We start from the raw sequence: 72089 nt of genomic DNA, 5'->3' as shown, positions 1-72089 counted from the left end.
CCGAGATGCACCACACCACCTCTGCCACATTGCTGTCTATCCCTGCTAACTGTTGAGCCAAGAGTGATCTAACAACACCAACCCACACATCAGCACACTTGCCTTTCAACAAGGTAAATGAGATTTCCTGTGCTTATTGATGTACCGGATCACCAGTGTTGTCTGACCACAGATACACTTACTGTGTACTATGGTCTAGAATTTTTCCATGCCAGCTTTACTGTTCTTACTTCCAATTGTTTGATGTCCAAGGTGGACTGTTCGATCAACCTTTTACCTCGAGTCCAATTAGCCTGTAGATCCCTATCCAGTCAGTGATAAGATTGTTGACAATCTTAAGTGTGGGTTATGGTGAAGCAAACCTCCTTGGAAGCATATTGTGAAGGCAACCTCGTGCTGACTTGAACCAAGGTTATATTATGGGTACTATTTCAGTTGGCCAAGTTACATCTAAGATGAGGGGAGCCCAATGTTATCAGAGCAATAGTGCCCTTGAGTTAGAGTTCAGCACCAATGAACATAGCAGACGTTGGTGTAGACTTGTTGATTGGTACATTGCCTGTATCAAAAGCAAAGGGACTACTATATAAACACAGCACACGGAGGGCACACTCTAATGAGTATAACATTCCAGTTTTCTTGAGCCCTTGTCTGCCTTATTTTCTCCTCAAATGGCTGACTAAGGAATAAAGCATTGGTCAATGACATTAGTATGACCTAAAGCATAACTTTTGCTTTGTCCTTTTAAAAAAAGGATAGCACAGTACATCCTTCATCTGGTGTCAGCATTTTTAATCTCCTGGGAAACCTGAAATGCAAAAACCCAGGCAAGCCAAGTAATTTAACAGAATATTTCATCACTGTCTGACTTAGTAACCAACTCAGAGATCAGAGACTTTATGGTTAAGAAACCTCTTCACAACTTTACTTTTGAAGTAGTCACCATTATGTAAGCAGACAGCAGCCGTTCACATACAGCAAGTGCCTACAAACAGTAAATTAGATAAGTGACCAGTTAATCAGTTTTAGTGCTGTTGCCATCACGCGTGCATTTACCATTGATCCATTAGAGCTGCATGAACCACATCTTTGATGAAGATGGAAATAAAGTCACAAATGACATCCTCTGACTATAACCATGGTGTACTCTCTCCAATATTCTTGGCCTCTCTGCAGCCTTTGGTACGGTTGGCCATACCATTCTCCTCCAATGCCTTTTCTCCATCTTCCAGCTCAAATGGAACTATCCTCACTGGGTTCCCTCTTACTTATCAAATCGTAGCCAAGCATCTCTAGCAATGGCTTCTCGTCCCACACCCGCAGTTACCTCTGGAGTCTCCCAAAGATCTATCCAGGACCGCCACCCCTTTCTCCACATGTTGCTCTTTGCCGACATCAGCTAAAGACATTGGGCTGGATTTTCCCAGGTCCCACCTGCATGGTGCGGGGGGACCTGGGAGATGGCAGGAAACCTGTAAAGTCGGGTTTCCTGGCACGCTGTGGAGTTAACTCCCGCCCGATTGACAGGCTGGCTTCCAGTCATGCAGGGAACTCGGAGAAGGAGGCCACAGCAATAGGCAAGTGCTGGGCCCAGGATGTTGGGGTGGTGGATCCGATCCCTGGGGAGGGACAGGCTGCTTGTGGGGGAGCTTTGGGGGCCGGGAGGAAGCACTCCTGCTCCTCCTGGCCCACAAACATAGAAGATTGGAGCAGGAGTAGGCCATTCGGCCCTTCGAGCCTTCTCCGCCATTCAAGATCATGGCTGATCATCCAAATTCAGTACCCTGTCCCTGCCTTCTCCCCATATCCCTTGATCCCTTCAGCCGTAAGAAATATATCCAACTCTTTCTTGAATATATTTAATGAACTGGCCTCCACCGTCCTCTGTGGCAGAGAATGCCACAGGTTCACCACTCTCTGGGTGAAGAAATTCCTCCTCATTTCAGTCCTAAATGACTTACCCCTTATCCTTAGACTATGACCCCTGGTTCTGGACTCCCCGGCCATCAGAAACATCCTTCCTGCATCTAGTCTGTCCAGGCCTGACAGAATTTTATAGGTTTCGATGAGATCCCCTCTCAATCTTCTAAACTCCAGTGAGTGTAAGCCCAATCGACACAATCTCTCCTCGTATGTCATTCCTGCCATCCCAGGTATCAGCCTGGTGAATCTTCGCTGCACTCCTTCCATGGCAAGAACGTCCTTACTCAGGTAAGGCGACCAAAACTGCACACAGTATTCAAGGTGCGGTCTCACCAAGGCCCTGTACAACTGTAGCAAGACATCCTTGTTCCTGTACTCGAACCCTCTTGCTATGAAGGGCAACATACCATTCGCCGCCTTAACCGCCTGCTGCACCTGCATGCTTACCTTCAGCGACTGGTGCACAAGAACACCCAGGTCTCTTTGCACTTCCCCTTCTCCCAATCTATTGCCATTCAAATAATAATCTGCCTTCCTGTTTTTGCCACCAAAGTGGATAACCTCACATTTATCCACATTATAGTGCATTTGCCATGTTTCTGCCCAATCACCCAACCTGTCCAAATCGTACTGGAGTTTCACGACATCCTCCTCAAAGCATACCCTCCCACCCAGCTTTGTGTCGTCTGCAAATTTGGAGATATTACATCCAATTCCCTCGTCCAGATCATTAATACAGTGAACAGCTGGGGTCCTAGGACCGATCCTTGCGGTACCCCACTAGTCACTGCCTGCCACTCGGAAAACGACCCGTTTATTCCAACTCTTTGCTTTCTGTCCGCCAACCAGTTCTCTATCCAAGTCAATACCTTGCCCCCAATCCCATGTGCCTTAATTTTGTACACTAATCTCTTATGCGGGACCTTATCGAAAGCCCAAATACACCACATCCACTGGTTCTCCTTTATCTATTTTACCAGTTACATCCTCAAAAAATTCCAGTAGATTAGTCAAGCATGATTTACCTTTTGTAAATCCATGTTGACTTTGTCCGATCCTGTCACTGCTTTCCAAGTGCTCTGCTATTACATCTTTTATAATGGACTCTAGCATTTTCCCCACTACCGATGTCGGGCTTACCGGTCAATAATTCCCTGCTTTTTCTCTACCACCCTTTTTGAAAAGTGGGGTAACATTAGCTACCCTCCAATCCATGGGTACTGTTCCAGAGTCTATCGAGTTCTGGAAGATGACCAGCAATGCATCTACTATTTCTAGGGCCACTTCCTTAAGTACCCTGGGATGTAGATTATCAGGCCCTGGGGATTTATCGGCCTTCAGTCCCATCAATTTTCCTAACACCATTTCCCTACAAATACTGATTTCTTTCAATTCCACCCTTTCATCAGACCCTATGTTCCTCGGCATCTCTGGGAGGTTATTTGTGTCCTCCTTTGTGAAGACAGAACCAAAATATGTATTTAGTTGGTCTGCCATTTCTTTGTTCCCCATTATAAATTCCCCTGATTCTGACTGCAAGGGACCTACGCTTGACTTCACCAATCTTTTTCTCTTCACATATCTATAAAAGCTTTTACAGTCAGTTTTTATGTTCCCTGCAAGCTTACTCTCATATTCTATTTTCCCTTTCTTAATTAATCCCTTTGTCCTCCTTTGTTGAATCCTAAACTGCTCCCAATCCTCAGGATTATTGCTTTTTCTGGCCAATTTATATGTCCTCTCCTTGGATCTTATGCTATCCCTAATTTCCCTTGTTAGCCACGGTTGAGTCACCTTTTGTTTTATTTTTATGCCAAACTGGGATGAAGAAATTCTGTAGCTCATCCATTCGGTCTTTGAATGTTTGCCATTGCCTATCCACCGTCAACCCTTTGAGTGCCATTTCCCAATCAATCCTACCCAACTCGCTCCTCAGACCATCGTAGTTTCCTTTATTTAAATTGAGGACCCTAGTCTCTGAGTCAACTACTTCATTCTCCATCTTAATGAAAAATTCGATCATATTATGATCGCTCCGACCCAAGGGGCCTTGTACAAGATTGCTAATTAATCCTTTCTCGTTACATAATACCCAGTCTAAGATGGCCTGATCTCTGGTTGGTTCCTCGACATATTGGTCCAGGAAACCATCCCGTAAACACTCCAGGAATTCCTCCTCCACAGTATTGTTACTAATTTGGTTGACCCAATCTATATGTAGATTAAAGTCACCCATGATGACTACTGTGCCCTTATTGCACGCTTCTTTAATTTCCCTTTTAATGCCATCCCCAACCTCTGCCTTACTGTTTGGAGGTCTATATACCACCCCCACTAACGTTTTTTTCCACTTAGTATTTCTCAATTCTACCCATACAGATCCAACATCATCAGAGCTAATATCCTTCATTACAATTGTGTTAATCCCTTCTTTAACCAGCAATGCTACCCCACCTCCCTTTTTGCCTATCTTTCCTGAATATCGAATACCGCTGGATGTTGAGTTCCCAGTCTTGGCCATCCTTGAGCCACGTTTCTGTAATCCCAATCAAATCATATTCGTTTACCTCTATTTGCGCAGCCAATTCATCCACCTTATTACAAATGCTCCTCGCATTGAGACACAAAGCCTTCAGGCTTGTTTTTTTAACGCTCTTAGACCTATTAGAATTATTATTTACTGTGGCCACGTTTGATTTAAACCATTGATTTCTCTGACTGCCACTTTTGTTTTTCTCCTTCCTATCTTTTGCTTTTATCCTTCCTATCTTTTGCTTTTATCCTTGTTTCCCTTTCCTCTGTCTCCCTGCTCAGGTTCCCAACCCCCTGCCATTTTAGTTTAAACCCTCCCCCACAGCACTAGCAAACACTCCCCCTGTCCAGCCCTGCCCAGGTGCAAACCGTCCGGTCTGAGCTGGTCCCACGTCCCCCAGAACTGGTTCCAATGTCTGCCTGCGCCTAGTACTCTGCCTGTTGGTCACCCGTTCCCTTTCTTCCTGTCCAACCTCTACCTGCGGTGTGTCCAACTCTCTAAACGTGCTATTCACGATGTCCTGAGCATCGTGAACGCTCCAGTATGCATCCAATTGCAGCTCCAGTGCCGCAATGCGGTCTGTCAGTAGCTGCAGCTGGATGCACTTCCTGCACATGTAGTTGTCAGGGACACAGGAAGTGTCCCTGAGTTCCCACATATCGCAGGAGGAGCATACAACGGGGTCGGGCTGTCCTACCATGACTTACCCTTTAATTAATTGAATTTAAATTAAATCAATCAATCCCACTAATTACACTACAGTTAACTGGTTTACCAACAGTCCCTGCTACACCAGACACCTTAGTGACTATAAACCAGAGTTAAAGTTTAAAAATGAGAAATACTCACCAACCAATCACTTACCTGCTTCCTAGTGACGTCACGCTTTGATTACTTTTTACCTCTCCCCACTGTTGAATTGGTATGCCTCGTTCACTGCCGCCGGATTTAAGCTGCCGCTGCTCCCACACAGGTCCGATGCATTGCTTCCCGAGGCTGAGGCCGCCTCGTTGCAGCCACCGGGAATACCAAGCCCCAGGATCCCCAGCCGCCTGCAGTAAAACCTGCAAAGTGGGTTAAAGTAGAGGCTTCAGGCCTCATTATATTTCAATTGCCAACCCGCCTTTGAAAAGTGAAAGTGGGTGGTTTGGAGGCAGGTTTGGGTCAGGGTTCACTTTTTTTCAACTTTCATTTCCTCCTCCCCCCACCCCATTTCTCCAACTCACCCGTCCCTCCCTTAGAAAATTCTGGCCATAGGGTCAGCTTCCATATGTACACTGACAATACCCAGCTCTACCTTTCCACCATCTCTCTTGACCCCTTCACTGCCGGTGTTGTCAGACTGCTTGTCCAACATTGCAACTACATGATCATGAGCTGGGCTTCTGATCCATCTCCACTCCGTCACAAAGACCACCCACTTCCACCTCCATAACATTCATCTCCGCTCCATCTGCTGCTAAAACTCTCACCCATGCCTTAGTCACTCTCCTGGCTGGTCTCCCATAGCTTCAGCTCATCCAAAAACTCAGTTGTGTTGCCCATATCCAACTCACCCATCAACACTGTGCTCACAGATCTACATTGGCTCCCAGTCTACCAATGCCTAAAATATAAAATTCTTATTCTCATGGTTAAATCCATTCTTGTCTCACCCCTCCCCATCTCTGTAACCTTCTCCAACCAACAACCCCCCCCCCCCACCACTCTGGCCTCTTCTGCATCCCTCCTCCTTTTGCCCTCCATTGTCAGCTGAGCCTTCAGCCATCTAGGCCTTAAACATCTCTGCCTCTCTCTTGCTTTAAGGCCTTTCTTAAAACCCAACTCTTTGACCAAGCTTTTAGTCACCATTCCTAATATCTCCTTCTTTGGCCTGGCAGAAATTTTTGTCTGATTAGGATAGGTGTTAAAATGGAAAGGATGTTGTCGAATATGGACCAATGTTTGCATCTTTGAGTAATTTGCTCAGCATTTATCATTTCAATGGTACCAGAAGTGGTCAATTGCTCAGTGAGTTTAGGATACTGTATTGAAAATCGTAGAAATTGAAGCCTTTAGCTCCTCTGTTCTGGCCTATGATGGGACCCAGGTAAGGACTTAATGCAAATGTTATATTTTGACTGATTTGCTCTAAAATCAAACTGGCAGCCAGCTGCAGTGCTTCCTCACAACAATTAAAAGATGTTTATCTGTTAACACTTTTGAAAATTTCCCTCAGAATTAGGCTTGGTCCCACTCGATTTCTCATCTTCCAAAAAATAGCGGATTTTCCTTTAGTGACTCAAGATAAATTCATCAACCTGGTGTAGCACTGAACCATGGGTACCTGCATGAATATCTGGTGATTTTTCAGCAAATATGGAATTAGCAAGGCCAACGTCTGCACACATATATGATAAACCAACCGTACTTCTCAAGGGGAAGGTCAGTACATTGAGAACAGATTTTACTACCTTTCACTAAGCTTTGAAGGCTGAAAAGTCTGAGACTTAACTTTTTAGTTTTCCCATCTCATGGATTTACCAACTCATCGCCCAATACTGTAGCAACTCTAGGAAATAAATTGTATTTGTTTACATCCTTTACTACGGTTGTGAAATGTGTCCACAGTAGAACGGTTATGGAAAACTGAAGTCTTGAAATTTTACTGCCAAGCTGCGATGTCAAAAATGAGAACAACTAGTACATACAAATAAACTAGTTTACTGCAGATCACAATAAAACAATTTAAAATAACAAAAAAGAGACAGATAAATCTATTGGGTCTATTCTATCCTAGGGGACACAAATGCCTTTTTGATTAGAATTTGATCCCCATCATTTACAAAATATATGGATGAACAGATTATTCAGCCATCTGGTCAACAATGAATGGTTTTGATCTTTCCATGTATAGTGGAAATATTTTCTAGCCTCTACCCATATCACTAGCAGTATGTTAATGCATCATTAAGACTCTTTGCCTTGTGCCCACTATCCTCCAGCTGCATTCGCCATCTAGAGGTTGGCACTTAATGGGTAAAGTGGGCAGGAGCCATTGGGCTTCCATCACATTCATTCCTCCACAAATTGCCTTTGATCAAAGCAGAATCTCCGTACCATTGGAGACTACAGTGCCAAGAGGTTCAGCTGAAATGGGCTCCTGAAGTGTCTACATTTTAAGCATATATTTAATTTTACTTATATAAAATATTATAGATATATATTTATATTATAATATATAAAAAATTATATATCTAATCTATCTATCTATATAAACAGATCGATCTGTCTGTGTCTGTCTGTCTATCTGTCTGTGTCTGTCTGTCCTTTGGTGTGTGTCTGTCCGGCTATGCACTCGAAAGTTAGAGCATACCTACACGTGCGTTACATCAAAAGAAAGCTTACGATTCCAAAACGGTCGTAAGCGTATTTACGTTTCTGCCGGACAAAAATTGCACCCGCGGTATCCAAAAAACGTTCAAAATTCCGCTCATTCGCATCTCATTATCCGCTCATTAGCGATAGAGTGACGTCGAGGTCGACCAATCGTACGCCGGGTTCCTGACGCGTGCGGGCGGGCCCTCCTACAGTCGAGTGACGGGACGATTGACCAATCCTACGCTTCGGTGACCTGACGGTCGACCAATCGGTGCTTTCCCGCCGCTGCCGCCAACGCTGTTCTCCGCGATTCCCGTTGCGACCTGCAGCTTTTTGTGGTATTTGTTTTTTTTTTTATATATCGCTTCAATAGTTTCTCCGTTACTTGGAGAACCGTTCCCGTCGTGGAGCGGATCCTCTGGGACTTTCCCCTCCCTCTGCTCGGTCCGAATGCCGACCTGCTTTGCAGCACCGGCCGCGCCCTGAATGCTCCACCCTCTCTCTCTTTGCTTCTGCTTCCCGACTCGCTGCCCGGCCCCGTTGCAGAGCCACCCGATCGAGCTCTCACCCGTCGCAGCCCAGGAAGGGTCAGTGCACTACCTGCCACCAGCCCGTTTAGCTGGGGAAACCACAGACTGGAGACCAAGCCTGGCCCTCGTTTGAGTTTCTTCAATTTTTTTTTTTTTTTCTGGCTTCGACCTTCATCTGAGGAATCGATCCCCTTGAGGTGCTGCCAAATTGCAGGTAAGTTCGTTTCGAACTCGTCGCCACTGTTAGATCCGTGTGTTAATGGAGACACGGAATGCAGGAGTTGATTTAACAAGTGTTTACTGAACAAAGTCTGGAGCTGAACTAACAACACAAGACGCTACACAGGCTTATATACCCGAGTGGTCACTACTGGTACTACAGTATACAGGGCTTCAAAAACATAGTTCCTCTTAAAGCTACATACACTACACCCCCCAGTCGCGCTCTCTCTCTCTTCCCCCCGAGTCGCTCGCTCTCTCGCTTCCCCCCCCAGTCGCTCTCTCTCTCTCTCTCTTCCCCCCCCAGTCGCGCTCTCTCTCTCTTCCAACAACATCCCCTCAAAAAAGACTCGGCACCGCCGGGCACTCCAGCTAGTTAATTATATATATCTATCTTCTATCTGTCTGTCTGTCTGGCTATACACTCTAAAGTTATAGAGCGTACCTACACGTGCGTTACATCAAAAGAAAGCTTACGATTCCGGAATGCTCATAAGCGTATTTATGTTTCGGCGAGACAAAAATTGCACCGGCGGTATCCAAAAAACTTTCAAAATTCTGCACATTAGCATCTCATTATCCGCTAATTAGCAATAGAGTTACATTAAGGTCGACCAATCGTACGGTCGAGCAACCCGACGGTCGACCAATCGCTGCGTGGCGGGGGGGGGGGGGGGGGGTTCCTGGCGCATGTGGGCGGGCCCTCCTAGAGTCGAGTGACGTGACGATTGACCAATCCTACACTTCGGTGACCTGACGGTCGACCAATCGCTGCGTGTGGGCGGGCCTAATCGTTCTGAACTGAGGTGAGTCGCCGCCATCTTGATTCCAAACTTTGCATTTCTTTTTCCCGCTTTCTGCATCTTTTAAAAAAAAAAAAAAAGTTGCTTTTAAAACACATTGTTTTTTAAAAAAGTTAATTACTTTCTAAATCTTTCATCTAATCTCATTAATTTTCATCCCTTTCCCTGTTTTTGCAGGTAGGCCTCGAAGCCTGGGCGTCTGTTGCCAGCCATGCTGGACCCTAGGCAATTGTTTTGTGGCAAGCTCCTCCCACCCCTCACCCCCTCGCTGGGCCCGATTCCGAACCAGCGGCCAGCCATCTTGGTAAAGGCTGGCTGGGGCTTCATTCGCGCTCGCGCTGCACCTCCACAGAGAGCGCGGCCAGAGGGAAGCGAGGTTAGCGGGGGGGGGGGGGGGAAGAGAAAGAGAGGGGGGCAGGGCTCGGGAGGGGAGCAGGAGCGGAGAGGGTTACCCCGGCAACCGGGCTCGCCAGCCGCAAATCGGCCGTCTCAAGCCACTCAGGCCCGGTCCCGGAGATCGGGAGGCGGAGAGGGGAGGAGGGTTACCAAGGCAACCAGGCCCGGCCAGCCGCAATCGGCCATCTCAAGCCGCCTCAGGAGGGCGAGGCTCGGGCTGACCAGGGCGCTGCGCTCGGCATGTCAGTGCGTGGGGCGGCACGGAGCTCAGCGGAGCCATCGCCGGCAGAGGGGAGGGGGTCTGCTGGCTCCCCCCCTCTCTTCCCCTCCCCTTTCTCCCTCCCCTTCCCCCCCAGTCGCGCGCTCTCTTCCCCCCCCAGTCGCTCGCTCTCTTCCCCCCCCCCCCCGTCGCTCTCTTCCCCCCCCCGTCGCTCTCTCTCTCCCCCCCCCCCGTCGCTCTCTCTCTTCCCCCCCCCGTCGCTCTCTCTCTTCCCCCCCCCCGTCGCTCTCTCTTCCCCCCCCCGTCGCTCTCTCTCTTCCCCCCCCCCGTCGCTCTCTCTCTTTCCCCCCCCCGTCGCTCTCTCTCTTCCCCCCCCCGTCGCTCTCTCTCTTCCCCCCCCCCCGTCGCTCTCTCTCTTCCCCCCCCCCGTCGCTCTCTCTCTTCCCCCCCCCGTCGCTCTCTCTCTTCCCCCCCCCCGTCGCTCTCTCTTCCCCCCCCCGTCGCTCTCTCTCTTCCCCCCCCCCGTCGCTCTCTCTCTTCCCCCCCCGTCGCTCTCTCTCTTCCCCCCCCCCGTCGCTCTCTCTCTTCCCCCCCCCCGTCGCTCTCTCTCTTCCCCCCCCCCGTCGCTCTCTCTCTTCCCCCCCCCCGTCGCTCTCTCTCTTCCCCCCCCCGTCGCTCTCTCTCTTCCCCCCCCCGTCGCTCTCTCTCTTCCCCCCCCCGTCGCTCTCTCTCTTCCCCCCCCCGTCGCTCTCTCTCTTCCCCCCCCCCCCGTCGCTCTCTCTCTTCCCCCCCCCGTCGCTCTCTCTCTTCCCCCCCCGTCGCTCTCTCTCTTCCCCCCCCCCCGTCGCTCTCTCTCTTCCCCCCCCGTCGCTCTCTCTCTTCCCCCCCCGTCGCTCGCTCTCTTCCCCCCCCGTCGCTCGCTCTCTTCCCCCCCCCCGTCGCTCTCTTCCCCCCCCCCCCCGTCGCTCTCTCTTTCCCCCCCCCCGTCGCGCTCTCTTCCCCCACCCCCCCGTCGCGCTCTCTTTTCTCCCCCCCCCCCGGTCGCGCTCTCTTCCCCCCCCGTCGCGCTCTCTTCCCCCCCCGTCGCGCTCTCTTCCCCCCCCCGTCGCGCTCTCTTCCCCCCCCCCGTCGCGCTCTCTTCCCCCCCCGTCGCGCTCTCTTCCCCCCCCGTCGCGCTCTCTTCCCCCCCGTCGCGCTCTCTTCCCCCCCCGTCGCGCTCTCTTCCCCCCCCCGTCGCGCTCTCTTCCCCCCCCGTCGCGCTCTCTTCCCCCCCCGTCGCGCTCTCTTCCCCCCCCGTCGCGCTCTCTTCCCCCCCCGTCGCGCTCTCTTCCCCCCCCGTCGCGCTCTCTTCCCCCCCCGTCGCGCTCTCTTCCCCCCCCCGTCGCGCTCTCTTCCCCCCCCGTCGCGCTCTCTTCCCCCCCGTCGCGCTCTCTTCCCCCCCGTCGCGCTCTCTTCCCCCCCCCGTCGCGCTCTCTTCCCCCCCGTCGCGCTCTCTTCCCCCCCCCGTCGCGCTCTCTTCCCCCCCCGTCGCGCTCTCTTCCCCCCCGTCGCGCTCTCTTTCCCCCCCCCCCGTCGCGCTCTCTTTCCCCCCCCCGTCGCGCTCTCTTTCCCCCCCCCCCGTCGCGCTCTCTTCCCCCCCCCCCCGTCGCGCTCTCTTCCCACAACAATATGCCCTCGGCACTTCAGCTAGTCTATATATAAAGCGGTTCTTCTGTCTGTCTGTCATGCCGTCTGTCTGTATTGAATAAACTCGAAAGTTATAGAGCGTACCTACACGTGTGTTACATCGAAAGAAAGCCGACGATTCCAGAACCGTCCTAAGCATATTAACGTTTCGGCCAGACAAAAATTGCGCCCGCGGTATCCAAAAAACGTTCAACATTCCGCTCATTAGCATCGAGTGACGTCGAGGTCGACCAATCGTATGGCGGGTTCCTGGCGCGTGCAGCCGGGCCCTCCTACGGTCAAGTGACTGGACGATTGACCAATCCTATGCTTTGGTGACCTGACGGTCGACCAATCGGTGCGTGTGTGGGCGGGCCTTATCGTTCTGAACCAAGGTGAGTCGCCGCCATCTTGATTCTAAACTTTTCATTTCTTTTTCCCGCTTTCTGCGTGTTTCTTTTCAAATCTACATTTCCAGCAAAAAAAAAGTTGCTTTTAAAACAAATTGTTTTTAAAAAAAGTTAATTAATTTGTAAATCTTTTCTCTAACCTCTATAATTCTCCTACCTTTCACCGTATTTATATAAAAATTATTTCTACTTTTTTCATAACATGCGCTCAAAAAACCCTCAGCACCACCGGGCACTCCAGCGTGTGTGCGCGCGTGCGTGTGCGTGCGTGCGCCTAAATTTGCCTAGTACATTTGGTGGTAGTCAAGATTTTTTACAAACCAAGATGCTGACAATAGAATTCCGCTCCCTCCCCACCTCCCTTTGCTTAATTATTACACAAGATCACAATTTTTATGGCAACTTGTTACTCATTGGGGCAGTGGCCTCATGTATGCCACTGTCAAGCAACTCCTGTAATAAGAGACCGTGATCTAACTTTTGTTAGAGATGTTTATTAGTATTTATTAGATATGTATATGTATTTAAAACAGGATAACTCTGAACACAATCTTAATGCTACAGCAAAGATGGCAAACACTGGGAATGGTGTTTCAGTACAATGCTGGCTTTCTGCCATACTACAAAAATACCAGATAACTTAATGTGATTTTTATTGCAAGTGCAGACAACCTAAATTAACTCGGTTTGTATTTATTGATTAGCTTGCATTTAATAACAGTTCTTTTCCCCCTTCCTCCCACACAAAGTTCTTTGCTGTAGACTGTCTAACTGGTCTGAGGCATGTCACTTGAATTTCAGTATTCAAATTAATATAAACAAAGCTTCACTGGTGCATATTTAAAACCTCATAGACCTTTAGTGGCTTACAAAATTTACCAACTGGTACGTTGCCCAATATTGCACGACAGCAATGGTAACACAATGATATTGACAAAAAGTTTATTTAAGCAGCATATTTGCATTTGTTATACGGTTCAGTCTAATTTTAATCCAAATCTGAAAAACTGTATGCAAGCATACAATCTCAAAATGGCACAAGTTGTATTAAAATGTTTAACACATCCCTAGGAATACAAATATAGTCCTTTCCATATTGTTCATTAAGGTAACACACAATACAAAGGAATGTATGTGATACAAAGTCAGACTGGTTCCATTCAGTGCAAATATTGCAAACACCAGACAATTGCAAGTTAATTTTCAGTAAGAAGTCTATAGATACTTACTGTTGATATGACTAAGTGCATTGTTACTTCATTTAGTGACTTATGGGCAGGCATGAAACTAAAGCTGCCAACAATTGAGCAAAATAGAAAAAGGTTAACGTGGCATCATTTTAATGCAAAACTGAAGAATCCATTTCGGCACTGGTCCAGACACACTTGCACCTAATGGAATGCCTTTTGCCTCGAAATTAGGTCAAACTAAAATAAACCTACAATAGTCAGCAGAGCTTGAAGATTAAATTATGGCAACCTGGCACATCCCAAAAAAATTCATTCAAGACATTTTGTCCCAAAGAGACATTGTATACTATTAAAACAGTGGCATTTGAATTTGCAAAGCATGGCATTTTAAATTATAAATTATTACATGTTCTGATTACATTGCTAGAAAGCACGCTTTGGATATTTTTTTAATTTTCTAAATAATGTGTTTGAATAAAGTATTAGGCTTCAGTAAATAACCCAGACTCTATTGTGATGTTTAATGTTATGCCAGCATTTGAGTGCAATGTCTACGCTAAATCTTCTGAATTCACTTTTTTAGTGTTGCCCAGATAATGAGTCCCACTACCACAGCTAAGATTACCAACACCACGATTAAGATGCATATCTTCTTACGAGATTTGCGCTGTGGAAAAGAAAAAAGTAAATTAATTATTCTAAATATAGTGGGCAAAAAGAAAAAAGAAAAACACCCTTAAATCCATCAATAGGTAGATCTCAAGTATGAGAGAAAAGGCAGCACTGTACAGTTAATTTTGCATGATACAGGATAATTAAATAATTCAGCAATACAATTTAATAATTCTAGTGAATTAGGTCAAGAACAATGAAAATAACCATAAAAGTTTGGTTTTCATTCTCAAATACCCCATACATCTTGCTTACCCATTAAACTTTCCAAAAAACAGACCTTACCTGGTACTCAGCTGCCCTGGTAAGTTGCTGGTTTGCTTGCTGAACATGTACTTCAGCAGTTTCCACATTGGCTTCTATGCTATCTACAGAAACATACAAGAACATTAGAGTATCACTCTAAAAAGACAGAAGTTTTGTTATGTACAGAAAGAAATAACCTACATTTATACAGTGCCTTTCACATCCTCCAGATATCAGAAAGTGCGCAACAGCAAATGAGTTACCTTTGAAGTTGGAGGCTGAGTGAGCTTTTCTTAAATTAATTTTGTTTATATGGTTAAGGTTACAGTTTCAAGTTTTAGATGTGCCCAAGTATACTAAAACCAAACATTCAGCAAGGAGATTTAGAGGACATCCCAAAGCATTGCGATAATGATTTTTTGGGGGTTATCACTGTGCCCTTCCACCCACCCTCCAAAAAAAAACCCCAGATTAAATATGATCATACTGAATTAAAGTCAACCTAGAGACCAACTATTGTAAAAGATGAAAGACCAGTGTACAAAATGTGGTCCAGTTTAAAAGATGTGAACTATTAAGTATCAACCAGGTACAAGTCCTGGACGAAAGAACCTCAGTGATACATTGCACACTTATGGCAATCGAGATAGCAGCAACTTGGTTGAAGTTTGCACCATATGCCAATTTCTTTCTTCACTTCACTTCCTTCCCAAAAAATAGAAAAGACCAACTCGGAACAGGTATGGGGAAGTTTACATCTGAAGGTCACTAAATGCAATGTCCATCTTAAATTAATTAACTACAGGCTGTACAAGTTCTGCATCAGTCACCAATTTGCACTCATTATTGTGGAATAAATGAAGGGCACTGACATACATGCATTCAATGCATTACAGGGATCATCAGCCTAAAATAATGAAGCCTCTATAGTCCTATCTGCTAATTCAACACTCATTGGTGTTAACAACCCTGTGAAGACAGGTGTTTAGTCCCAGGATTTTCACTCCACTCTCTTGACATCAATTTTTCTTTAAATGGCACAAACACAAGTTTGAACATAACTCAATGGTTAGTTGTTATGTTCTTATTTTTGCAAAAAATTCTGGGTATGCACTTGGTGCGTTTTAGTGGCATACTGCTCCTGAATGTTGTTTCAGTGCATATAGGTTTTAAGAAACCCACCATATTGGCTGTGAAAGCTGAAGACACTCAGCTGATTTCAGCAAGCTGCTGCATGCCGTCAGCAAGAATTATCAGTTTTCTGTCCCGAGGTCAATCAAGCGGTATAAATTCATTATGACTATTTACTACTGTATACACAGTAGATACAACAAAAGCACCAACTCTGCTAATTGACATAAAAGGACCAGGAGGATGTAATCAAAGTGACATACAAGGGAGGCCTGAGAATCACCCGGTGTCTATAATGGAGTGAATGGCAATGATGGAATCTTGGCTGGCTGCATTGTATTTAGTTGGGGGTCCAATCAGATGTAGATACAGCAAAGATGGATTTTCTTGGGAGATATGCATTCAGCCTGCAGCAATTTTAAGGCAAGAACAGCCCCTGGAAAGGGAAACCTTAGTGGAGCCACATCTCCACTAAAAAGCATTGTGTGGAAAACAAGTTAATGGCCTTGGATAAGTCAACAAGTGCCAGTGGAAATGGGGGGCTCAGAATCTGCAACTCAAGCAACTCCAAACAGCACTGGGAAGAGCTGGCATCAGCCAGAGGATAAAGTAAAGCTAACCAGAACTGAAATGACTGAGGTAGACTGCTGTGGGCGGTAGATGGCACAAGTGATTTATCTTGTACAAAGCACTTTATAAACTATTTTAGAAAGTAACAAATACTTAAATCTTGACCACACATGGCTGCAATTTCTTAAAGGGACAGTGTCCTTAGGTTAATTTGGCCCTCCTCCAATGTGATGATAGCTGTCTATTAGAATTTAAACATTGAACAAATGACAAAGAATTCCACTTTTATGATCTGGATGATTGCGAGTTAGACAATGTCCTTTCCTTTAAGCTTAGCCCCAAATCACCCAATATTTTGTAGTAATTCAATCTCACTTTTACTCCTGTTATACCCAAATTGCTCTGAATGCCTCCCAAGTCATACCAGCCAAGTTATACTTGGTGCTTCTGTTTTCTTAAACTCAGTATTTCATTTTACATGCACAGGCAGATGTGCAACATCACAATGCATGTTGAATCAGGAGATGTTGCAGTGAATGCAGGAGTTAAACTATTCTGCCAGTCACAGCCATTTCAGTATTTGTAGGGAAATGGTGTTAGGAAAATTGATGGGACTGAAGGCCGATAAATCCCCAGGGCCTGATAATCTACATCCCAGGGTACTTAAGGAAGTGGCCCTAGAAATAGTAGATGCATTGCTGGTCATCTTCCAGAACTCGATAGACTCTGGAACAGTACCCATGGATTGGAGGGTAGCTAATGTTACCCCACTATTCAAAAAGAGTGGTAGAGAAAAAGCAGGGAATTATTGACCGGTAAGCCCGACATCGGTAGTGGGGAAAATGCTAGAGTCCATTATAAAAGATGTAATAGCAGAGCACTTGGAAAGCAGTGACAGGATCGGACAAAGTCAACATGGATTTACAAAAGGTAAATCATGCTTGACTAATCTACTGGAATTTTTTGAGGATGTAACTGGTAAAATAGATAAGGGAGAACCAGTGGATGTGGTGTATTTGGACTTTCAGAAGGCTTTCGATAAGGTCCCGCATAAGAGATTAGCGTGCAAAATTAAGGCACATGGGATTGGGGGCAAGGTATTGACTTGGATAGAGAACTGGTTGGCGGACAGAAAGCAAAGAGTTGGAATAAACGGGTCGTTTTCCGAGTGGCAGGCAGTGACTAGTGGGGTACCGCAAGGATCGGTCCTAGGACCCCAGCTGTTCACAATATATATTAATGATCTGGATGAGGGAATTGGATGGAATATCTCCAAATTTGCAGACGACACAAAGCTGGGTGGAAGGGTATGCTGTGAGGAGGATGTCGTGAAACTCCAGTACGATTTGGACAGGTTGGGTGATTGGGCAGAAACATGCCAAATGCACTATAATGTGGATAAATGTGAGGTTATCCACTTTGGTGGCAAAAACAGGAAGGCAGATTATTTGAATGGCAATAGATTGGGAGAAGGGGAAGTGCAGAGAGACCTGGGTGTTCTTGTGCACCAGTCGCTGAAGGTAAGCATGCAGGTGCAGCAGGCGGTTAAGGCGGCAAATGGTATGTTGGCTTTCGTAGCAAGAGGGTTCGAGTACAGGAACAAGGATGTCTTGCTACAGTTGTACAGGGCCTTGGTGAGACCGCACCTTGAATATTGTGTGCAGTTTTGGTCACCTTACCCAAGGAAGGACGTTCTTGCCATGGAAGGAGTGCAGCGAAGATTCACCAGGCTGATACCTGGGATGGCAGGAATGACATACGAGGAGAGATTGTGTCGATTGGGCTTACACTCACTGGAGTTTAGAAGATTGAGAGGGGATCTCATCGAAACCTATAAAATTCTGTCAGGCCTGGACAGACTAGATGCAGGAAGGATGTTTCTGATGGCCAGGGAGTCCAGAACCAAGGATAAGGGGTAAGCCATTTAGGACTGAAATGAGGAGGAATTTCTTCACCCAGAGAGTGGTGAACCTGTGGCATTCTCTGCCACAGAGGGCGGTGGAGGCCAGTTCATTAAATATATTCAAGAAAGAGTTGGATATATTTCTTGAAGCTAAAAGGATCAAGGGATATGGGGAGAAGGCAGGGACAGGGTACTGAGTTTGGATGATCAGCCATGATCTCATTGAATGGCGGAGCAGGCTCGAAGGGCCTACTCTTGCTCCTATCTTCTATGTTTCTACGTAATTTAGCCTAGGATTATTGCACCATATTTATGCCACTACAAGTTTAAATACAGTGCAAAACCCATGTATAATAAGACACAGAAACCACAAGAATGGCTCATGCAAAAATGTAAGTGTGTACTAGAGGTTGTATTTAAGATACACTGTTGAAGCAACACAACGAGTGCCCATTTTATATCTGAAGTTGCAATAGATTTAACTTAGGCTTGACATTAAGTAGGGAAAAAGGAGGTTTCTGTCCCCAGTATATACCTGTACATATAAACCACCTGATGTGCACAAAATTCACCAAGAACTGTATTTATATATTAAAAATTCTATATAGGACACATACTTCTGTCCACAAACCTTACTTTCTGTTGTCATCATGACTTCCTATCAACATTTACCACTGAAGCTTGCTATGCCAACATTTCCTATTCAGTTTTGCTAGGTCAAATGTCAATGTAATTGCAGTTTCTGGCCACTAAGTGACTATAAAGCGAGTTTCAAAGGTCTCTCTGCCAACTCTGTTATCATCTTGTATATTTAAAAACCTTCTATTCATCAACTAACCATAGAAAATTCCACAGGCAATTTAATAGTATATATTTTTTTCCTATTTCTAGGTTTTAAAAGAACCTCTAACCTTACTAAAGCAAGTCAAAAAAGTTGAACCAGTAGCTAATGCAAACCTGGAATACATCAATTAAATCTAGCGATTGATACAGGAAGAATATTCTTAAATACAACTTCTGAAAGAGCGCACATCAAACTACAATTACTCATTTGATAAGCTTCTGGAAAGCCTACAAATTATTAATTCATCTCAAAATGTATCCGAGAGAAGAGCAGTATCTGCTATTTTAATTCCAAGTTTTAAAATTGCTGTATCTGAAAACAATAGAACACTAAGCTGTATAACAGCATAACCAAGGACACTATTGGAACACAAGATGCTTACCAACCAGGTCTCCTTGTTCATGAATCATCATTCCCAAGTCTTTAAATATTTCATTAATGTCCAGGATATCAGACTGAAATGAACAAAAGAAGCTTAGTATTTATATCAGCTTGTAAAAATGTAGTACTGTAGTATTTCATTCATTCATCCCAGCAAGTTTAGTCCTATAAAAGCTTTAGCCTAACTGGGACATTTCTGATGAAGAGGTTTCCTAGCCTCACCTATATCTACATTTCAAATTTGTAGCTCATTGTGTATTTTCTGTTTTTATTGCAGAACTATGGCCCACTAATTGGATACAGAAATGTGTTTTCCTTTTAAGACTTAAGGTTGAGTTTGGAGGTCTCCGAGGTACTTGAGATGTCCGCTCAAAAATAAAAAGTTAGAATAACTTGCTTTTAATATTGTCTTCTTCATAGACCATAGTCATCAATCGCATACTTTGAGTATTCATCATCCCAGCTGAAGTGTGTGTGTAGTTGGGAGGAGGGAGGGCAGAGGAGAACTCTGACTACTACTTCCAGGGATTTATACTCATCACCTGAGGATTAAGTGATATTTTCACAACCCATACTGTGTAAAATGCCTTGCTTAATGTTCTTTTCAACTGAGGAAACCTATTAACTAAAATATTATTTATTTTTTTTTACTTCAAAACCAGGTTACTATTATGGGTCAATTCATAGGCCTGATACTTCCTTCCACAGAATACTGATCATAATTCATTTGAATATCAAAATTTGCAGCCAGGTACGTTAACAGCTTCTTATAAAGAAATATATTTAACACCACTACTTGATTTTTCACAGCCCCAAGGTCAGAGGTTTCTATCTCAGTGACAGTTTGAACAAATTTGGAAGACATTTATGGCTTTGCCCTGGATGCCACTGAGGCAACCACCAACACCAAGTGGCAATAAAGTCTCTTGAATATCTGCGTCAATGCTGAGGTATTAGCACACAAAGTGGAAAAACTACTGGGTCACAGAAGTGTTTGATGTTCTCTCTAATTGTATATGATAATATGGAGCACTTAATTATTGTCGTCAAAATTGGAATGCTCCTAAATTCTTTTTATATACAAAACAAAAATCACTTTCCCTACTGGGAAATGTGAATACCTGTGCAAGTGATCTGTGGGCTAGGTTTTTATGCATTAGGGGGATGAGGGAAAAGCACATGATTCTCAGTTTCAGAATATAAAGCTCCTGAAGGAAGCACTGCTTAGCAAATGTCCCCTGGTGAATGATGAATCATTCCTGAAGATATGGAGAAAGAATATAAAATATATCAAAACTACACATTTCATAAAGTGTTATGCAACAAAGGTTATGTACCTCCAACTGCTGAATAGCAGTCTCTCGCTCTCTGATGAGCTGCAAGTCATCTTCTGTAATTCCATCTTCTACTTGATCTTGAAACTGATTCTGACTACATAACATTGAAACCAATCGTTAATGCCAAGACGAAATAAAACATTTCAGTTTAATGAAAATATGTTCTCTCATTTCCATGCTCACACTTAAAATTATTTAATGCTAAATTTTCTAACCATATAAAACTTTTTTTTGTAAGCTGTAAAAAGAACTTCCAGATTCAACAGATATTTTCCTATATCCAGTGATGACATATACTGTTCTGTTGATAGAATACAATAACTTGGCAAAGATGTATTTACCTTTTACATCCTCACTCGCTTCCCCTAAATCACTTTCCAGCTTCTCTATCAACTCTCACTCCTCCAGCTATAAAAATCTCAGAATTCTCAGCTTCTAAAACAATTATGACCCATCTGAAGTCTCATGATCAAACTTAAACAAGCATTAAATGTCAAGTAATTTGGTGGTAGCACTCTTGTTGAAACAAAAGGTTGTGCCTTTCAGCCCCACTTCAGGACTAGAGCACATAAACCTAGGTTTACACTTCACTGCAATATTGAGGAAGTGTTGCACTTCTTCAGATGAGGCACTAAACTAAGGACGCATTTGCCTGTTCAAGTGAACATAAAGGATCCCATGGCACCATTCAAAGAAGAGCAGGGAGTTCACCTGGTTTTCTGGCCAACATTCCTCATTCAACCATTGCAAAAAAAAATGTTGTGATTATTCATCTCATTTATTATTGGTAGGATCTTTCTGTACACAAATTGGCTGCTGATCTGCCTGCATACCAATGTGACTGCACTTCAAAAGTAATGCAATCACTGGTACAGAAATTATACCAAGGGTACTTGGGCAAGAGAGGAGATTTGTGAAGAACAGACTTAATTTTGAGGGATTTAACAAATGCTGGTAGAGGGGTGGCTTCCAGACAGATTTGAGACAGATAGATGTAGTTCCCATGCTCCAGAAGGAATGTTATACCTATTTGTCATTTCTTTGGGACCTTGCTGTGCACAAATTAGCTGCTGGATTTACCCACATAAATAATTACCCTTCAAAAAGAATACACTGGTTGTGAAGCACTTTTGGATGTGTTGAGGAACAGTTAAGGCGCTATGTAAATACAAATTTCTTCTTTCTGAAATGGTATTAAAGGGAAGTGTATACTGCAGAACTGATATAGTGGCAAGTGTTTAAAAAGTGTACATTTACTGCTCCTCTTAGCCCCTCTATGTTAGTTTGTTATGCTTTCAAATCTTTTTGCTGGGGTGCAAACATTCGGTGCAGAATCTATTTTGCACCATCACAAATGAGCAAAGTGGGCAGCTCCAGAAAGCAAAGGATTTCGAATGCGCACCAATAATGCAATTCTTAATTTTAGAAATGGCAAGCCAGTAAAAAAAATATTTCCCACCCCCTTTAAAAATCAGTCAAAACACATTGGTTACCTACATTTATGCTAAAATAAAAAAAGTTTGAGCAGTCTTTGCTAATGCCCCTGAAATTGCGGTGTATATGACGGCGTACTGAGTACACCATCGTATTCCCTATGAAATCCACCGCAGGATCAGGATTTCCGCATGGGATTTAAGCACACACTATGAAATTAGTTTATGCAAATATTGGCCTGGATTACTGTTTTAATGATATATAAAATTATCAAAAAATTAAATTTTTAGCGAGGTTGGTGGAATTAAGATAATTATGAATAAAATTCCAGGATTTGGGGATTCCATTGCACATAATTAGGGGATTTCCTTCGTAAATGATTAAAATGGAATTCTGCTTTGTGATTGGAGAACCAGGCCTACGTGATCCCAGGAACGTTTCCGCACTGCCTGCATCCCTGGGCCATTATGCTGTCCTCCACCTCGAGGCCCGAGGCCCAAGTTTTCGCAGCCTCGCCGCCAGCAGGTGGTTTTGTAATTCTTTCATGAGTCGGAGGCGTACTCCGGAGGTATGCCTCCGACCACAATTTCTAGCCCAATATGTTTATATAAAAAAAAGGAATTACACCAGAATTCTTGATTCTGGCCAGCGACTACCTCAAGCCAAAAGGCTACATTATTTATATACTTGGACATATAGTCCTTTTGGTATGGAAAAAAATATTTACAGGAGTTATGTTAAACCTCACTAGAAAATGTCCAAAATTTGAGTATTGGATTGTTGTGAAGGCCAAAAACACTTAGAAGCAATGCCGAGGCAAAATTATATGATCTCTAGATAAGTTACATGGAGCTGATCATGCATCATTCATTTCAGGTTGGAATTTTGCAATCACAAAATAATTATGAATGAGAAAGGCCATTCAACCCATCTTGATTTATCCATCCAGCAATATTCTAATGAAGCAGCATTCAATTGTTTCTTAAACAATTCCAAGATTTTTGCCACACAATCACTCTGAAGAATTTCCTGATATCTGTCCCAAAAGTACCCTTCTCTAGTAGGGAGTACAACTCGGGAAATCATGGCCGCATTGCAGTCGTTTCCCTCAATTTACTTTAATGGAGGATCACTAGCTGAACATCCACAGTTTCCCAAAATGCACTCCTTATGAGCATTTCTCTCCACTGGGAGCCTTGGCTTGCAGTAGCAACTCTATAGATTTCAATTTTCTACCTCTGTTATACATTTATGACTGAAGGAGACCGAGCTGGAAATGTTGCATTTATATAATGCCTTATGCATCTCAGACATTAAATGTTTCCAATATATATGTTTCAGCCTAATTTGTGCGCTCAGGTCCTGGAATTGAGCTAGAATCCACACTCAGGTGTACATGCGTCATCAAATGAGCCATGCTGCCATGAATTGAATAGAATGATGTACAACCTGTCTTAATTAGTTTGCCTACATAAGTGACTGGTCTTCAAAAATAACCCATTATGTGAACTGCTTTGAAACTCATGCGATTAAAAATGGAATTTATACAACACCTTTGTGAAATTGGGTTTGGAAAGTTCTGCTAAACTGTTGATTTTATTTCAATTCTATAAATCATTGACTAGCTTCAACAAAAATAACCTTGTGTGGAAGAACAGTCTTTAGACAAAAATCTAATTATGAAGAGTTTAGATAGCACATTCCAGCAACCAAGCATTTAAAAAATAGTTTCAATTTATCACAAACCCAAAAATAGAAATAGTAACTTTTTTCTCAACTGTTTTCTAAGAATTTGATTTCTATTTTGTGATAATTTAGCTGGAAAAAGTTTCTCCTTCATAATTTTGAACAGCTCTATTAAATCTCTCCTTAACCTTCTCTGTTCCAAGGAGAACAATCCCAACTTCTCTCATCTCCACATAACTGAAGTTTCTCATCCCTGGTATCATTCTGGTAACTCTCCTCTGCATCCTCCCCAAGATCTTGACATCCTTCCTAAAGTGTGGTGCCCAGAATTGGACACCCTCCAGCTGGGGCCTAACCAGTGATTTATAACACTCTTGCTGCTACAACTTGTATTTATATAGCACCTGTAATGTAGTAAAACGTCCCAAGGTGCTTCACAGGAGTATTAAAGACAAAAAATTTGACACCAAGCCACATGAGGAGAAATTAGGGCAGGTGACCAAAAGCTTGGTCAAAGAGGTAGGTTTTAAGGAGCGTCTTAAAGGAGGAAAGTAGTGTGGCGAGGCAGAGGTTTAGGCAGGGAATTCCAGAGCTTAGGGCCTAGGCAACAGAAGGCACGGCCACCAATGGTTGAGCGATTATAATCAGGGATGCTCAAGAGGGCAGAATTAGGAGTGCAGATATCTCGGGGGATTGTGGGGCTGAAGGAGATTACAGAGATAGGGAGGGGCGAGGTCATGGAGGGATTTGAAAACAAGGATGAGAATTTTGAAATCGAGGCGTTGCTTAACCGGGAGCCAATGTAGGTCAGCGAGCACAGGGGTGATGGGCGAACGGGACTTGGTGCGAGTTAGGACACGGGTAGCCAGGTTTTGGATGACCTCAAGTTTACGTAGGGTAGAATGTGGGAGGCCAGCCAGGTGTGCGTTGGAATCCCAACGCTAAGCATTCTCTAAATGCCTGGATATAATTTTTGATGAATTTTTCAATGCCAAATATAGCATCTGCTCTGGTACCAGGTTCTAATATTGTGTAAAACACCTAGAAAACAATCTAATCAATTGACAGTATGCAGATCTACACTGTCAACTACCAGTTTTCAAGCTGAACTGGGAGTATTGGATACTTTTGTGTGGAGGGGTGAGCAATGTAAAATAAAAATTAAAGACATTGTTAAATAAATGGCAAAATGATAGATTCATCAGCAAAGCTCTAAATCTCCATCCTAGATATGCAACTCCTATTATAAATTCTCAAAAATTAAGGTCAATAAATGCTGTTATATCTGGTTGGCTACTTGATCTTGCCACACAAAAGAGACCCCTTATAAATGTATAAAGTACATACAACGTTCCATTCTGTACAAGTAGTCTTTGGTGAAGTTAATTTAGTAAGTTGACACTCATTTTGATGGCAACATACTGTGCTGGACTGGCAATTTTCCTTTCAACAGTTGGTACAGTAAGCAGTCATCATTTAAATTCGAGCAAGCCATTGTAAACCTTTCTTGGATAGACTATTACAAGAAAGTGTAGCAGTCATATTGCTGAATATACATTTTATTTGGTTATGAAACTTAATCCTTACCTTTCAAAAGACACTAGATTTCCTTCGTTTTGGCTATCATCAGGCAAACCTGTCTAGGAAAGGATAAAACAAAGTCTAAATAAAGGATGTCCTGTCTCCCTGATGAAAGAATAATTGAATTTACACTTCAAAGTGTATAAGCTTTGAACTAGGATAAATCTATGAACAAATCAGGCATCAATTCAAATGAAAGGTCCCACCTAAATGGTTATTTATTTATTTATTTATTTATTTATTTTTTACACACCAACTGATTTATTGTGCAAATTCTAGTATTTTGTATTATTCCAATGTCTAACATTCACAGCTTTTCTTTTCCCTTCTATATTAAAAAAATGCATGGCAGTAGGGTGGAATTTGCTACTGTCGGTAGGATTAGAGCAAGTGGGGACGAGGACATGGTGGGAGGCCCTACCGGGCTCCTGCCGAAAATGTACCACATACATGTTTTTGCTGGGGTGGTCTGCCTTGCAACTAACTTGCTTCTTTTCAGCAAAAGCATAAGTGTTCACCTTGCTTGCTAATGAAGCTGACGAGCAATCCCATCCCATTTCCAGATGTTTGGGAAATCCACCTATTATAATTCAGGTATTAAAGGGAATCTGGTTGAAGTCCCAAATTAAAGGAACAGAAGTACCATCTACAAGATGCACTGCAGCAACTCGCCAAGGCTTCTTTAGCAGCACCTCCCAAACCCACGACCTCTACCACCTAGAAGGACAAGGGCAGTAGGCGCAATGGGATCATCATCACCTCCAAGTTCCCCTCCAAGTTCCACACCATCCTGACTTGGAAATATATCAGTGTTCCTTCATCGTCGATGGGTCAAAATCCTGGAACTCCCTCCCAAACAGCACTGTGGGAGTATCTTCACATGGACTGCCGCGGTTCAAGGCGACGGCTCACCACCACCTTCTCAAGGGCAATTAGGGATGGGCAGTAAATGCTGGCCTTGCCAGCGACGCCCACATCCCATGAACGAATAAAAAATGTTAAGTTTTCTTTCCAGATAAAGTTTCCAATGTGCAATTTTATAAAAATCTTCAGCTAATGCTTTAATAATGTTTTCCTATTTTCTCAATTAGACCATGGAGAAAATGTTTATGAACAGAGAAAAGCAGATTCATTGTCACCAATACCACAGAGAAACTTAACTGTACAGAAACGTTTTCAAATAATTCTACAGAATAGGAATATCCTTAATAGGTGGTGATTTCTGCAAGGTGTCGCCCAGAATACCAGTGTTCATATCCTTTCAGAGTGCGTCACAGCATTTAACAAAGTTACACCAAGTGCAGTGCCCAGTCACAGCTATCTTACTGCTGGGTTGCTTTGAAAATACTCCAATCACAATACTTCATGCATTAAATTGGTACAAAATGGAAGGCGGCTTGACAGGGAGATTAGCAGGCACCACCGCCATAATGTTGCTGACCACATCTCCAGGCCATGTCGAGATAACTGCAACTTTCTGTCAGGAACTGGTTCCACTGGCTCCCTGCTAACCCACAGCCTGTAAGTGAGCTGCAGCACCTGCTGGAAGGACATCTGCAACCAACCTGCATCGCAGGAATGGCACAGTCAGCAGCAGGCAAGGTTACCCAACCATGAAACTTCTTTTTGTGACTTGACCTCCGTCCCATCAGCTGCTCACAGATATGTGAAACAATTGACTGATGCATCAATCAGCATATTTCATCTCATTTTCTATTGACTAGCACCAGGAGTCTAACAGTTTGCAAATATCACCACACTGCTACATTTTTCAAAAGTACAGGGAGCCTTTGGTAGCAGGCTTCCACTCCTCCTCTGGCACCATCACTTGCTCCTCCTCACCCATACCCTATGACTCAGCCAGTGCTGCTTCAAGCTCATTAACTAGATCCTCCATGATATGTGCTGATGCTTGGACAGATTGGGGAGAGGGAAACAGATTTTGTGCAATCCTGTTCCACTGGCAGTGCTAGCAGGCTTTTATCAGGCTTACAATGATGGCTCAAAGGGATACGTTCCAATAGAGCCCATCTTACAAGGTACTAGCTATGTATGTTGCTTTTGTGTTTTTTGAGTATGCCTGTGTGGAAGTGAGAGAAAGGGGACGAGACAAGAACTAGATGGGTCTAGGTCACAGCTTGGTGGGAATGATCTACACCTTCACTTTCTTTCATTCATCTTTTATGCAAGATGCTGTCTTTCTGAGCCCTCCTCCAGCTTGGGTCTGTTCTTTTGTATTAGGTGCCATCTTGGCCATGCAAACAACATAACCGTGATGTATTGCAAGCTGAAGGAACACATGCACAATGACAGACGTGTTGGAAGCTGCAACACATTCTGGTGTCATTAAGTGGCCATGCGCTAGATTGTACAATGAATCCCTTTGAAAATGTTGTTACAGCTATAAACGCAAGTCCTCTGGGTATGCATTGTCAACAATAAAAAAGAGCACTGCATGGCAAGAGCCGGGGTTTGGTACGGGCCAGAATTAAATTTGCAACAGATTATCCAGCAACACATTGCGGCACGCATAACTGGGCCATACCTCTTGTAACCATAGGCAGGCTTATACAGGCAGCTTCTTTCAAATGTGCCACACCTGTTCAGGTTTTGTGGGTATTGCACAGTGTTGCGCTGGGTAGCCAGCTTCTGCCATGCATGCTGCCTTGTCTTGTGGGAGACATGCCCTGGAGGGGCAAACAGGATCGCTCACCTCATACAGCAGCAACTCCACTTCAACAGCTTTTAACCAGGTCACGTGCTGCGTGGCTCATTCTTTCCCAGACTCAGTTTCCTGCCTTCACATTGTGCCAGTCACAGGGTTTTGCCAGTCACTTGTCTTTTAACAACTTTTGTTGCCCCCCCCCCACCCCACCCCCGACATGCCCACTTATCTCTAAATTGTCTCCAAAGTTGCTGATAAGTGATTTTGTCTCTCCACCCCCACCCAGCAAGCTCCCAGCATCAGGCCCAGTATGGACGACAAGCTCAGTGAAACTATTCAAATTAGGCTGGCCTCAGAAATTCTTGTGGGATCAACCTTCCTCCAGCCGGGTCAGTGCATGGACCTGAAAATTAACCCGAGTCAGTTCAGGATTCAAGTTTTCATGCAGTTTTAATCTGGAGCCAAGTGTCTGTTAATTTAGACACCAGAATTTTATTTAAAAATCAATGCCACTTGTACAAGGGTAACATTCAAAAAAATCTAATGTCCATTCGGGAAGGAAATCTGCCGTCCTTACCTGGTCTGGCCTACGTGACTCCAGACCCATAACAATATGGCTGACTCTTAACTGCCCTCTGAAATGGCCTAGTAAGCCACTCAGCTTTAACAGCATTAATAATAAAAAAAAACGGACGGACCACCCAGCATCGACCTCGGCATCTACTTCGGACACGACAACGACACGCTCAGCCCAGTCGACTCTGCAAAGTCCTCCTCACTAACATCTGGGGACTTGTGCCGAAATTGGGAGAGCTGTCCCACAGACTAGTCAAGCAACAGCCTGACAGACATACTCACAGAATCATACCTTTCAGCCAATGTCCCAGATTCCTCCATCACCATCCCTGGGTATGTCTTGTCCCACCAGAGGTGGTGGCACAGTGGCATGCAGTCGAGAGGGAGGCGCCCTGGGAGTCCTCAACATTGTCTCTGGACCCCATGAAGTCTCATGGCTTCAGGTCAAGCATGGGCGAGGAAACCTCCTGCTGATTACCACCGACCACCCTCCCTCAGCTGATAAATCAGTATTCCTCCCTCAGCTGATGAATCAGTATTCCTCCATGTTGAACACCACTTGGAAGAATCACTGAGGATAGCAAGGGCACAGAATGAGCTCTGGGTGGGGGACTTCAATGTCCATCACCAAGAGTGGTTCGGTAGCACCACTACTGACCGAGCTGGCCGAGTCCTGAAGGACACAGCTGCCAGACTGGGCCTGCGGCAGGTGAGAAAACCAACACGAGGGAAAAACCTACTTGACCTCGTCCTCACCAATCTACCTGTCGCAGATGCATTTGTCCATGACAGTATTGGGAGCAGTGACCACCGCACAGTCATTGCGGAGACTAAGTCCCGTCTTCACACTGAGGACACCCTCCATCGTGTTGTGTGGCATTACTACCGTGCTAAATGGGATAGATTCAGAACAGATCTAGCAACTCAAAATCCATGCGGCACTGTGGGCCATCAGCAGCAGCACAATCTGTAAACTCATGGCCCAGCATATCCCTCACTACCATTACTACCAAGCCAGGGAACCAACCCAGATTCAAAAAGCATGCCAGGAGCAGCACCAAGCATACCTAGAAATGAGGTGCCAACCTGGGGAAACTGCAACACAGGACTACATGTATTCTAAACAGCAGAAGCAGCATGCTATAGACAGAGCTAAGCGATCCCAAAATGAACAGATCATATCAAAGCTCTGCAGTCCTGCCACATCCGGTTGTGAATGGTGGTGCACAATAAACAACTAACAGGAGTTGGAAGCGCCATGAATATCCTCATCCTCAATGATGGCGGAGCCCAGCACGCAACTGCAAAAGACAAGGCTGAAGCGTTTGCAACCATCTTCAGCCAGAAGTGCCGAGTGAATGATCCATAATTAGCGTCCCCGAGGTTCCCACCATCACAGAGGCCAGTATTTAGCCAATAGGATTCACTCCACGTAATAGCAAGAAACGGCTGAGCGCACTGGATACAGCAAAGGCTATGGGCCTTGACAACATCCTAGCTATCGTGCTGAAGACTTGTGCTCCAGAATTAGCCGTGCCTCTAGCCAAGATATTCCAGTACAGCTACAACACTGGCATCTATCCAACAATGTGGAAAACTGCACATGTATGTCCTGTCCACAAAAAGGACAAATCCAATCTGGCCAATTACCGCCCCATCAATCTACTCTCAATCATCAGCAAAGTGATGGAAGGTGGCATCGACAGTGCTATCAGGCAGCACTTACTCACCGATGCCCAGTTTGAGTTCTGCCAGGACCAAACAGCTCCAAACTGCATAAGAACATAAGAAATAGGAGCAGGAGTAGGCCAATTGGCCCCTCGAGCCTGCTCCGCCATTCAATAAGATCATGGCTGATCTGATCCTAACTGCCAATCTACTATCACAGAACCATCTCCTGAATCTAACAGAATTAGACACACGAAATAGCAGCAGGATCAGGCTACACGGCCCCTGGGCCCGCTCCGCTACCCACAGGGCCATGTCCGATCCGAACCTAGACTCATGTCCAAATTCCTGCCCGCTCCTCGTAACCCTTAATTCCCTTTACTTCTAGGAAACTGTCTATTTCTGTTTTAAATTTATGTAATGATGCAGCTTCTACAGCTTTTTGGGGCAGCATATTCCATGGACCTACCACCCTCTGAGTGAAGTAGTTCCTCCTCATCTCAGCTTTGAAAGAGCAGCCCCTTATTCTAAGACTATGCCCCCTAGTTCTAGTTTCACCCATCATCGGGAACATCCTCCCCGCATCCACCCGATCCAACCCCTTCACAATCTTATATGTTTCAATAAGATCGCCTCTCATTCTTCTGAACTCCAATGAATAGAGTCCCAATCTACTCAACCACTCCTCATATGTCCATCCCCTCATCCCCGGGATTAACCGAGTGAACCTTCTTTGTACTGACTCGAGAGCAAGTATGTCTTTTCTTAAGTATGGACACCAAAACTGTATGCAGTATTCCAGGTGCGGTCTCACCAATACCTTGTACAACTGAAGCAATACCTGCCTATTTTTATATTCTATCCCCCTAGCAATGAAAGCCAACATTCCATTGGCCTTCTTAATCACTTGCTGCACCTGCATACTAACCTTTTGAGTTTCGTGCACCAGGACCCCCAGATCCCTTTGTACTTCAGTACTTTCCAGTTTCTTGCCATTAAGATAATAACTTGCTCTACGATTTTTCCTGCCAAAATGCATAACCTCACACTTTCCAGTATTGTATTCCATCTGCCAAATCTCTGCCCACTTACTTAGTCTGTCTATGTCCCCTTGCAGGTTTTTTATGTCCTCCTCACTCACTGCTTTCCCTCCCATCTTTGTATCACTGCAAACTTTGATATGTTACACTCAATCCCCTCCTCCAAATCGTTAATATAGATTGTAAAGAGTTGGGGACCCAGCACTGACCCCTGCGGAACACCACTAGTTACTGATTGCCAGTCTGAGAATGAACCATTTATCCCAACTCGCTGCCTTCTGTTAGATAGCCAATCCTCTATCCATGCCAGAATATTACCCCCAATCCTGTGATTTTTTATCTTAAGCAATAATCTTGTGTGGCACCTTGTCAAATGCCTTTTGGAAGTCTAAATACACTACGTCCACTGGTTCCCCTTTATCCACCCTATATGTTACTTCCTCAAAGAACTCCAGCAAATTTGTCAAACATGACTTCCCCTTCATAAAACCATGCTGACTTTGTCCTATTAAATTATGATTATCCAAATGTCCTGTTACTGTCTCCTTAATAATGGACTCCAAAATTTTACCTACCACAGATGTTAGGCTAACCGGTCTATAGTTTCCAGCCTTCTGTCTACTGCCCTTTTTAAATAAGGGTGTTACATTAGCAGTTTTCCAGTCTGCCGGGACCTTTGCTGAGTCCAGGGAGTTTTGGAAAATTATTACCAATGCATCCACAATCCCTACCGCCACTTCCCTCAAGACCCTAGGATGTAAGCCATCAGGTCCAGGTGATTTATCCGCCTTGAGTCCCATTATTTTACCGAGTACCACTTCCTTAGTGATTTTGATCATGTTTAGCTCCTCCCTCCCTATAGCCCCCTGTTTGTCCAGTGTTGGGATATTCTTAGTGTCCTCTACTGTAAAGACTGATACAAAATATTCAGTGTTTTTGCCATCTCCATATTTCCCACCATTAATTTCCCAGTCTCATCCTCTAAGGGACCAACATTTACTTTAGCCACCCTTTTTATTTTTATATAACTATAGAAACTTTTGCTATCTGTTTTTATATTTTTTGCTAATTTACTTTCATAATCTATCTTCCCTTTCTTAATCAATCTCTGTTATTTTTTGCTGTCTTTTAAAGTTTTCCCAATCCTCTATCCTCCCACTAGATTTGGCTACCTTATATGCCCTTGTTTTTAGTCGAATACTATCCTTAATTTCTTTACTTAGCCACGGATGGCTGTCTTTTCTTTTACACCCTTTTCTTCTCAGTGGAATATATATTTTTTGGAAGTTGTAAAATAACTCCTTAAATGTACACCACTGATCATGTATCGTCTTACCCTTTAATCTATTTTCCCAATCCACTCTACTCAATTCTGCTCTCATACCTTCAGTCTCCTTTATTCAAGCTTAGCACGCTTGTTTGAGATCCAACCTTCTCACCCTCTAATTGCATATGGAATTCAACCATGTTATGGTCACTCATTCCAAGGGGATCCTTTACTAGGACATTTTTAATTAATCCTGTCTCGTTACACAGGACCAGATCTAAGGTTGCTTGCCCCCTGGTCGGTTCAGTTACATACTGCTCAAGAAACCCATCCCGAATACACGCAATTAACTCATCCTCAAGGCAGCCCTGCCTAATTTGATTTGTACAATTAACATGATAGTTAAAATCCCCCATAATTATAGATGTTCCCTTATTACAAGCCTCAACTATTTCCTGATTGATACTCCGTCCAACAGAGTTGCAACTGTTCGGAGGCCTATAGACTACGCCCACTAGTGTTTTTTGCCCATTATTCCTTACCTCCACCCAAACAGTTTCATTATCCTGATCCTTTGACCCAGTATCATTTCTCTGTATTACATTGATTCCTTCCTTTATTAACATAGCCACCCCACCTCCCCTTCCTTCCTGCCTGTCCTTCCTGATCGTTAAATAACCTGGTATGTTTAATTCCCAGGCATTGTCACCCTGCAGCCATGTTTCTGTAATGGCCACAAGATCATACCCATATGTAGTTATTTGTGCCATTAACTCGTCTATTTTGTTACGAATGCTACGTGCATTCAGATAGAGAACTTTCAAAGATGTTTTGTGACACTTAGTTCCTGCTTTTGCCCTTTTTATTACTTTACCTTTTACTCCATACCTTCTGCCCCTTCCTGACACGCTCTGGTTTTTAATTTCCCCACTGCTACCTAAGTCTATGACCTTCTCTGTTGTCATTTTTATTATTTGCTCTCTAGGAACCTCCCCCCCCCCACTAGTTAGTTTAAAGCCCTCTCTACAGCCCTAGTTATATGATCCGCCAGGACTCTAGTCCCAGCACTGGCCAAGTGAAGCCCGTCCCAACGGAACAGCTCCCTCCTGCCCCAGTACTGGTGCCAGTGTCCCAGGAAGCAAAACCCATTTCTCCCACACCAGTCTTTGAGCCACACATTTAACTCTAATTTTATTTGTCCTAGCCAAATTCGCTCGTGGCTCAGGTAATAATCCAGAGATTATTACCCTTGAGGTTGTTTTTTAATTTGACCCCTAGCTGCTCATACTCATTTAACAGAACCGGCTTCCTAGTCCTATCTACGTCGTTTGTACCAACATGGACCACGACAACTGGATCCACCCCCTCCCACTGCAAGTTTCTTTCCAGCCCAGAGGAGATGTCCTTAACCCTGGCACCGGGTAGGCAACACAGCCTTTGGGACTCTCGCTCTCGGCTGCAGAGAACTCTCTCTATCCCCCTAATAATACTATCCCCTACCACTACAACATTACAGCCTTGGTCCAAACATGAACAAAATAGATTAATTCTAGAGGTGAGGTTAGAGTGACTGCCTTTGACCGAGTGTGGCATCAAGGAGCCAGAGTAAAATTGAAGTCAATGGGAATCGGGGGGGAAAACTCTCCACTGGCTGGAGTCATACCTAGCACAAAAGGAAGATGGCTGTGGTTGTTGGAGTTCAATCATCACAGCCCCAGGACATCACTGCAGGAGTTCCTCAGGCAGTGTCCTAGGCTCAACCATCCTCAGCTGCTTCATCAATGAACTTCCCTCTATCATAAAGGTCAGAAGTGAGGATGTTCGCTGATGATTAGCATTCAGTTCCATTTGCAACTCCTCAGATAATGAAGCAGTCCATGCCCGCATGCAGCAAGACCTGGACAACATTCAGGCTTGGGCTGATAAGTGGCAAGTAACATTCGCGCCACGCAAGTGCCGGGCCATGACCATCTCCAACAACCGAGAATCTAACCACCGCCCCTTGACATTCAATGGCATTACCATCGACGTATCCCCCACCATCAACATCCTGGGCATCACCATTGACCAGAAATTTAACTGGACCAGCCACATAGATACTGTGGCCACAAGAGCAAGTCAGAGACTTGGTATTCTGCGGCGAGTGTCTCATCTCCAAGTGTCTCATCATCTGACTCCCCAAAGCCTTTCCACCATCTACAAGGCACAAGTCAGGAGTGTGATGGAATACTCTCCACTTGCCTGGATGAGTGCAGCTGCAACAACACTCAAGCAGCTTAACACCATCCAGGACAAAGCAGCCTGCTTGACTGGCACCTCACCCACCACCTTAAACATTTACTCAATCCATCACCGGCGCACCACTGCTGCAGTGTGTACCATCTACAAGATGCACTGCAGCAACTCGCCAAGGCTTCTTTGACAACACCTCCCAAACCTGTGACCTCTACCACCTAGAAGGACAAGGGCAGTAGGCACATGGAAACACCATCACCTCCAAGTTACACACCATCCTGACTTGGAAATATATCGCCGTTCCGTCATTGTCACTGGGTCAAAATCCTGGAACTCCCTCCCTAACAGCACTGTGGGACTACCTTCACCACACGGACTGCAGCGGTTCAAGGCGGCGGCTCACCACCGCCTTCTCAAGGGTAATTAGAGATGGGCAATAAATGCTGGCCTTGCCACATCCCTAATCTACCATTACCAACACACTTGTATGTATTCCTCAACTCTCCAGGTTCAAGTTTGAGGTTTTCACTTGAATAAAGTCTACAGGCATCTGGACCAAAGTTGTACACAGGGAATAGGAGACATACAACACTGACCTCAACATCATTAATATAAACAAGGCTTAAATACACAAATACCTCAGGGAAGCCATTAAGATTTTCCACTCTGGTTCTTGATGCTGTTTTTAAAACAGTCTTTAGCACCTAGCAGAAAGTTGCAGTCACCCCAATAGGAGGTGAGAAAACCCATTATCTAAATGCTTGAGGGACAGGATCAGTTAATTAGTTCATAGTGCACTAACATTTAAGTCACGATAACAACTTGGCAGCACAGCAATGAAGGCAGTTGCTTCGGAACTCTCTGGCTGCTCTTAATGTCCCAATACTGGCCGACAATGAGTCACAGAAGGAATGTGTTTCCATTCAGACTACTTATGCTCCGTTTACACGATAAACAGCTGTCCAGTTTGGCAGAATTTGAATGTAAACATATCAATATTACCGTAGTTCTGAAACTGTCACATTAGACTACAGGTAGTTTTCAGATCCAGTAGGCTGGGGGCAGAGGAAAAGGGAGGCAGAGAGGGGAATGGACAAAAGGGATAATTTCCCCTTCATCACCTGGGCAGCAGGCTATCGGAGCAGATCTGTCTGTAGGTGTCAATGGGCTGAAAATCAAGTGGTTTCTATAACGGGCAGGCAATCTGCTCCGCAAATTACTGTCAAGGCAGTGCAGGTGAAAATTACCCCCAAAGTTTCTTGGGCCTACTAATAGCTGAATTGTACCCCATAAACTGTACCTTTGCCCCTCCCACAGGCAGCATTTAAGCTGACTACTGTTCAGGAAGCCAGGGAAGAAATGAAGTTTACAACAAAATAAAAACTGCACATGCAAAGCCCTACGCAGAATTTAAAAAAATCCATGACAACAGATGCTAAAGGTTCAGTATATAATACATCTAAAAACTCGGCTACCAATTCAAACATATAAAAAGGGCAAGAAGTGACCATCAAGCCCACTATGTCATGACAATGGTTCACCCAAAGACACCACTGACCCACACTAACCACGCAATCATCGGGAAGAGGCAAAGAAAAAAAACGAATTCAAGAAAACTGCGATAAATTCCTCTCCAACTCCTTAAGGCAATCAAGCAACTAACAATTTAGCCTCTAACTGGAAATGTCCTCTTCTTTCAGGAACTTCTCCCTTTTAAAAAGACTAGTAAATCCATACCCACTGTATATTTCAGTAGTCTGTTCCAGAGGGCAATGCTCTGTGAAAATAAATACTTCTCAACATCTAACCTAATTCTGCCTACAGATTCTACATGCATGCCCTCAGGTCCTTGGATCCGTATCCATCTCAAATAAACATATCCAGCCTAATTCCAAGCTCTTTCTTGATTCTGAAAAAATCTTATCCCCTCTAAGCTCATATTTCTTAAAAAATAAATAGCCCCAATTCCTGGCGCCTATCCTCAAATAAAATCCCTTTGGTACCATTCTAGTTGGCCTCCTCTGTCCTGGCCAATATTTATCCCTCAATCAACATAACAAAAACAGATTATCTGGTCATTATCACATGCTGTTTGTGGGAGCTTGCTGTGCGCAAATTGGCTGCAGTGTTTTCCACATTACAACAGTGACTACACTTCAATAGTACTTCATTGACTGTAGTGCTTTGAGGCGTCCGGTGGTCGTGAAAGGCATTATATAAACACAAGTCTTTCTTTCTCTGTACCTTCTCCTGGACCTTGATAGCCTTTGGGTGTGGCCACCAAAGGTATACATTAGCTAGATTCAGGCAAGTTGCTAAAATATTGATTTAATTATGTGTATTAACATTTTGCAGTCTTAACTGACTAGATGGAAGGTATGATTTTGGTATACAGTACATTTTTACTGGGCGATGATTTTAAGCAAAAAAATGAAAGCACATTAAAAACCAACATTAAATTCACATACTCACTTATATCCTAAATACAGAACCATTTCAAGAAATAGTTTTAATTACAAGGCTAGCTGTGCTGTGGAATCCACTGCATCAGTCATAAATTCCAGCACCACAGCCAACAAACTGCACATGTAACTGCAAGTCACTACTGACAATTATTCATGTCAGTTGGATCTTTCCCAGTCGTGCATTTAATGTAGGAAAAAATCCCATGGCTTTGGTCTTACCCAGTTTAGCTGGAGGAAATTGCATCTCATCCAAAACTGGATGTAATCCAGAGAGATAGTGGAGGGGTCAACAGAGGTTGTGGAAAACTAAAGCTGGGTGTTGTCAGCATACATGTGAAAGCTGACCCCATGGATAATGTTGCTAAGGGGCACTACAGGAAACTTTGTTATATCCGGCACTGACAGGACCGAGCTGTTGCCGATCTATCAAAACTGCCGGACATACTAGCGCTAATGTTGAAGCATACGGAGATTTTCATCTCCGTATCTGACAACACACACTGTTGCTTAGCAACAGCTTCTAACCAGTCGGCCCGTACCTTAGAAGCGTCTCTCTAGCTTAGCAACAGCTTCAGAGAGACTTTACGGACTTTGACTGTTGGAAAAAAAAAAAGCCACGAGAAGAAAAACCTAACAAAACGGCTCCTGATTTCTGCCAGTAGATCGAGGTTTCTGGACATACAACCTCCAGATAAACCAAAGTTTCCTGTATGTAGATTGGGATGAGGATGAGGGGGGGCAGGGACATAACTTTGGGGGACTCCAGAGGTAATGAAGCCATTGCTGGACATAGTCTGGCTACAATTGGATAGGTGAAAGTAGAACCAAGTAAGGATAGTTTCACTGAGCTGGATAACAGAGGAGAGGCATTAGGCGAGGATGGTGTAGTTGATCATGTCAAAGACTGCAGAGAGGTTGAGGAAGACGAACAGGAATAAAGCAGCATGGTCAAAGAGGATGTCATTTGTAACTTTGGTTAGGGCTGTTTCAGTGCTGTGATAGGGGTGGAAATGTGATTGGAGACATTCAAAATAGGGAGTTGTGGGAAAGATGGGTACAAATATGGGAGGTGACAAAACGTTCAAGGACTTTGGACAGGAAACAAAAATTGGAGATGTGTCAGCAGTTTGTAAGGAGAGTCAAGAATGGGTTTTGTTGAGGAGGGGAGGGTGATAAATCACTGTATGGAAAAGTACAAGGACAGTATCTAAGAGGAGGAAACCATTTACAATACCAGCTAACATGGGTTCCAGGATGGGAAGTTGGACGGTTAGCAGTTCAGTGGGAATGGCTTCAAGGCAGCAGGAAGTGGATCTCATGGGTGGGATGAGCTCGGAGAGAGCAGGAGAAGAAACGGGACAGAAATGAGAGAGAGAGAGAGCGCGAGAGCGAGAGCCCAGGAAAAGATGGCAGCAATATTTTATGTTTGTTGCCAGGCAATGCTGCCCATGGAAGTCTGGTTAAAAAAAGCAGCTGGTAAGACACAAGGCGAATAACTATAGAACTTGCAAATATAGTTTGCAAAGAAAAACCTGGTTACAAAGGTTAGTCTATTAAATAAATAGATGTTAAATCACTGAAGAATCTTGTTTAGATCCAGCTAAGTGCAAGGCATGTATACTTGCTAAGATAATGGGGATGGGAAGCTTAACAGTCTAGCCAGGCCTCAGATTAAAAACTTGAAATGTAAATGGAAAACTTGTGACTAGAATATAAACTTAGAGATAGCATTATTAGCCTGCTGCAATTTATTTAACAAATTGAGTTACAATAGCTTGTCAACACATACAGATTATTAAAATTATAAAATGGGGCCCACAGACTTGTAAAACTTCATTCACTGTGCAACAAGCATTTCCTGTTATGGCCAAGCTGTTTCCTATCTTGGAAACTAATGTCATAATGAGTTAGACACTATTTTCAAATGGTAACAATGCAGTTGTTGTACTAGTTTCTAAATTAATGATGAAAACAGTTTAGAGCAGGATAATTATGAATGACCCATAGAGGAATCCAAATGAAATTAAAATTCCTTTCCATAATTAGTTCTAATATATACTGAATACTTACAGACAGACGTGAACCAGCACGTACTCTTGCTACAAATTCTTTTTCCTTTTCAGCAGCTTCTCTTTGGATTCTTTGGAAATTGGTCAGTGCTGTAGTGAATTCTGCAACTAAACGATCTTTGTGTATCTTTCTTTGTCGCTGAGAAGAAAAGATAAATGTGTACTAAAAATTCAGGCACATTTCAATGTAGTATTAATGGTCATAAATGATACATCTATTTTGCAAATAAAATGTAGTTTACACACAAGCTTAGGCTTTTATGTTAAAATTAGTCTGCACTTGGGATGTAAATTACTTCAAGCCAATAGTCATATCCACAAAATTACTACAGGGAAAATGAACGTGAAGTCTCTCCAGCCACTATTTAAACATAGGTATTTAAGTAAAATCAAATGTTTTAATACCATTTTTAAAAGGAGTTTTACTTACAAATATTGAAATGATGTTAATAAAATTCTAATGTCTATAATCAGTGCTTATTAATATTAGGTGAGGATTGGTGTCTTTGGACTGTTGGGTTTCATTTCTAATGAATGGCTACTAATTCAGAGAAGGAATGCTCTCAATAAACATCAAGACAGAGTTTCATACATCCATAGGATTAGAAGACTCATGTAGTTATTAAATGTGGATAAAACCCTTACCTGTTCACCTACAGCTGTTAATGACCCAAATTCCTTTATGTACTTCTCAGTTTCTTTAGCAAGGTGGTTGACTAATTGCTGCTTCTGCTGACTAGGATTGGAAGGAAACATTTAACACATTATCACTGTAGCAATGATCAGCAGCAATCCTAGACAGCAAATCGTTTTTGGCGGTGCTCCGAAAATTGGTTAGAAAAAACACATGATCGGAACCGCCTAGCCACTTATACTTTGCTTGCATATTTAGATCGATAGCTGTATGTTCAAGTTCATACACAACTAATTTTTAATTTCTTCTCTGGATGTGGGCGATGCTGGCAAGGCTACATTTATTGCTCAATAGTAGGAGGCCTGTTGGACCTTCCCCTTGAACTATTGCAAGTTCTCGTGCTGCTGGTGCTTCATGATGACATTAGGTATGGAATTCTAGGATTTTGACCCAGCAATGTTGAAGGAGCAGCAGCTTATGTCCAAGTCAGGATGGCATGTGCCTTGGAGGTAATGGTGTCCCTGATATTGTTGCCCTCGTCTTTCTGGTTACTATAAGGTCATGGGGCTGGGAGGTACTGTTGAAGTAACTTCATTAAGTTGCTCCAGTGCATCCTGTAAATAGTACATACTGCAGCCACAAAGCACAAGTAGGTATTAAATTCAGTGGTGGGGTGCCAATCAAGCAAACTACTCTATCCAAGATGGTGTTGAGCTTGATCGTTGAAGGTCAGAGGGGAAGCGGTTAGGTTTTCTTATTGGAGATGGTCATTGGCTAGCACTTATATGCCACTTGTCAGCAAAAGACTATGGGCTGGATTTTGCCAGCGGAGGAGGGTTCGCAACGGGAAAGGTAGTTGGCAGGTTCCGGTCCCGCTCCTGGCTCCAGCTGCTCTATAAAAAGGATTTCCCGTTAATAGGGCTTGTTAAGCCCGCTCTACGAGGTTCCCGGCCAATTAAAAGGAAGCGGGTCTGATGACGTAATTTGGTGACGTGTCACCAGCTGATTTCCTTAAAGGGGCCATGTCCACAATCATTTTGATAGTTGTGCTGTCAGCGTTCTACAAAATTGAGGTGCTGCAAACACTAACGAGCACTTCACAAAGGTGCACGGCTACACCCAGGCTCTCGCATGACTCCCTCCATATGCTTATGGAGGGAGTCACAGCATGCAGGGAGGTCCTCTTCCCTTCCAAGGGCGAAAGAGACCTCCCCAGGATACCAACGCAGCCTGGTTGCACATTGCACAGGAGGGCAAAAGCAGGGATACAGTCAGGGGGACCAGGCTGCAGTGGCGCAAACCTTTTAATGATCTCCGTAGATTACGAAACGTTACTGCAAAGCCACACTCAACCTCATCCTGCTGTGCCACTCATCACAACCCCATCACTCTGCCTCCTCTACCCTACTCCTGCACATCCTTACTCTCACCAACTTACCTTGCACCTCCACCCATCCCTCTCTATCTACATTATCACTTCCCCATCTCACTAGCTACCCCTCACACTCATCATAGTGCAATCATACCAACTAACACCACACAAGGGTAAGCACTTGGGTGTTTTATGCAATGGTTATGTAAATTTTCTGTTAATGTGCTGTCAAACATTGAAATCTTTATTTTCAACACTTTGCCTTATTGTACAGATCTGTGCTCACCCTTGAGTCTTTGTGAGTTGTAGTGAATGGTGAGACATAAGTGTCCCCCGCAATGATGAGTGTGAAAGGAATGGCTTGGCCATTGTAGGAATGCTTTATGGTGATGGTGTGGGGTGGTGTTAACCTGGCACATCATGTGGCAGCCAGGGTGTACAGCGTCAAGTGACGTAAATCTGGCCATGGTGATGCCATCGCTGGCCTCCCGGGCAGCAATGTTGTCGGGTGCTGATGCCGTGTCTTGTGCAGCATCAGGTGATTGCGTAGAAGGTTGTTGTTGGTGATGTTGGTGTTGGGGCTGATCGTGGAGGGATTCTGAGGACCAAGGTGAGATTTTTTTCAAGGGCACCGATGTTGCTGGAATAGATGGCAGCTGAAGTTGAGATGACAGAAGCGATCTGTTAATGGTGAGAGAGGTTGTTCCAAGGAGGTGGCAGTGGAGAGAGAGTTTACTCCAAACACTTCCAAACTGCATACAGCTCAAAAGTGTCTTCCAAGTCCTGAAGGCTCAAGCTTCTGATATTGGAAAGTGACCAGCTGTGAAACAGTAGCTTTCATACCACTTTTGTAGCTGTCACCTATTCACAGCAATGGGGAGATGTAGAGAACCTGACCTACTTACCTGATGTGATCGCCGAAGGACGTAAACCCCATTAAAAATGTGGTAAAATAAAAAAAGGCTAGCAAAATAGTAGTAAACAACCACTTAACAAGCAGTTAAGTATCTTAAATGCCTCCCCCGCCGCAGACCCGACACTTTGGAAACTTACATGGAGGCGGGTTCCCAACGAGTTCCCAACCCGCTGTCAATCATTTCGATTTTGACAGCAGACCCGCCTCCATACCCTCAGAGTGCCTGCAAAATCACAGCCTATATTGCCCAAGTCCTGCTGTAGCTTGAAATAGGCTGCTTCATTATCGGAGGGGTTGTGAATTGAACTAAACACTCTGGAATCAGTGAACAACCCCACTCCTGACCATATGACAGAAGGAACATCAGTCATCTGAAAGGCTGTGCAGTGTCCAATTCTACCTAAGCTATCATGGACAAACATGTCAGCAACAAATTGATCAGCATGGATTCTCTCATGTCGGTTCCCTCACTACCTAATGCAGGCTCAGTCTGGCAACTGTGTCCTCGGGACCTGACCAGCTTTGTGAATGGTGATACTACTGAGCGACCAGAGTGCACTGCATGCCCTTGCTTCCCTTATTGCTATTCCAAGTAGTGCTCAATATGAGAGAGAGTACTGATTAATCAATTGGTGGTTGGGGGGGGGGGGGGGGGGGGGGGGGATGGCAGGTAGTAAGCAACAAGAGATTTCCTTAGCATGGTTTCACTTGAAGCCATGAGACATAATGGATTCTGAAGTCAATGTTGAGAACTCCCAGGGCAAGGCCCACACATTCAGAATTATGGAAATATTTAAAATAGAAATATTTATGACACTAAAATGAATTATAGGCAGGAACTCAAGGGATTAAGAATGTATAAATAAGGATAAAGCTAAACAATTTGCAAAGGTTATTTGAAGCACAATGTTAGTTAGATTACACCCTTCAATTCCCTTCCAGATTTTAGTAATGAAAGTGAATCCTGCTCTAGTAGGATAAACTAAAGATATTACATATGTCGGGAATCATATTTTAAGTGTGCTCTATTATATCACGGACTATAAAAAAAGCAAGTGATGATGTAACAGCGATGGGGGTAGGGTGTGGAGGAAATTCTCAACAACTTTACAGGAGCATAACCATCCCTGCAGTCACTAGCAATTTGAAAGTACATTAAAAAAAATCCACTTAAAACTGCTATGTACAAACTAAATCCAGTTTAATTTTTATGGTTGTCACCATCCTGTATCATGCCTCAGAATTTTACAACACAGGAAGAGGCCATTGACCCATCAGCTCTGTGCTGGCTGGCTTTCAAAGAGCTATCTAATTAGTCCCATGTTCCTACCCTTTTTAACTTTTCTTTTTCAATTATTTGTCCACTTCCCTTTTAAAAGCTGCCATGGATTCTGCTTTCACCAGTTTGTGAGACATCACGAACAAAAAAACTTTCTAATCACTTGCCTTCGTTCTTTTGATTATCTTAAATGTATGCCTTCGAGTTACCAACTCACCAACCAATGGAAATAGCTTTTCCCAATTTACCTGATCAAAACCCCTCAATTTTGAATACCTCTTTCCGATCTCTTAATCTTCGTTGCTCTAATGAAGGAATCTAGACGTTATATTTATACATCATACTCACAGCTGGTGTCGAAGTTCTACATTATCCTGAGGTTTTCCAAGTTGGTTTAAAATTCTTTGGATTTCTGCAGCTGAAGTGAAAAGTTATCAAATATTGAATTAAGATAATCAAGACAAAATAAACAACTTTCAGCAAGTGAAAGTCATGAAGGCTTAACTACAGGTTCACGTGAGGTAGAAAGAATCAATAGAGACAATGGCCTAGAATTTATGGTGGGTAGTAACACCCCCCCACCCCATTGATTGGGCAAGGTGGCAGATGGAGTATAATGTGGGGAAGTGTGAAATTAACCACTTTGGTAAGAAGAATGGCAAAGCAGAATATTCTTTTAAAAGGTGGGAGACTAGTAAATGTTGGTGTTCAGAAGGATTTGGGTGTCCTTGTACACAAATCATAGAAAGCTAACAAGCAGGTTCAGCAAGCAATTAGGAAGACAAATGGTATGTTAGCCTTTATTGGAAGGGGGTTGGAGTACAAGAGTAAAAAAGTCTTGCTGCAATTATATAGGGCTTTGGTGAGACCACACCTGGAGTACTGTGCAGTTTTAGTCTCCTTACCTTACAGGGGGTGCAATGAAGGTTCACTAGATTGATTCCTTGAATGACAGGGCTGTCCTATGAGGAGAGATCGAGTAGGCCTATATTCTCTGGAGTTTAGAAGAATGAGAGGTGATCACATTGAAACATATAAAATTCTTAGAGCTTGACAAGGTAGATGCGGAGAGGCTGTTTACCCGGTCTGGAGAGTCTATAACTAGGGGTCATAGTCTCAGGATAAGGGATCAGCCATTTAGGACTGAGATGAGGAGCAATTTCTTCACTCAGAGTTGCGAATTGTTGCAAGGCTGTGGATGCTTAGCTGTTGAATATATTCAAAGCTGTGATCGATAGATTTTTGGCCACTAAGGGAATCGAGGGAAAATAGAGTTGATGTAAAAGTTCAGCGGAGGAGGCGCGAGGGGCCATACTGTCGACACCTGCTCCTAGTTCTTGTGTTATGTTCTTATCTGCATGTGCACACAAGCAATATAGAAATTAAACATTAGGGCCAAGAGTTTGCACTTTGGGCGCAATCGGTGATCCGGGTGCAAATTGCACTCAAGATTGCGCTAATCTTCCAAAGTGAGGTTATGGGTCAAGTTTCTGCTCAAACTCATTTGCATAATCTCAAATGTAAAATCTTCCATGAACCAGCACAATCGGGCAGCATAATAGAATGTAATTGTTTATTTTTTCTTTCCTTGCATTAAAAAATATTCCTTGCTATATTTAAGAGTGGTAACCTGGTGTCGTTTTAATACAGCTGAAAATGGGATCATCACAAAAAGTAAGCATTTTTAATCAGAGTGTCTAGTCCACCACCTGTAATCAACACAATTTTAATGAGCTGAAAATGACTTTATAAAACGATACAGAATCAATTACTAGTTATGTTGGTGTGCAGTACTCAGTTCCTTAGTAAATTAAATGCAGAATATTTAAAAGCTTTTAAAAGGTCGCTATTAGTGCCCTTGTGCCAAAAAAATCCAGCTTCATTTTAAGAGCCTCCGCGAAGGCCCGTAAACAGGCAGAATTAGCGGAAACTCGCCATGGTGATTAATTCAATCTGGAGGGGCATACCCAGTTTTATGGGTAGGACCGGCTGCCAGCACAATGTTTTTTAAACCAGCGCAAACGATCTCCGAAACTCGTTTTGTGCTGGACATATTTTGTGCTTGAAGTTCATCGATTTTTGCGTGGTTTGGCCAAAACCGAGCGGAAACACCAGGCCTAAATATTTTCAATGATTTTAAAATCACAATATGCTGTTGAGGTCATGCAGACAAACAGATTTAAGATACAGGAAAAGCCAGAGACTTGAGGAACAGGATGGAAAAGTATATTACTTACAATCAAGTCCTCCGAACAGAAATCATATGACAATCTTTAGAAATACTGTACATGTGCAATACATATTTAGGAGTACATTCTTGATAAATATAATATCAATCATTACTGGAATGCTACGGTCAGAGTTAAAATCTGATCATTTACTAACTTTTTTTTTTATAAAGTGAAGCATAGTTACATTATACTGTAGAACAATGTCAGCCGGGTGACTAACATTCACAGAAACTCATCATCATACCCCAAACCAAATTAGAGAAATGCGGAGTTCCTGCTTCCCCAATAGTATGCTCACTCTTACTGTAAAGAGACATCCTTCTTACCCAGAAAACCTAGTGTAAATTAGCAATAACCATGGTTAAGGAACCCTCAAGTATGTATAAGGATTCTGCTGATGTTTAACCAGATATGATGCACAGTACAAAGGCAAGCTTGTTACTGCTCCAACTCGGATATCACAGCCATTAGGACACTGATTTGCAGGCTTAGTGCGAGTGGCAGGTCCACCCCTCCGTCTCATTAAAATACCAAGCTGGCTAATCAAATAGTGATAGTCACCCTGAAAGTACTGTAGATCTGCCTAGCTCAGGTATCAGATTACCAATTCCACCAGAGAAGATCAACATACTTCTGATCTCCCATCACCAGGCAAGTCATCTTGAAGCCAGCCAACTCAATTCCAGAAATCAAGCTTACCTCCTTTCCTGAAAAAGGAGGAAAGTTACTGGTTGCTTGTTTGACACCAAGAAACATCAGTATAACCACTTGCTGGGAGGACAGTAGATAACAGGAAATTCTGAGCAGCACTAGTTGTAAAATATGCACAAACCATATCCCAAACAGTAGTTTCTCCACTTGGACTGCAAAGTTTCAGCAACAACTGCTTGCCTCTTTATAACCCAACAATGGTTGGCAATAGTCCCTATATATGCGCACATATTCATATACCTGGGCTCTGGGTAACACCTTCCAGTACCCATTGCCCCAAGTTTCCTCAGTTATTTAATGAACATTTGCTTTCAGTGTAGCAGAAGGGCTGATTAAAGATAGCTTGCAACATGCCAGTCACTTTGATGTTCTAGACATCCAATCTTACACATCAGACTCGTCACCAGAGGCTAATCCAAGTCCTCATCTAAGGCAGTGTTATCCAATACATTAGCCACTCAGTTGGGAATCCAGATGTGAATAATTGTATTTCTGATTAATAAAATTGAAAGAGTACTGAACACTATCATGCATTCTGTGATCTCAATACTTGTGTATTTTAACCTTTTTTTGAGTTTGATTGTAAAATGGTAAGACAAAAGACAGAACGTGTGTTTTTGGATCGTCGCGAGCGCTTGATGAGCCACAGACGATGGACCATCTGCTCCGCTGCCAACTCCTGTAATGCGACTGACCTTGCCAAGTACAATGATAATGCCAATGTTTGTGTAGCATTGTGGAGGGGAAGAAAGTGTGTGAAGATACAATATGGTGACTACCTCTGAAAGGATTTCTACCTGAAACTATTGATCTATCTTTCTCTTTTTGGGTACTGATAGATCTGCTGTACATTTCCAGAATTTAAATTTCAGATTTCCAGTATTTTCTTTTTCTCTGCAGCATTTGTAGTTGCAGTGAAAGACTGTACCATTACTGCCCTCTGGTGGCATGTACTGAAAATATACCACAAGATGCTGAACTGCTGTGAATTATTAATGTGGGCTTAAACTGGTGTAACCAATACCTAGACTGTTAATAAAGCTTTTAGTGCTCTTATAAAACCTAATTTTCTTCTTGTGATGTCAGCAACACTGACACAGCAGCCATGGCCATCCCTAGTTGACCCCAGATGACATTGAGTCAACTCACATGTAGGCCAGACCAGTTGGGGGTTCAGATCCCTTCCCTGAAGATCTTTAGTGAACCAGTTGTCAGCTTTTATGATCATTTTTTTCTGGTGCAAGTCCACAAATTACCAGGTTTATTAAATTTATTTTTATAATTTGTCATGCTGGGATTATGAACTCAACCTCAGGGTTGCTAATCCAGTGACATAACCAGTAGGTTACCGTACCCTTATACAAGGTGTGTACATGAGAAGAAATAAGATATTGTACAAGTTACTGAAACTAACCAGGTACAAACACAAACTAGCTGCATTTCTCCACTGTATGTGCTCAGTCAGATCGTCAACCTGACTTGAGTTATACGGCCACTTTTGCAGTGGTATGGACCAGAAATCATTGCACATCAACTCAAAGTTCATCTTTATACTGCAAGATGGCCAATGATAAAGAATCTCGGAAAGAGGAGTCAAAAAAACACCCTATCCATTCTTAAGCACCTCTTAACTTTTTTTAAATATTAGTTTCTGGGATGTGGGCGTCGCTGGCAAGGTCAGCATTTATTGCCCATCCCTCATTGTCCTCGAGAAGGCGGTGGTGAACCACCACCTTTAACTGCTGCAGTCCGTGTGCTGAAGGTACTCCCACAGTGCTGTTAGGAAGGTAGTTCCAGGACTTTGACCCAGCGATGAAGGAATGGCGATATATTTCCAAGTCACGATGGTGTGTGACGTAAAGGTGTTCCTATGTGCCTGCTGCCCTTGTCCTTCTAGGTGGTAGAGGTCGCGGGCTTGGGAGGTGCTGCCGAAGAAGCCTAGGCGAGTTGCTGCAGTGCATCTTGTAGATGGTACACACTGCAGCCACGGTACACCAGTGGTGGGGGGAGTGCCAATCAAGCAGGCTGCTTTGTCCTGGATGATGTCGAGCTTGAGTGTTGTTGGAGCTGCACTCATCCAAGCAAGTGGAGAGTATTCCATCACACTCCTTACTTGTGCCTTGTAGATGGTGGAAAGGTTTCAGGGAGTCAGGAGGTGAGACACTCGCTGCAGAATACCTAGCCTCTGACCTGCTCTTGTTGCCACAGTATTTATGTAGTTGGTCCAGTTAAGTTTCTGGTCAATGATGACCCCCAGGATGTTGATGGTGGTTTGGGGGGGGGGGGGGGGGGAAGAATTCAGCGATGGTAATGCCATCAAATGTCAAGGGGCGGTGGTTAGACTCTCGCTTGTTGGAGATAGTCATTGCCTGGCACTTGTGTGGCACAAATGTTACCTGCCACTTATCAGCCCAAGCCTGAACGTCGTACAGATCTCGTTGCAGATGACTGCTTCATTATGAGGAGTTGCGAATGGCACTGAACACTGCAGTCATTGGTGAACATCCCCATTTCTGACCTTATGTTGGAGGGCAGGTCATTGATGAAGCAGCTGAAGATGGTTAGGCCTAGGACACTGCCCTGAGGAACTCCTGCAGCGATGACCTGGGGCTGTGATGATTGACCTCAAACCACCACAGCCATCTTCCTTTGTGCTAGGTATGACTCCAGCCAGTGGAGAGTTCCCCCCTCCCCCCATCATTCCCATTGACTTCAGTTTTACTAGGGTTCATGATGCCACACTCTCTCAAATGCTGCCTTGATGTCAAGGGCAGTCACTCAGCTCACCTCTGGAATTCGGCTCCTTTGTCCATGTTTGGACCAAGGCTGCAATGAGGTCGGGAGCCAAACTCAGAACCCAAACTGAGCATCAGTGAGCAGGTTATTGGTAAGTGCCACTTGATAGCACTGTCAATAACACCTTCCATCACTTTGCTGTTGATTGTGAGTAGGCTGATGGGGCGGTAATTGGCCAGGTTGGATTTGTCCTGCTTTTTGTGGACAGGACATATCTGGGTAGTTTTCCACATTGTCAGATAGATGCCAGTGTTGTAGCTGTACTGGAACAGCTTGGCTAGAGGCGCGGCTAGTTCTGGAGCACAAGTCTTCAGCACGACAGCCAGGATGTTGTCAGGGTCCATAGCCTTTGCTGTATCCAGTGCGCTCAGCCGTTTCTTGATATCACGTGGAGTGAATCGAATTGGCTGAAGACTAGCTTCTATGATGGTGGGGACCGCAGGAGTCCGATATGGATCATCCACTCGGCACTTCTGGCTGAAGATGGTTGCAAACCCTTCAGCCTTGTCTTTTGCACTCACGTGCTGAGCTCCACCATCATTGAGGATGCAGATATTCTTGGAGCCTCCTCTTCCCGTTAGTTGTTTAATGGTCCACCACCATTCAAGACTGGATGTGGCAGGACTGCAGAGCTTTGATCGAATCCATTGATTGTGGGATCCCTTAGCCCCGTCAATAGCATACTGTATCTGCTTTTTAGCATGCATGTAGTCCTGTGTTGCAACTTCCCTAGGTCAGCACTTCATTTTCAGGTACGCCTGGTGCTGCTCCTGGCATGCTCTTCTACACTCCTTATTGATCCAGGATTGGTCCCCTGCCTTGAAGGTAATGGTAGAGTGAGGGATATGCCAAGCCATGAGGTTACAGATTGTGGTGGAATACAAGTCTACTGCTGCTGATGGCCCACAGCGCCTCATGTATGCCCAGTTTTGAGTTACTAGATCTGTTCTGAATCTATCCCATTTAGCACGGTGAGGGTGTCCTCAGTGTGAAGACGGGACTTCGTCTCCACAATGACATTGCGGTGGTCACTGCTACCAATGCTGTCATGGACTGATGCATCTGTGACAGGTAGATTGGTGAGGACGAGGTCAAGTAGGTTTTTCCCCCTTGTGTTGGTTCTCACCACCTGTCACAGTCCCAGACAGGCAGCTGTGTTCTTCAGGACTCAGCCAGTAGTGGTGCTACCGAGCCACTCTTGGTGATGGACATTGAAGTCCCCCACCCAGAGTACATTCTGTGCCCTTGCTACTCTTAGTGCTTCTTCCGTAAGCATTGGTAGAGACCTCTGAACATGCCACTTACTGAACCTCAGTCACAGAATTGTATGTAGCTCAGAAGGATCCCCAGAAAAGTTTAAAAAGATTAAGCCAACAATTGCACTATACTGGGCTCTGAGGCACTATTATGCAGATTAAATTCTATGAAGTGATGTGCCTAATCTGGTGTGAAACTAAAGGTGGAAAATTACAAGTTTTAAAGTCATTAATGGGAATAATTAAAACGAATCCAGTTATCAGGGATCGATGGTTGCCTTTAAATATAGTCAAATAATAGTGCTGTCTAATAAGTTAGTCATTGCCTGTACCTGTAGTGTGTGCAAGGCATTTTCTACTAAAATTAGCGCTGTAGCCAAAATACTTCTATGCATCAGAGTGGCTGTGTCTTCAGCCATCTATGTTCCGCACTCTAGAATCCCCTCCACATCTCTCTACTCTTTTAAAACCCTCCTTAATACCCACCTCTTTGACCAAGCTTCTAATATCTTCTTCTTTGGCTCAGCATCCATTTTTCTCAATTATAAAATGTCTTGGAACACTAAAGGCACTATATAAAAACAAATTGTTGTTGAGCTGCTTTTGAATTGGCAGTGTTTTAATTGATAATCTGTGTGGCATTTATTCTGCTAAATACAGTTCTCTTATCCCAGTGGTAAAATTGTAGACCTATGAAAAACTGACTTTTTTGGGCTGCCTCCAGATTCCAATCCCCCTCAGCTTGATATCCATGAATTTAACTATCTTGCACAGACTGCAAATCCAAGCCAAACCAGGAACACAAGTGAACACAGTAGAGCTCTCAGGAAACTATGCAATATCTTCCACCATTTCAACCTTTCACCTGTGCACTTTAGTCAGTTAATAATCCTAACTAACCTTTGACCATAAGTTTATAAAAGGAGTTGCTCATACAGTCAAGGCCTTTTAGACATCGATGTACACTGATGTGGCCGAATAGGCCATTCCTGTATTTAGCCTAACCTCAATCAATATTGGAAGCAAAATCACTAAGTATCTGGATGAAAATAAATCTAATTAATGCTAGCCAAAACAATGCTCCAAATTGAATCTGCTTCTAGAGTTGTTGCAGGGAATACATAAATACACACAGAAGTTACAACACAGAAACACAGCCCAGAATCAATTTGAAGTGTTAGCTCCTGAAAGAATTGAGGGTCGGTCAGGAAAGAGTGACCTGGTTCAGAAGCTGTGTTGGCCGGCATTGACTAGATTTATCATTCAGATGCTTCTTTTACTTCCAACATTGATTGAAGGCAGGCTAAGTACAGCAGTGGGCCAGTCAGCCTATTGAGCATGCTCTGCCAGTTTCTTAGCCATGGCAGCTCTATATTTTTAACCCCGATTCCTTCCCGTCTCTATTTCATTAGCCTTACTTCCCAAGTAAGTATCTACATCATTTTAAGCACCAAAATTGATTCTGCATCTGTAACTTTGTGCAGTGCATTCCACTCCACATTCTCACAACCCATTGTGTATTCACATTTAATCAGCTTAATTCAATTTTAAGACTGTCTTCTTGATTGTATTCCCCCCGAGGAAAGATTTGTTCCTCATTCATTCCCTTCATTATTTTAAACCCCTCAATCATGAGATCCAGTTCTACAGTTGCTCCAACAAATATATAGAAATACATACATAGAAAGTGCAATGTGGAAAAGCAGCCTATTCAACCCAACCAGTCCGTTTAGGCCTGTACCATCCACAAGAAAAAAAAAGTCCTGATCATAATTACCCACCCAGTTCCTGTACTCCATCTCCTTTTCTGCCATCCATCTATCCAATATAATCTTGAATGTTGACAGTTTCTACCTCAACACTGGAAGTGAATTCCACATGCAGCCCATAGATACAAGATTAAATGCAAGAGAATTAGATCAGAGGGCAGGAGAAACGTCTTTACACAAAGTTGGACGGATATGGAATTCACCTCCAAGGTTAGTGTTGAGGCAGAAACTGCGTCAACATTGTAGATTATATTGGATAGCGGAAATGGAGATGAAGGTTACCCAATCATCTCCATTCTGACTGGGTCTTGTAGTGTCACTATATGCCACCTTGTAGTATAGCTGATTCTACTGGTGCTGCCCTGCTGTGATTTTTATTTGAATTGTTTTACCTGCAAGCCTGAATATTTGCTGATAGGCCAGCACTTTATTCACAAGCAATGACACATGTCAGTAAAAATCACTGTCCCTGTATGAGTAGCTGCTATAATATTATCTGTTTATTCATTCTTACTACATTACAATGGTAGATTTGTTTTTGGAAGTAAATAAGTTGTTTACTAGAAGGGAAGATACTTTGTAACTTACAATATTGTGCAATCTTCTGGATGTTAGAACTTATAGTTTGGTAAAGCTGGTTTGCATCTTGCAATGAACTTGTTTCACCCAAGTAACCATCGTGCGCACTCTCATTAGACATGACTGGTTAGAAGTTAAATAAAATCCGAAGTGAGACACACCGCGTTGACCAGCATCAGAAGTTCAAGTAACCTTCCTGCGTGGATTATTTCTGGCACCTGGAAAACAAGCGGAAATATAATATTCATATACATTAATTATATATTAATCTAAAAATTATGAAAGGATTCGATAGGATAGATGCAGAGATGATGTTTCCACTTGTGGGGAATTCAAAATTAGGGCTCAAATATAAGATAGTCACTAATAAATCCAGTAAGGAATTCAGGAGCAACTTCTTTACCTAGGGAGTGGTGAGAATGTGGAACTCACTACCACATGAGTAGTTGAGGTGAATAGCATAGGTGCATTTAAGGGGAAGCTAGAGAAGTATGAGGGAGAAAGGAGTAGAAGGGTATGCTGATTGGGTGAGATGAAGCAAGGTGGGAGGAGGCTCGTGTGGCGCATAAACACCGATATAAGACCAGTTGGGTCGAATGACCTGTTTCTGCGATGTAATTTCTAAGTAATTCCACATAATAAATTTCAATGCCTATTGCTTTCAAAATAGTGAAATTATGAATATTCCAATGCCACTTCTTGAGTCCAAGTAAAACACCATACTGAGTCCTCCCTCCAGTTGTACACTTCATTCAGTTCTCATTACAAAAAATATTTCACTACATATTATCAGGGAGGGAATAGCAGAAGACACCACATTCAAGAAATTAACATACTATGCAAATACTCTTCCATAATTCAGTTGCACGCAAGGCCTTATTTTTGATCTGGCCCACACTTGGGCATAAGCCTTGGCTCAGTGGTAGCGTTCACCTCAATTGTAGGTTGCAGTCCCACTCCATAAACTCAATCTAGGCTAACTCTTCAGTGCAGTAATAACAGAGTGCTGCACTGTCAGAGGTGCAGTATTACAGATGAGACATTCAACTGAGACCCCATCTACCCATTTAAGTGGGCATATAAGATCCCTTGGAAGAATTCGAAGAACAGGGAGCTTTCCTAGGTGCCCTTGCCAACATATATTCCTCAATCAGCATCAGAAAAACCGATGATCTGGTCATTGACCTCATTGCTTTGTGCAAATTGGGTGCCGCACTTGCCTACATTACAACAGTGATGACACTTCAAAACTACTTCATTGGCTGTAAAGTGCTTTAGGACATCCCAAGGTCAAGAAAGGTGCTATTTAAATGAAAATGAAAGAGTAAGTGAACATAACTATTGTGTACATGATGAAAGGCTGCTGCAAGACAGATAATCTGACGTTGCAGAATGCAAACTTCTTACAGAAATCTGTTTGGGAATCCCAGAAAGTATCAGAAACTTGCCAAATTGAGAATTAGAGAAGCAAACCTGTGTCTTTCCACTAAAGCAGCTGCACGCCCCAACTTGTGGCTGAAGGCCACAGCTGTTCCATTTCCTTTAAATTTATCAATTGCATTGCATTACTGACGTAGTATTTCAGACTGACAAATCAGGCTAGGAATTGCACCATTCGCTAGCACAGAAGATACAACAGGATAAACTGGCTGGACGTCTAATTAACAGCTGTCAAATCAATGGCATGTTAGATGGCCACTGATAGTTTAGTCATCTGTAAGTTGTGCTTTGCATACAAGTCGATTGTTTTCTTGAGAGACCTGCATTTAAACTTGGCAGGAGTCTCGCTGGTAGTTTTGGGGGTGGGGAGATCAGAAACAGCAACGGAAGCATAAATGCAGTGCCGGGGGGGGGGGGGGGGGGGGTGGGTGGAGAGAAGAGAACTGGTCTGAAACTTGGCAAGAAACCAAAACATGCTCATAGAGCCTGCAGGTGTCCTGCAGACAGTATATAATGAGCTCCCCAGCTAACATCACAAATCCAGCCCGCAAGCCGGGAATAGTGGAAACTTTAACTGAGGGAGCAACAAGACCATGCTGGGGAGCCCAAGGGCCGGCAAAAGTATCTAGAAAGCTTCAGGATAGAAGGGTAGCCCCGTCCAATGATTACCCTTCTAGCTCTGCGTTCAAAATCAGAGCAGCCAGCAGGCTGGGATGGGTATTCTGGTTAAAAAAAAAGCTATTTGTATAAGCATTGGGCAGGCTTGGAGAAGAATGTGGTGTCCTCTGCCAAAAGCTTTAGTATGAGCAAGAAACAGACCCAGGAGGAGTAATCCCCTGTGGCAAAAGGGTAGCAGTCAATGTTCCAAAAAGATTGAATAAGGGTGCTGCAGCACACAAATGCAACACAAGGTTTGGTGTGGAAATGAATGAACATGGCAGACCGCAAAATAAACTTATACAGTAAGGCGGCAAAGCAGCAAGGTGGCAAGTCATGCAGCAAAAAGCAAGTTCCGTGTAGAAGACAGTAAGATGGAAGTGGACAGTCGTGGGGTGGTGGTGGGGAGAAGGGCAGTCAGCAGCAGTAAGAGAAGTTGAACATGTTGAAGCACAGAGGAGTGTGATCAGGGAGAAGAGCATGAGAAGTAAGCAACAGTTGCAGAGAAGACCTACAGGGGGACAACAGGTGAGGACAGCACCAACAGGAAGAGGCACATCAAGGAACAAGGCAACAGAGAGAGTGAGCTGATAAGATGGGACAGATTGAGGTGACTCAATGAGTGCAAAGTCTGCAATAGTAGTAAGCCAGAGGGGGAGGGTTCAGATGAAGGGGAATTTAGAAAGTCAGAGAGAGGAGAAGGCAATAGTGCAGGGTAGCGATAGGGGTAATGAGAACCAGAGTGGGACAGGAAGAGACACAGCATACAAACTTAAGAATGTACCAGCAAATAGTCAGAGTAGAGAAAAATGGTAAAAAGATAAAATTAAAGGCTCTTATCTGAATGTGTGCAGTATTCATAACAAGATAGATGAGTTGATGGCACAAATAGAAATAAAAGGGTATGATCTGATTGCCATTACAGAGACGTGGTTGCAAGGTGACCAAGGCTGGAAACTGAATATTCAGGGATATTTGACATTACGGAAGGATAGGCAGAAAGGAAAAGGAGGTGGGGTAGCTCTGTTAATAAAGGATGAGACCAGTGCAGTGGTGAGAAATGATATTGGCTCAGAAGATCAAGTTGTAGAATCAGTTTGGGTGGAGATAAGAAATAGTATTCATAACTCTCAGCAAAGGTTTATTCCAGTGAGAAAGAAAGACTGTACGAGTAGGATGAACCATCTGTGGCTAGCTAAGGAAGTTAAGGATGGTATCAAATTGAAGGAAAAGGCATACAATGTTACAAAGATTAGTGGTAGGCCAGAGGTTTGGGAAACTTTTAGAAACTTGCAAAGGATGATTAAAAAAAATTAAAGGAGAAGATAGATTATGAGAGTAAACTAGCAAAAAATATAAAAAAGACAGCAAGAGCTTCTACAGGTATATAAAAAGGAAGAGCGTAGCTAAAGTAAACATTGGTCCCTTAGAGGATGAGACTGGGAAAATAATGGGAAACAGGGAAATGGCAGAGACTTTGAACAATTATTTTGTATCTGTCTTCACGGTAGAGGACACTAAAAGCATCCCAATAATAATCGATAACCAAGGGGCTATAGGGAGGGAGGAACTTAAAACAATCACTATCACTAGAGAAAAAGTGCTAGGCAAACTAATGGGTCTAAAAGCTGACAAGTCCCCTGGACCTGATGGCCTGCATCCTAGGGTTTTAAAAGAAATGGCTGCAGAGATAGTGGATGCATTGGTTGTAATCGACCAAAATTTCCTGGATTCTGGAGAGGTCCCAGCGGATTGGAAAATGGCAAACGTAACTCCCCTATTCAAGAAAGGAGGGAGACAGGAAGCAGGAAACTATGGGCCAGTTGGCCTAACATCTGTCATTGGGAAAATGCTGGAATCCATTATTAAGGAAGTAATAGCAGGACATTTAGAAAATCATAATATAATCAAGCAGAGTCAACATGGTTTTATGAAAGGGAAATCATGTTTGACAAATTTACTCGAGTTCTTTGAGGATGTAACGAGCAGGGTGGATAAAGGGGAACCAGTAGATGTAGTGCATTTGGATTTCCAGAAGGCATTCGATAAGGTGCCGCATAAAAGGTTGCTGTACAAGAGCTCATGGTGTTGGGGTAATATAGTAGATTGGATAGAGGATTGGCTAACTAACAGAAAACAGAGAGTCGGAATAAATGGATCATTTTCAGGTTGGCAAGCTGTAACTAGTGGGGTGTTGGGGCCTCAACTACTTACAATCTATATTAATGACTTGGATGAAGGGACCGAGTGTACTGTTGCCAAATTTGCTGACAATACAAAGATAGGTGGGAAAGCAAGTTGTGAGGAGGACAGAAACTACAGAATGCTGCAGTACAGAGGGCTCTCATACATGAAACACAAAAAGTTAGCATGCAGGTATAGCAAGTACTTAGGAAGGCAAATGGAATATTGGCCTTTATTGCAAGGGGGATGGCGTATAAAAGTAGGGAAGTCTTGCTACAACTGTACAGGGTGTTGGTGAGACCACACTTGGAGTATTGCGTAGTTTGGTCTCCTTATTTAAGGAAGAATATACTTGCATTAGAGGCAGTTCAGAGAAGGTTCACTAGGTTGCTTTCTGAGTTGAATGGGTTGTCTTATGAGGAAAGGTTTTGCCTATACTCATTGGAGTTTAGAAGAATGAAACATAAAAGATTCTGAGGGGGCTTGACAGGGTAGATGCAAGAAGGATGTTTCCCCTCATGGGGGAATCTAGAACTAGGGGGCATAGTTTCAGAATAAGGGGTCGCCCATTTAATATGGAGATGAGGAGGAATTTCTTTTCTCAGAGGGTCGTGAATCTTTGGAATTCTCTACCCCAGAGAGCTGTGGAGGCTGGGTCATTGAATATATTAAAAAGGTGGAGATACAGATTTTTGAAAAACAGGGGAATCAAGGTTTATGGGGGACGGGCAGAAAAGTGGAGTTGAGGCCAAGAACAGATCAGCCATGATCTTATTGAATGGCGGAGCAGGCTCGAGGGGCCGAATGGCCTGCTCCTATTTCTTATGTAAGCCACTGTCGAAAAGGGAGATAAAAGCACAGAGCATGATGCCTTGATGTATGGAACAGAGGGTGACAAGACAAAAACAGTACAAGACAGCATGTGACTGGAATGTCAGAATGGGATCAAAATACAAAATGAAACGAGAGAAATAGAATCATAAATTAAGGCAAAAACGACAATAAAACAGAACCAGACAAAAGATAAAAACACAAACATCATATCCTGTAACTTACTGAGAACAATGTCAAGGAACATCTATTTAGCATATTAATACTTTGTATATACTACTGTATATATATATTTATGAGCGTAACACTTACTTCCTGAAACTACACACGTCACACTTTAGTGTTTGCTCTGACTCGCTGATACCTGCTAATGATAAACAGGAGTGTTGCGCTCAAAGAGCAAACTTTTTTAAAATGTAAAAGCAGTATCGCTTTTATGTACTAAGCAGTAGAGCGTACTTTAGGCATCAAGATGCACATTTCAAACCAAAAAAGCTTCTCTCTTTGGAGCTGCTTCTCAGAACAGAATTCTCTACAAACATTAATAAAGCACCACTATAACTGACCAGTGATAAACAAGAATCACAGAGCAAAACAGATGTCGAAAATAACAGTCGATCAGGACAAGTGAAGTATCTGAATCAAAATAATCTAACAAATAGCCAACTTGGGTTTAGAAGGTAGTAATTGTCTGACAAATTTCCTTGGCTTTTTTTTTTTGAGGAAGTGATAGCCCAAGTATATGCCCTGAACCAAAAGCAATGAGAAATCAAGGTAAAACCTAGGTGTGATTAAGGAATTGGCTGAAGAAAACAATAATTAATTGGTAGAGGACTGATGTCAGCAGAGGAGTAGAATTCAGTACTGGGGTTCCTCCTGTTCCTAATCTACACAATTTCCATTTTTATAGCCATCATTATGTACAAATAGATGTTTCGGAGCACTTTATGCCAGTGGATAACGAGTGGACAGTGTTTTGTGGAAGGAGGAATAAAAGTTATCAGATTGTCTTTGGTGGTGTGGGTCAAGGGAGGATTATTGGCCAGGAGAACACTCTGCTCCTATTCAAAAAGTGTCATGAAATTATTTATGTCCCCTTGAGCAGGCAGATAGGGCTTTGTTAACCTCATCCAAAAGGTAGCATCTCTGACAATGGTGCACTCTCAATACTGCGACAGCCTAGATGATGTCCTCAAGTCTTTCCAAATCAGCGGCAATAGTGCTACAAATTGATCAAATCTGACTTGTTAAAAGTACTAATATTGTACAGTGCCCTGATCCTGGCATACTGCTCAACTTTGATCAAGACACAAGGGAAACATTTAAACCAGGAAGGTTATATAGAGATGAGCCAAAAGGCTGCTTCCCCATAAAAGGATAGTTTTATGAGAAAAACTGAGGAGAAAAAAAAACAGGGTTCTTCAGCTTGAAAAGAGCGTGTGAGCGAAAGAGCGAGACCATCCATGCAGCTGCCACTGATGCTACCTTCCCCCCTCTACTCTTGACTATGACAAATGTAGTATTTTTATTTATCTCAGTATTGGCTTGTCTTTCTCAGTAGAAACCAGATTCACTCAGAGAATGGTGCAGTTTGTTTTGATATATTAGCCCAAGTATATGGATGTTATGTCTGCCCAGGTGTCCAAGCCATTCAATTCAAATACAAGCATCTTGTGGGCTTTATTTGTATTTGTTTGATCGGCAGGTCTTTAAATCAAGAATGACATGTTTAAATTTTTGCAGCAATAGTTTCTCCATATCTACCCTGTCTATCTTCTTTATTTTAAACATATTGATTAGATCACCCTGCAACCTTCTCAACTCAAAGGGAATACAGGAAACTTTGCGATATCCAGCACCGACGGGACCAAGCTGTTGCCGTCCCATCAAAACTGCCGGACAAACCAGCGCTAATGTTGAAACATATGGAGCTTTTGAGCTCCGTATCTGGCAACAAACCCTGTAGCAACAGCTTCTAAACAGTCGGCCGTACCTTGCAAGCATCTCTGTAGCTTAGCAATAGCTTCAGCGAGACCTTGCAGAGCCTGACTGGTGAAAAAAAAAAGGAACGAAAAGAAAAAAAACCTAACGAAACGGCTCCTGATTTTTGCCGGTGGATCGAGCATTCCGGACAGTTAACCTCCGGATAAATCAAAGTTTCCTGTACAAGTTTATGCAATCAGTCCTAATTTTAACCCTTTAAGCCCTGGTATCATATGCAGACCAAAGTCTATTCTTTTTCTTTTTCCAAGGCTCTAACCTGTATAAGTTTACATTCCTCCATTACGTTAACTCAATCAGGTGCATAAAATACTTCCACCAGAGTTTTCCATTTTTCGCTGTTCCACCTGTAGCAACTCCAACTACAGTGATTATACTTAGAGATTGCATAAAAATGCCTTGTGAACATTTACAGCCGTAGCAAATAGAGTTTTATGGATGAATAATTTATGTTTCTGTTAAAAAAAAACTAAACATTGGCAACAAAAATTCCAGCATATATTATGTTGGGAAGAAAAAGACAGACCGTGGTTGTATCCGACGAGCTAATCAACTATTGCTCCTGTTCCAAAATAAACTCTACCGGAATGTTCATCGTGACCAAGGTTGTTCTGCAACACCCTGCATTCCTAAATCAATTCATGCAGCTGGGATCATTTATTAAACAATTACAAATATATTGGTGGTGAAATTCCCGTCAATAATTTCAGCAAAAAAAACAGCACAAGCAGAAATGGGATTTTCCATTTTTTTTTTTTTGGGAGTAAAATTATCAACTAGTGGTTTTTCACCCTCACTGACCTTGTTTCTCAGGAAGTATTCTTGGCTTTGCAACTGAGACTATCTATCCCTCAAGCATATATTGAGAATCCACTTCAGCAGTTTTGGGCTAAGAATTCACATTAAAAGCAGTGCTTCCTAATGGTCAGGTCATATGGCAGCGACAAAAAGAACCAACGGATAAGTCTACCATATGCACATGTCTCATCACCTGATTAGGATGCTATGGACAGGTATCTTTGAACATTTCATGGCCAGCACTATGCTCTATGTTGGCTGAAAGCTCTCATGGAAAAATACAGTGGAAATTTTAAAAAGAAACAGGCATTTTTGATCCAACCAGGTTTTTTTGGCAGGGGAGAAGAGAAAAACAATAAGCATTGTACTGCAGGGTGGTGAACATAAGTTTAGACTGAAGTGGGGTCACTTTAGCTTTCATTGCCGGGTGAAAAATGGGGGATAGCAAATAGCCACCCGTTTTACATTTCGCCCAATTTTCTTTTCCGTGGCAAACAGACAATACAAATATACCTGGAAAAGGGAAACTCAGCTATATTAAGTTAATCTAATAAGGAATGAATTAGGGATAATCACATGTTTTAGTTGTAAATTAAGTCACTGCCAGTGTTTGTCATGTTTATTGCAAAGGCTAAAAGGAGAGAAGCTCACACAAATTTATCCATTAAGTTCACTTCTGCAAAATTGTAGCTCCATGAAAGGGTATGGGGAGAAAGCAGGGACCGGGTACTGAATTTGGATGATCAGCCATGATCGCATTGAATGGCGGAGCAGGCTCGAGGGGCTGAATGGCCTACTCCTGCTCCTATCTTCTATGTTTCTATGTAATAATAAATGAAACTAGAAAACCCAAGCTTTGTTTTAGCACCTTCTCTTGATCCTTCAATGTGGTACGTTTTTTTTGCATTTCTTCAAAAAAATACAGCATTAAGGAACAGGTTTTTAAAAAAGAGGAAGTTGTTATACTTCCTTCTCTAGTAATCAATTCCCTGAAACAGACAGCCGTTGGTAAAATAAACAGCAGCTGCTACTAAACATGTGAATAAATGTCTTCATGGTGGTATGTCTATTATAAGCAAATTCACAAAAATAGCAAAAATGAAAGGTTTAGTCCAAATACAAATGTGATCTGCATAATCAACCGAGCAATTCAGAGTTCAGCACATGTATTTTTCCCCTTAAGTGGTTTGTTTCAGTTGTCAATTTCACCACCCAGAAAGTCAGTGCTTGGGGAAAAAATAAACTTCATATGTTGTTTAAAAAAGGGACCTCCTGATCCTTTTTCCAGCAACATGTCTGCTTCATTGATCTTCTAACCACACCCAATTGACATTGATTTGCCATCCCCCCAAAACAAAAACACATTTTTTGCCCAATCCTTACATGTGTTACAGGTAGATATTTAATTTCATTACCCATAACTTAATCTAGATCAATTTAGTCAAGAAACTAAACTGTAAACTAAGTTACTTAAATACAAATTTATTTAACTTTAATTAAATAGAACAATGTCATATAGGATGGGAGTGCAGGTGGTGTGGTGTGCCGCAACGCAACTGCAGCATGTGGGAGTTTGTGGAGAGCATTGTGATCCCGGACAACCACGTTTGCAGTAAGTGCTTGCATCTTGAACTTCAGCTCAGAGCTGTTGAGCTGGAGTCTGAGGTGCAGACAATGCAGGGCATCTGGGGGGGGGGGGGGGGAAGTTACCTGGACACTTTGATCCAGGAGGCAGTCACACCCTTTAGGTTAGGTAGTGGTACAGGTCTGATTAGTGGTCAGGGACAGGAGGGTGTGACTGCAATTCAGGCAGGTAAGGGGCCCCAGGTGAAGTGCTGGAGGAGCCTCGGCATTTGTCCTTATCCAACAGGTATGAGGTTCTTGTTGCCTGTGTGGATGAGGGAAAAGCCTGCAGGATAGATGAGCAAACTGATATGGTGCAAGAGACCATTCAAGTGGGGGTAGTGAAAGGGAATGCAGTTGTGGTAGGGGACAGTATAGTCAGAGGGATATATACTGCTCTCTGCAGCCTCAACCGGGAGTTCTGAAGGTTGCGTGGCCTGCCCGATGCCAGGGTTAAAGACATCTCCTCGCGGCTGGAGAAGAACTTGGGAGTGGGAAGGGGGAGGATCCAGTTGTTGTGGTCCTTGTAGGAACCAACGACATAGGTACAACTAGGAATGAGGTTCTGCTGAAAGAGTTTGAGGAGTTGGAGTCCAAATTAAAAAGCAGAACCTCAAAAAGGTAATAATCTCTGGGATTGTTACCTGAGCCACACAAATTGGCATAGGGACAAATAGATTAGAGGTTTAAATGCGTGGCTCAAAGAGTGGTGTGGGAGGAAGGGGTTTCAGTTCATGGGGCACTGGCACCAGTACTGGGGAAAGAGGGAGCTGTTCCATTGGGACAGGCTCCACTTAAACTGGGCTGGGACCAGTGTCCTGACGAACTGAATAATTAGGGCAGTAGACAGGGCTTTAAACTAATGAAGGGGGGGGGGGGGGGGAATTCAGGAAAGAGTAAATTTAAAAGCAGCAAGAGAAATGTCAAGGCTCTAGAGCAGAGCAGAGTTTTGGGTAAATATAAGCAGAGTGGGTCAGGATGGGACAGAGTAACAAAGGTAATAAGGCATCAGTGACTAAGTGACATCAGGGGAAAAATAGAAATAAGTCAAAGCTAAAGGCACTATATCTGAATGCACAAAGCATTCACAATAAAATAGATAAATTAAAATTAACAGCTCAGATAGAAATGAATAGATTTGATTGAATAGCCATTATGGAGATGTGGTTGCAAAGTGACCAAGGTTGGGAACTAAATATTCCAGGATACTTAACTTTTAGAAGAGATAGGCAAAATGGAAAAGGAGGATGGGTAGCCCTGATAATAAAGGATGGGATAAAGACCGTAGAGAGAAAGGATCTTAGCTCTGAAAATCAACAAGTAGAATCAGTTTGGGTAGAGCTAAGAAACAGCAAGGGGCAGAAAACATTGATGGGACTTATTTATAGGCCCCCAAATAGTAGTTGTAATGTAGGGCAGAGTATAAATCAGAAAATTAGAGGCGCATGTAACAAGGGTAATACAGTAATCATGGGGGACTTTAATCTACATATAGACTGGGCAAACCAAATTTGCAGTAATAGTGTGGAGGACGAATTCATGGAATGTATGCAAGATAGTTTTCTAGATCAGTATGTTGAGGAACCAACTAGGGAACAGGCTATTTTAGATCTAGTATTGTGCAATGAGAAAGGGTTAATTAATAACCTTGTAGTAAAGGGTCCTTTAGGGAAGAGTGACTATATGATAAAATTTCATATTAATTTTGAAAGTGATTTAGTTAAATCCGATACTAGGGTCTTAAATCTAAACAAGGCAAACTATGTAGGTATGAGGGGCAAGTTGGCCAAGGTAGATTGGGAAACTACATTAAAAAGTATGACGGTAGACATGCAGTGGCTAGCATTTAAAGAATGAATACATCATTTACAACAAATATACATTCCTTTAAGGCACAAAAACCCCACAGGAAAAGTGGTTCAACCGTGACTAACAAGAGAAGTTAAAGATATCATTAGATCAAAGGAAGAGGCTTATAATGTTGCCAAAAAGAGCAGTAAGCCTGATGATTGGGAGGATCTTTGAATTCAGCAAAGAAGGACCAAGAAATTGAAAAAAGGGAAAATAGAGTATGAGAGCAAACTAGCGAGAAACATAAAAACAGACTGTACAAGTCTGGTATGTAAAAAGGAAAAAGATTAGCGATAGTAAATGTGGGTCCCTTACAGGCTGAGACAGGAGAAATTATAATGGGGAAGAAGGAAATGACAGAGAAATTAAACAAATACTTTGTGTCTGTCTTCACAAAAGATGATGAAAAAAACCTCCCGGAAATAGTGGAGAACCAAGGATCTAGCAAAAATGAGGAACTGAAAGAAATTAGTATTTATAAAAAAAATAGTACTGGAGAAATTAATAGGACTGAAAGCCGATAAATCCCCTGGACCTGATGGCCTATATCCTAGGGTTTTGAAAGAGGTGGCTATAGAGAGAGATAGTGGACACATTATTGGTAGTCATCTTCCAAAAATTCTAGAACGGTTCCTGCGGATTGGAAGGTAGCAAATGTAACCCCACTATTTAAGAAAGGAGGGAGAGAGAAAACAGAGAACTACAGACCAGTTAGCCGGACATCAGTAGTAGGGAAAATGCTAGAATCTATTATTAAGAACGTGGTAAAAGGGCACTTAGAAAATAATAGGATCGGACAGAGCCAACACGGATTTATGAAAGGGAAATCATGTTTGACGAATCTGTTGTTTTTTTAAGGTTGTAAATAGCAGAATAGATAAGGGGGAACCAGTGGATGTGGTGTATTTGGATTTTCAGAAGGCATGCGATAAAGGTGCCACACAAGAGGTTATTAAACAAAATTAGGGCTCATGGGATTGGGGGTAATATACTAGCATGGATTGAGGATTGGCTAACCGACAGAAAACAGTAGGAATAAACGGGTCATTTTTGGGTTGGCAGGCTGGCTAGTGGGGTCAGTGTTTGGGCCTCAGCTATTCACAATCTATATCAATGATTTGGATGAGGGGACCAAATGTAATATATCCAAGTTTGCTGATGATACAAAGCTGGGTGGGAATTTAAGTTGTGAGGAGGATGCAAAGAGGCTTCAAGGGGATATAGACAGGCTAAGAGAGTGGGCAAGAACATGGCAAATGGAATATAATGTGGAGAAATGTGAAGTTGTCTACCTTGGTAGGAAAAATAGAAAAGCAGAGTATTTTTTAAATGGAGATTGGGAAATGTTGGTGTTCAGAGACCTGGGTGTCCTTGTACATGAATCACTGAAAGTTAACATGTAGGTACAGCAAGCAATTAAGAAAGCAAATGGTATGTTGGCCTTTATTACAAGAGGATTTGAGTATAAGAGTAAATATGTCTCACTGCAATTATTTAGGGCCCTGGTGAAACCACACCTGGAATATTGTGTACAGTTTTGGTCTCCTTACCTAAAGGATTGCAACGAAGGTTCACCAGACTGATTCCTGGGATTGGGGGATTGTCCCATGAGGAGAGATTGAGTAAACTAGGCCTATATTCTCTGGAGTTTAGAAGAATGAGAGGTGGTCTCATTAAAATGTACAAAATTCTTACAGGGCTTGACAGGGTAGATGCAGGGAGGATGTTTCCCCTGGCTGGGGAGTCTAGAACCAGGGGGTCACAGTCTCAGAATAAGGGATCGGCCATTTAGGACTGAGATGAGGAGAAATTTCTTCACTCCGAGGGTGGCGAATCTTTGGAATTCTCTACCCGAGAGAGCTGTGGAGGCTCAGTCGTTGCATCTATAAAACAGCAGTTAAATTTATGCAGTAAATGCTTCAAATGAGTTTGTCTAACGTAGGGTATTGTCCATCAGAATGTAACATTACGCTGTTATGCACAAATGTTATCTTATTGAATGGCAGAGCAGACTCAAAGGGCCTACTCCTGCTCCTATTTCTTATGTCCTGAGCAGCTCCCAGTCCTCCTGATAAACACTCCTTTCATACATACTTCTATGCTCTAAGAATTCACCCAAAGACCTTTGCAGATCAGATACTGAAAAAACATTAGTCTTCTCGTTCTTCTCTCTAGCAACAAGTCTGTACCATAGATCATCTAACAACATTCTCCCCCGGTGGTCACTCATGTACCATTTGCCTGCGAAAGAATAATTTTCTGACCTCTTTCAATAACTCACTTAACTAATGAGTGAATGAATGGATATTCATTAACAAAGGAAGAAAATTATTTGGGCATTATTATTTACCATTCACTACAAATATCCTGTCAACGTGAAGCTAATATTAACAAGGTTAATAATCCACTGAGAGAGAGACTGGCATCCGACAAATGGGGGGGGGGGGGGGGAAGAAAGAGTAGAGGTCACTCTGCTGAGACAGTAAGGAAAAACAAACACAGTAATGAGAAATCACCTAGAAAAAAAGGTAATTCATTGACTGTTTGCAAGGAAAATCTAGTGTTTTTACATTTATTTCTTTTGTTTATCAATTAACTGTGGAGGAGTTGTGTTTGTCCTTCAGCCAATTTCACTGCATACTCTTAGAAAATTTGAGAATCCCTCGCATTAGAGAAAAGATAGCTTAGGGAAAGATGGATTTTAAAATTGTGTAATGGATACATGTAGAGGTAAAATAAACTGTTTTCATTCACAAATTGGGCACAAAAGATTACAAGTAGAATGTACCTGAAAAGAAAGATGTGGGCAGTCTCTGAATTTTTTTTAAATGTGTGCAGTGCAACCCAATGGCTAGAGCCACCTATTGTCCATAGCCTGTAATTACATTGTGACAGGAGCCAGTTGACAGAGGCAAATTGAATGGAAAATGTGGACATAGCCATTTACAAAATTTGACAAAAGTGTGACCAAAATGTGGCAAAGTGTTTGTAGACAGTAAATGTGGACAGATGTAATATTTATATTATACAGATGTTGCAATTAGTTTTGCATTATCCTCAGTGATTTATGCCTATGCTCAGAGCTATCAAAGCATTTCATAGAAACTTACAGCGAAGGAAGAGGCCATTCGGTCCGTCATGCCTGTGCTGGCTCTCTGAAAGAGCAGTCATGCTTAGTCCCACATCTCTGCTTTTTTATCTGTAACCCTGTGAGTTCCTGTCCAACTCCCTTTTTAAATTATTTATGGAATCAGCTTCCACCACCTTTTCAGATAGAGCGTTCCAGATCCAGACAACTCCAAGTGAAAACATTTCTAATCATCTCCCCTCTAGATCTTTGCCAATGATTTTATTCCTTTCTCCCCCATGTGCTTATCTAGCTTCCTCTTAAATGCATTTATGCTGTTCGCCTTAACCACTCCATGTGGCAGCGAGTTCCACATTCTCACCACTCTGCTGGAAATCTGAAACAAAAACAGAAAATGCTGGAAACACTCCGGTCAGTCAGCATCTGTGGAGAGAGAGAAAGTTTTGAAGAAGGGTGCTTACAAGATAAGCTTACATAGTAACATTAGGAACAGGTGTAGGCCATTCAGCCCCTTGGGCCTGCTCCACCATTCACTAATAACATGGCTGATCTGCACCTGAACTTCATTTACCCGCTTTGCTCCATATCCCTCGATACCCTTACCTAACAAAAATGGATCTCAGTCATGTGATACTGTTTTCCACCCTGGTGGAATACTGCACTATGGGCCTTTCACCCATACCAAAATTTCAGTTTAAAAAAAAATCCAACTTTAATCTAACTTCTAGATAGCGTCCAAAGAGTTCAGTCCAGCAATAGCTTCAGACTGCATCTGAAGAATGTATAGTGTATGCTATCTAGCTGTGGCAGAAATGTGTTGGCACTAAATACCTGTATTCATCTGAGCAACCAAGCAAGATTTAAATGGCCTTTAAGTTTACTCAGCATAGTCAAGATGCAAGATATGTCTGTTAGCACTTCAGGTTACAAAGCAATACAAGAAAGCAGCACAGCTGGCATCGCTGCCTCGGGAGTACGATGAAGGATCCACAAGAAACGTGTGTCTAACCAGATAAGGAACAGGAAGCCACAACGCAATGGCAGAATCTATTCAAACTATTGCAAACACACAAATGCCAGTTACATCACAAATGCCAGTTACATCAAAGAAATATTGCTAGTGCCAATTCTTCAAACCATTTAACATTTAGTCAGTTGTGGAATTTAATTTCTTAAATCCATGACTACCCTTGAAAAAAATGACTGACAACACTTCTGCAAAACTTTTTATATGGTCTCACTCTCCAAGCTCTACCAAAGATTAGCACACCTCCAGAAACACATACAAGATTTCACAATGCATGTCCCACCTTAAGACTACTTTAGACGCACACACCCCAGTTCTGTCGAAAGTTCATTGACCTGAAACGTTAACCGTGTCTCTCTCCACAGATGCTGCCTGACCTGCTAAATATTCCCAGCATTTTCCATTTTTATTTCAGATTTCCAGCATCCGCAGTATTTTGCTTTTGACTCTTATAACCTGCCAGTTTAAGAATGCTATTCGAAGGAGCTATTTTAAATGTTAGTAAGATGACCCTTTTAAAAAAGGATAATGTGCATGCATTAATTTCAAATGCATAAGTGATAATAGGCTGCCGACTGAAACTGATGTGATTCTTTGAAATTAGTGGTCAGTGGGCTTTTCTGTGATGGTGTAAAATAAATTGAGAATACACCCACTAATGGAGAGTGGTAAGGTCAAAGAAGCATACCAATATCAAGGGTGTCAATTTCAGTCAACAGACTGATCACAAAGGAATACTACTTGAAAAAGTATATATCTGCAAGTCCTTAGGACAACCATTAATGTGCAAGTTTCATAAAATGAACCAAAAACCTTAATGTCCAGAAATAAAAACACAAGTGCCTGTGTGCAAAGTAAAAATTTACCACTCAATCACAACTGTCACAACTCAAGAACTGTAGCCAACAGCATTATATAGCTTCCAGCATTCAAGTTTCATTTTTCATGCATCCTCTATTGAAAATAAGAGACTGAGACAATAACAGTTGTTGCAAGTACAAAAAGTCTAAAAAGAAATAAATATCAAGAAAAGACTTAACATAAGGAATGAGATTCAACGTTATAATCTAATCAAGAATTTCAATTGTAAGCCACTTGAGTTTCATTGACAATTTAGATGAGCTTTCCCTCGTTGTGCCAGATAAATAACATCCTTGCAACTCATTACCAGTTTATAGATGTTAGAAATGTCAGTTTGGCAAGTTACTGTCCAGAATTTAATTAATAAAATAGAACCACAAGATAATGCTCTAGCATGGGCTCATTTTCCTCTTTCTACCTCCTTCTCTCTCTCTCTCTCTCTCTCTCATCCTTCCCTAGAAATAGATTAATTTCTCTTCTTACTAATTTTCTCCTCTCCCCAAAAAGTGTTAACGTCTCCCTGGGATACTTCCCACATGCACCTGCCACTTACTGTGACAGTAGCTGCCAGGGTTATGAAAAATGAGCCAGCTCCTGGTTGGGACTGTCCACTTAAATGTGCTTCCCAGGCATTGACTTTCTGTCCACTGAAACAAACAGAAGCTGAAATCCCAGCCTTGTCACCTGAGGACTGTAGACTCACGTCTGGTGAGAGCTTCGGGATAGGATCAGGAACTCGAGTCTTTGGGAACCCCATTCCCCATTGGGAATGAAACCTAGGAGCATCCCACTGGCTCAGCTCCTGCACCGGAAGGCCCCGTTAAATCATCCTTTAAAGGATGTCCTTACTTGAAGTTTCCCTTCCCGGGACAGCTTTGTGCCAATGAAATAGCAAAAAGGGTCTGCACCGGACTGCTGCCCTCAGAGCGAAGCTGGGCGCGGCAGACAGGCTGGGATGTTGCCCCACAGCACCGGCCGCTCCAACGCCCACAATGCGTAACTCTGATTGCGGTTAAAGAGCCGCCGAGGGGGAGCAGACAACGGCAGAAAGAACCGCAGGGAACCGGCACCAGCCACCGCAGCGGGGCCCGGACACAGCGCCAGGCGGCTCGCCGTGGCCAGGGAACAAGCGCGGGGAGCTGAGAGCGGCTCCCTCCTCACAGGGTGACCGGTACCTGCGTTGTCGCTGTGGCTGCCAGTCCGAACACTCGCTGCTCGTTCTCGCCCTCCGCTCGCTTCCCCGCCCTCTGACCCCCGGAGGCCCCGCCCCCCGTGGTCACCGGGCTGACGCCACTGCGCAAGCGCGCGCCGAAGCGTGCCTGGCATGTGCCGAGGCTGAAAGAACAACAGAAAATGCTGGAAAAACTCAGCAGGCCAGGCAACATCCGTGGAGAGAAAATAGAGTCAACGTTTCGGGTGAAAACCCTTTGTCAAGACTAAAGAAGCACAGGAAATGAAATAGATTAAGAGGCCAGACTGGGAGAGAACACAAGAGAAGAGACATTAAGAGGTATTCAAAATGAGACGAAATGGTGATAGAACTAGTGGAGACAAAAGACTCTAGATTAGGTGTGAAATGTGCTGGCAGAATGGGAGACAGCTGCCATGTGGGAGAGAGAAAAAAAAAGGAAGGAGGGGGAAGGCCAAAACAAAGGTGTGGATAAAAAATATAAGTAAAAATGTAATAGGGGCCGAGGTTATGATCTGAAATTGTTGAACTCGATATTGAGTCCAGAAGGCTGTAAAGTGCCTAATCGGAAGACGAGGTGCTGTTCCTCGTGTTTACGGTGAGCTTCCGTGGAACAATGCCAGAGGCCGAGGACAGTAAGGTCCGAGTGGGAATGGGGCGGTGAATTAAAATGACGGGCGACCGGAAGTTCGGGGTCACCCTTACGGACTGAACGGAGGTGTTCCGCAAAGCGGTCACCCAATCTGCGTTTGGTCTCCCCAATGTAGAGGAGACCACATCGTGAGCAGCAAATACAGTATACTAGATTGCAAGAAGTGCAAGTAATTCACTGTTTCACCTGGAAGGGGTGTTTGGGGCCCTGGACAGTGGGAAGGGGGGAGGTATAAGGGCAGGTGTTACATCTCCTGCGCTTGCACGGGAAGGTGCCAGGCGAAGGGGAAGGGGTGCTGGGGGTGATACAGGAGTGGACTAGGGTGTCTCGGAGGGAGCGGTCCCTACGGAATGCTGAAAGGGGAGGGGAGGGTAAGATGCATTTGGTGGTGGGATCACTTTAGAGGTAGCGGAAATGGCGGAGGATGATCCGTTGAATGTGGAGGCTGGTGGGGTGAAAGGTGAGGACAAGGGTAGCCCTATCGTGGTTCCGGGAGGGAGGGGCAGGGGTGAGGGCAGAAGTGCGGGAGATAGAACGGACACAGTTGAGGGCCATGTCAACCACGGTAGAGGGGAATCCTCGGTTGAGGAAAAAGGAAGACATGTCGGAAGCACTGGTGTGGAAGGTGGCATCGTCGGAGCAGATGCGGCGGAGACAGAGAAACTGGGAGAATGGAATAGAGTCCTTACAGGAGGCAGGGTGGGAGGAAGTGTAGTCCAGGTAGCTGTGGGAGTCAGTGGGCTTGTCGTGAATGTTGGTCAATAACTTATCCCCAGAGATGGAGATGGAGAAGTCGAGGAAGGGAAGGGAAGAGTCAGAGATGAACCATGTGAAGGTGAGGGAAGGGTGGAAATTGGAGGCAAAGTGAATGAAATTGTCTAGTTCAGGGCGAGAGCAGGAAACGGCACTGATACAGTCATCAATGTATCAGAAAAAGAGGTGAGGGAGGGGACACGAGTAGGACTGGAACAAAGAGTGTTCCACATATCCCACGAAAAGGCAGGCATAGCTAGGACCCATGCGGGTACCCATAGCAACACCTTTGATTTGGAGGAAATGAGTGGAGTCAAAGGAGAAGTTGTTCAATGTGAGAACAAGTTCAGCCAGGCGGAGGAGGGTGGTGGTGGATGGGGACTGGTCGGGCCTCTGTTCAAGGAAGAAGCGGAGCGCCCTCAGGCCACCCTGGTGGGGGATGGAGGTGTAGAGGGATTGTACGTCCATGGTGAAAAGGAAGCGGTTGGGGCCAGGAAACTGGAAACTGTTAAAGTGGCGGAGGGCGTCCGAAGAGTCGCGGATGTAGGTGGGTCCTAGCTATGCCTGCCTTT

The 72089-nt window shown here is 43.4% G+C and overlaps 1 protein-coding gene and 1 long non-coding RNA gene across 4 annotated transcripts in view; both read right to left on the bottom strand.

The window, feature by feature from the left end:
• LOC147112655 (uncharacterized) overlaps positions 1-8833 on the bottom strand; it is an 11053-nt gene extending 2220 nt beyond the window's left edge. The window contains exon 1 of the long non-coding RNA XR_015079534.1: positions 1-8833. This exon is cut by the window's left edge and continues 1611 nt beyond it. This is a non-coding gene — a long non-coding RNA (uncharacterized LOC147112655).
• A 4154-nt stretch (positions 8834-12987) lies between these two features.
• Positions 12988-70198, bottom strand: LOC147112654 (syntaxin-7-like). Of its 3 annotated transcripts, none has more exons than XM_085997113.1 (10): positions 70099-70198; positions 52572-52780; positions 43569-43638; positions 39665-39755; positions 39021-39158; positions 25041-25093; positions 20334-20427; positions 18998-19070; positions 14207-14289; positions 12988-13916 (listed from the first exon to the last, which is right to left on the bottom strand). In XM_085997113.1, the coding sequence occupies exons 2-10, from the start codon at positions 52681-52683 to the stop codon at positions 13821-13823; spliced, it is 810 nt and encodes a 269-aa protein (XP_085853239.1). In that variant the 5' UTR covers positions 52684-52780; positions 70099-70198; the 3' UTR covers positions 12988-13820. The 3 variants fall into 3 exon arrangements, with proteins under 3 accessions (XP_085853239.1, XP_085853240.1, XP_085853241.1); XM_085997114.1 differs by lacking the exon at positions 70099-70198 and adding an exon at positions 69773-70072; XM_085997115.1 differs by lacking the exon at positions 70099-70198 and adding an exon at positions 69477-69558.
• Positions 70199-72089: the final 1891 nt, after the last annotated feature.

Source organism: Somniosus microcephalus, chromosome 9 (genome assembly GCF_052327205.1).
Source record: "Somniosus microcephalus isolate GS21.2 chromosome 9, FLI_Smic_1.0, whole genome shotgun sequence".
Classification (NCBI taxonomy): Eukaryota; Metazoa; Chordata; class Chondrichthyes; order Squaliformes; family Somniosidae; genus Somniosus; species Somniosus microcephalus.
The sequence above is the reverse complement of the archived record's forward strand: the minus strand, read 5'-3'. Positions and strand labels throughout refer to the sequence as shown.

What these genes read in the sequence shown, in the direction of transcription:
- LOC147112654 (XM_085997113.1), bottom strand. Translation starts at nt 52,683, where the DNA reads ATGTCTAATGAGAGTGCGCACGATGGTTACTTGGGTGAAACAAGTTCA. An exon ending in CTGCTATTCAGCAGTTGGAG is followed by an intron (nt 19,071 to 20,333) that starts GTACATAACCTT and finishes TGTTCATTTCAG; the next exon opens with TCTGATATCCTGGACATTAA. An exon ending in CCAGGGCAGCTGAGTACCAG is followed by an intron (nt 13,917 to 14,206) that starts GTAAGGTCTGTT and finishes TCTTTTCCACAG; the next exon opens with CGCAAATCTCGTAAGAAGAT.